At 43.5% G+C, this 72,089-nt stretch overlaps 1 protein-coding gene and 1 long non-coding RNA gene across 2 annotated transcripts; both read right to left on the bottom strand.

Annotated features, from left to right (window-relative positions):
* Positions 1–17,890: 17,890 nt before the first annotated feature.
* Positions 17,891–33,374, bottom strand: LOC114442999 (uncharacterized). Its single transcript, XM_028416901.1, has 12 exons — positions 33,356–33,374; positions 31,371–31,447; positions 30,971–31,080; positions 28,187–28,288; positions 27,964–28,106; positions 27,777–27,861; positions 27,252–27,396; positions 26,808–27,001; positions 26,584–26,722; positions 26,301–26,419; positions 25,910–26,058; positions 17,891–18,443 (listed from the first exon to the last, which is right to left on the bottom strand). Exons 2-12 carry the CDS (start codon positions 31,435–31,437, stop codon positions 17,891–17,893), a joined length of 1,806 nt encoding a protein of 601 aa, XP_028272702.1. The 5' UTR covers positions 31,438–31,447; positions 33,356–33,374.
* On the bottom strand, positions 32,107–33,324 carry LOC114442818 (uncharacterized). Its single transcript, XR_003671379.1, has 3 exons — positions 32,894–33,324; positions 32,752–32,812; positions 32,107–32,656 (listed from the first exon to the last, which is right to left on the bottom strand). It is a non-coding gene; the product is annotated as an uncharacterized LOC114442818 (long non-coding RNA).
* Positions 33,375–72,089: the final 38,715 nt, after the last annotated feature.

Genomic DNA, 72,089 nt, shown 5'->3' with positions numbered 1-72,089 from the left:
GCTTTATAAATGTCTCCTGTGGAAGTATATAAGGTTATTTACGCAATGACATGATACAGAACACATATGTATTTGATTATATACGCTTACACTCAGAGAAAAACACATCTATAACTCTTACAGAGAGTTAGGGAGGATGTTTATATTCCAGGACTCCTTTTCTCTGGTGAAGGCGGACGTAAGATAAATCCAACATAGGAGGGAAACAGAGTGTTTCACAGTCATAAATAACATTATTATAATTAGTAGGTGTGGATAAAAGGGCATGTCCTAATATGGGAATACCTACGAGGGTCTTGAAGAACTGTTTATCTATTATGCAAGTGTACCTCAACTTTCAATAAAACTAGCCTGTGTCCAGGGAGGGGCAGAACACTTATGGACGGGAGTGAAGCAGACTGAAAGGCCTGTGTTCACTAGGTGTTCTCCCTTTTGCAAAGGCGAAACTACAAAACCCAGGGTATTTTCTTTCACTCAATGTTCTGAATACAGAAGACGGAATCTGGCAATCCGGGGTGACCAGGGAAGGTCACGACACTCCCTACAATTTTGCCTTCAGGTGAAAATTCTAAGCAGTGAAATTGATTGTTGATTACTTAAACTTACCTGTTGTTTTTTTGCCATTAATGAGTTTCCATTGAGATTAGGTAGTGACCAGTCAGCCCTGTTTTTCCTCTCCAGCCTAAACCAACTTGCATTAATGCTGCTGCTGGAGCTTTTTAGGATGATGATTGATGCAGTTATTTCTGGGTGTCAGATTTTGTTTTTGCTATCACTGCTGCTTTATTGCTAAACATACAAATTGTAACTTTTTAATGATGTTCCAGTCAGAAAGAGGCTTTTAACTATGCAGCTAAATTCATATGAAGTCACTGACTACTCATCTACTTATACACTGTCAGATATCTGTGCAGCTAAAGTCATACAAAGACTGCAACACAGAATGCACTAACTGCACCTGTTCACTTATTTAATCACAAAGTCATAGCAAAACCTATCAACCTGAAGCCATGTTTCCTATGCTTCTTAACTACCAACATACATAGCTTAAATTCAGCTGAGTCCAGGTCAATTGACATAACACAGAAGCCTGTATCTGGACCAAATTCATGGCCTAAATTTGTGTTGACCTTCTGCTGCTGCTTGTGAGTTGACTGGGGTAAGGTTTCAGGCCAAAGTTCAGTTTAAGCTTGAGGACAGCCACAGGAATGGTTTGACAGGAAGTGTCTGTGAGGTAAAAGCAGTTAGTATCTCTGAAAAAGGTAAAGTTCATGTACAGATAAAAGCAAATAACATTTGAATCACATTTGTGTATCAGTATTTGCTGTGTGTGTGTAGGAAGGCTGTGTGAGTGTTGAGCAGTGACCTTGCCAAAAGCAGGTTAAAGATTTTTGATTTGATCTGACTAGACTACACACACACACACAGCAAATCACACCTGTCTCCCAGCCAAACAAACACACTACCACTGTGTGTAACATCTGTTGTTTTACAGATTTTGTCAACACTCTGTCGACTGGAAACTTAAAGATACTAATAACTACTGGAGAGGCCTGAGTGTGGAGCTCCTCACAGACAGACTGACACTTACTGATCTCAACACACAGAGGCTGTCAATCATGTGTTTCAGTGGTGATGTCTCTGGTCAGAATCAGAATTCCTTTTCCCTGAGGGGAAATTATTAGGGCCCGAGCATGAAACGCCCTATTGTAATGCAAGGAGTTATTATTCCCTATTCTCCTTCTGCCCACAGAATCGTCATTTTGACCCCCTGAATGTGCTTAAAAACTCAACAAATCTGGCACAAAATTGCCCCCTGACTTGACACTGTCGCCATTGGCGGGCATGGCTGCATGGTTCTGCAGGTGTTAAAATTCAGGTCTGAGTCGAGAATTACACCAAGATTTCACACAGTTTTATTCTGTCGTACCCGTAGATTTGTTTGCTTTGAACGGCCATTTTTGTTTAACTGCATTTAGTATATTTATCTGAGATGTCATAGCAGGGTTTTGTTTATGTGTAAAAATGTGGATGCCTTTTTTTTCTTTAGCAGCAACTTTTGGCACTTAATAAAATCTAAAGACTGGTTACTTGAGTGGCCACTTGAAGCTAAGTTAATTCCTAAAGACGTTTTTGCACCGAAAGTTCAAAAATTTCACTCCACTTACTTAATTTTATTTCCCCTCTACTACTCTGAACGTTTCCCTGTAGGTGTAAAATTGTCTGTTAATGTAATCTGAGTACAGGAGGTGAAGAATTGTGCAACAGCACCATGGACAGCACCCTGAGGACACAATAGAGGACAGAGCTCTCCATGGAAACTAAGAGACAAAAGAAAACAGTCATTTTGTCTTTGAAATTACCAACTTAGGACAACTGTACTTTTGAAACATAAAGAAAAGTTGATTCTATAAGTAAGCATTCCACAGACCATTCTGCCCATTGTGAACACAAAGCTCACCAGGTTCACTTCACCTTTTTTCACTGTAACCTCCTTTCATTATAACCTTCTTTGCTTGCCATAGATTGGTCATGTGACTGTAGCTGGAGAAAACAAACAAACATCCAAAACATGACAGCACGCTCATATATAATATGAATATCTCTATATTCCCTATGAATGTGTGCTAATTTAACCAGAAAACACAGGAGGGCAAGCACAGCAGCAGACATTTTGCTTCTTCCTACAGAACTGTTAAAATATCTGTGGCTCGTTTTTTTTTTACAACCAGAGTGTAAAATGTGTTTGCATGTGTGGGTGTGCATACTTCACTGCTGATGCTGTAGCTGGCTCTCTAATGTGAGGCTCATTGACCTGTGGACAGGCTGTTTTTAATGCGGCCTTACTCTTGAATGCAACACTGATTCCTGAAGTGAGTTCAAACTGTCTGACTTGAGTACTTTGTATCCATGGCACACTGTGGAAAATGCATCTCTTCCATGTGCACAGATCTGTTTATAGCTCTCGGTCTTTCATTGCTATTCCATGCTTAAAGATATATTTTTGATAATAACTCTGTTGTTGTTGTAAAATATGCATATACCCATACAGAAGATTCATAAGTTTGCCAGCACCCTAATTCCCCTCATTTTTGTCTACATCTGCTCACGCCCTTCTTTATTTTCCTGCATTTTCGCTCTCCCTCCATCTCTCTCTCTCGCTCCCTGAGTGCGTTCAAGATTTAAACCAGTCCAAGTCTTTTGACACGTTTGCTGTGTGTGTGAGAGAGAGAGAGAGAGAGAGAGAGAGAGAGAGAGCGGTGAGGGACCAGCTTCTTTCATCTTTAAAAGTCCAGGCCAATTTTCAGGTCCCTTCTGTCTTGGTTTCCAGTTGGGATTGTGTGTCTGACTCTCTAACTATCTCTCACATCTAATCACTCTCCCTCCTCCCTCCTTCCTTGTGTCTCTTCATGTCACAAACTGTCCTTCTTGTTTCCATTCCAGCTTCTCATGAATCTTTCCGTTAATATCTCTTTTCATCAGTTCAGTTCAAATAAGATTTATTGAGTGAGCATCTCCCTCTGAACGACCCCCACAATAGTTGCTTTGCAGCCAGATGCATATTAACACGGTCACCGGGTTACTCTGCTGGTTCGACATCGAGTGTGATGTGTAAGTAGTGTAAGTGATGTGTAACTTTCTTATGTCATGAGAAGACAAATTCAGTTTTGTGTGTGTTCCCTCTTTCTGTATTTGCAAGCCAAGACATTTCAAGAAGAGATGGGCTTCTAACATGACCAGATTTGCCTCCAGCAAGAATCTGAACTTAGTTGGCTCAGAACTGATGTTAAAATAATTATGTGAGTATGTGTGCAGGTGCCAATTAGACTTATTCACTTTTGGAGCAACAGGGGGAAGAGCAGTTTTGGTAATCAGGAGTGTCATCCGGAAAGTATTCACAGCGCTTTACTTTTTTCCACGTTTTGTCATGTTACAGCCCTTATTCCAAATTGTATTAAATTAATCTCTTATGCCCGGTTTACACTGTGTTTTGGGCTGTCGCAGACGAAAGACGAGCATCGTAGGAGAATCGTGGAGATATCTTTGGTCGTGGCTCTAAATCGGTGGTCTTGCGACCAAAGACAAGCTGAGATAAAATTCTAGCGGTGTCAGAAATTTAGGATGACTGACTCACAGTGTCACAGCTGCTACGACCTGTCACTCCGCATCCACGTCTTCCTCCTCCTCGCATGTTGACGTACGACGTAACGAGTGATCGCCTGCGATTCAGTGAATGGTCATCGTACAATCTGCATGCATCAAACTTGGCGATCGCACCAAAGTTTATTAGATTCACGTCGTATAGCATGTCATGCAATGGTCTTATAAGATCGCTAAAAATCGCACAGTGTAGAAAGGCCATTACATCAGAATTCTTCACACAATACCCCATTAGGACAATGTTACAAAAAAATTTTGGGACATTTTTTGAATTTGTTTAAAAAACATTACATAAGTATTCAAAGCCTTTGCAATAAAGCTCAAATTGAGCTCAGTTGCATTATTTTTTCCACTGATCATCCTTGAGATGTTTCTACAGCTTGATTGGAGTCCACCTGCGGTAAATTCAGTTAATTGGACATGATTTGGAAAGACACACAACTGTCTATATGAGGTCCCACAGTCCACCAAGCATGAACTCAAAGGAATTGTCTATAGACCTGTGAGACAGGATTGTCTTGAGGCACAAATCTGGGGAAGGATACAGAAAAAATTCTGCTGCTTTGAAGGTCCCAGGAGCACAGTGGCCTCCATTATTCATAAACGGAAGACATTTGGAACCACCAGGACTCTTCCTAGAGCTGGCCGGCCATCTAAACTGAGCGATTAGGGAAGAAGGGCCTTAGTCAGGGAGGTGACCAAGAACCTGATGGTCACTCTGTCAGAGCTCCAGCATCCCTCTGTAGAGAGAGGACAGCCTTCCAGAAGGACAACCATCTCTGTGGCAATCCACCAATCAGACGGTAGAGTGGCCAGACGAAAGCCACTTTAGCAAAAGAAACATGGCACCTGTTTTTTTTGTCAAATTTGTCAAAAGGCACCTGAATGATTCTCAGACCATGAGAAACAAAATTCTCTGGTCTGATGAGACAAAGATTGAACTCTTTGGTGTGAATGTCAGGTGTCATGTTTGGAGGAAACCAGGCACCGCTCATCACCAAGCCAATACCATCCCTGCAGTGATGGTATCCTCAACAGCAGATTTATATCAGCTTGTAGTTTCAAAGTCCTCAACACATCGTCTACTTTTACCATCCTCTAGAAGCATCCACCCCTCTTTCCATCTCAATCCATAGCTGTAGGCTCAGTATGAAGTCTCAATGGCAGTGTTGTCAGTGTTAAAAACAAATATTAACTAAGTTACATAAGTCTGGATAGAAAAACAATTTACAGCAAGTGAAAAGTTAAAAGTGAAAAAGCTGACACAGTGATGCTGTGCTGCATCTTCAGGGTGCTTTTCAAGAATAAACGAATAAAGATGACTGTGCTTTGTTTGTGCACTTATTAAGACATAACTGTATGGAACAGTACACACGACACAGTGAGCTCTAACAGTTTCACATATTAAAGCTGCAGTCTGTCTGGATGATCTGCAGAATAATGACTGTGAGGAACAGAGGAAGTGGCACAGTGTTCCTGGCTGCTTTGAACATCTGTGAGAGATGTTTGCATTTTAAGTCAGAAGAAGAAAGGAACGTGCTGCCTCACATACTGAATATATATCTATATGAATGTTTATGCACAGCAGCTCTAACCTCAATTTTTTTGTTTGATTACTGAATGTGAATTACTGAAAGTGTTTGCAGTAATTGAACTTTTGCATTTGTTTACATTCTGTGTGTGACCCCTTATTGCTTCAGTAGGAAAAAAGACATTTATATGGAAATGAATTGTATGTGTCAATCCGCTGCCATTTGTGTAATTGTGACGCAGCTGGCAAAACGTCCTTTGACTTGAAGTCACAGTTGTCATCTTTTCATGCATTTACTTCTTCATACAGTTCTGGGTCTGTTTTATGTTCATCAGTCTGACCACAGGATTAAACAGCCTAGAATAAATGTATAGTTTTCCTTAATCTGGATGACAGCGACAGACAACAGACTCCAAACCTCTGGGTGATAAAAATGAGAGCAGTTGAATCAGGGTGACTGTACGTCCTGGTTTAAGGCTGTTCCATACTCCGCGAGACAAAGAGCGGAGAACGCGCTCCACGGGTGGTAAGAGATACAAAAAAAAGGTCTTTTCCGCACTGAGGTACCATACTCCGCGAGACGCGTGTGTGCAGAACTCCTCATACGGCCCGCCCACTAAACTATAAGGAAAGACTTTACTGAGTTTTTTAACACACTACAACGACTTGTGCCATGGCAAGAGGGCATTATACAGAGAGGGTGCCTGCAACAGATGTCCGGCGATGAGTTGTGAAAATGCGACATTAGAAGTAACAATAGCAAAGATTCAGTGTTTGTGCTAGCCTTTATGACCACATTTGCACATCTACTGTGTTCCAATATGCCTGCGATACTTCAAACTGTCCGGTGATGAGCTGTGAAGATGCGACATTAAAAGTAACAATAGCAAAGATATACAGACATTGTTAACGAGCCTATTATGCCCGGGTATGTAGGAGTATATAGAATGGTAACAACAGTCACCATCTGGTATGTGTGAATGGCTGTCTGGAGTAATTGGTGACAAATCACCCTTACTTGCCTTTCTTTCTTTCTTTTATTGCTCATCATGCAAAACCGGGCCCCTCCATGGACCGCCACCTTACTGTGGTGGAGGGGTTTGAGTGCCCAGATGATCCTAGGAGCTATGTTGTCGGGGGCTTAATGTCCCCAGCAGGGTCTCCCAAGGCAAACAGGTCCTGGGTGATGGGCCAGACTAAGAGCGGTCCAAAAACCCCCTTATGAAGCAAAGAAAATCAAGGACCGTGACGTCGCCCGGTATGGCGCAGCCGGGGCCCCACCCTGGAGCCAGGCCCGGGGTTGGGGCTCGAATGCAAGCGCCTGGTGGCCGGGCCTTTCCCCACGGGGCCCGGCCGGGCTTAGCCCGAAGGAGCGACGTGGGGCCGACCTCCCATGGGCCCACCACCGGTGGGAGGAACCGTAAGGGGCCGGTGCAGAGTGGATTGGGTGGCAGTTGAAGGCGGGGGCCTCGGCGACCTGATCACTGGACACAGAAACTGGCTCTGGGGACATGGAATGTCACCTCGCTGGGGTGGAAGGAGCCTGAGCTTGTGCGGGAGGCCGAGCGGTACCGACTAGATATAGTCGGGCTCGCCTCCACGCACAGCTCGGGTTATGGAACCCAACTCCTTGAGAGGGGTTGGACTCTCTTCTATTCTGGAGTTGCCCATGGTGAGAGGCGGCGGGCTGGTGTGGGCTTGCTTATAGCCCCACAGCTTAGCTGCCATGTGTTGGAGTTTTCCCCAGTATGTGAGAGGGTCGCCTCCCTGCGCCTTCGGGTTGGGGAGAGATCTCTCACTGTGGTTTCGGCGTATGCGCCGAACAGCAGTGTAGAGTACTTGACCTTCTTACAGTCTCTGGGAGGGGTGCCATCCAACCGGGGACTCTGTCATCTTGCTGGGAGACTTCAACGCCCACGTGGGCAGTGACAGTAACACCTGGAGAGGCGTGATTGGGAGGAACGGCCTCCCCGATCTGAACCCGAGTGGTGTTTTGTTATTGGACTTCTGTGCTGGGCATGGTTTGTCCATAACGAACACCATGTTCGAGCACAAGGTTGTCCATCGGTGCACCTGGCACCAGGACACCCTAGGCCGGAGGTCAATGATCGATTTTGTAATTGTGTCAGCTGACCTTCGACCTTGTGTTTTGGACACTCGGGTGAAGAGAGGGGCTGAGCTGTCAACTGATCACTACCTGGTGGTGAGTTGGATCCGTTGGCGGGGGAAGAGGCTGGACGGGCCTGGCAGGCCCAAACGTACTGTGCGGGTCTGTTGGGAGCGTTTGGCCGAACCCTCCGCTAGGGAGATCTTCAACTCCCACCTCCGGGAGAGCTTCACCCAGATTCCGAGGGAGGCTGGAGACATTGAGTCGGAGTGGACCATGTTTTCCGCCTCCATTGTCGATGCAGCTGCCCTAAGCTGCGGCCGCAAGGCCTCTGGTGCCTGTCGTGGCGGCAATCCCCGGACCCGATGGTGGACACCGGAGGTCAGGGATGCCGTCAAGCTGAAGAAGGAGTCCTATCGGGCCTGGTTGGCTTGTGGGACTCCTGAAGCAGCTGATAGGTATCGGCAGGCCAAGCGTGCTGCAGCGAGGGCAGTTGTAGAGGCAAAAACTCGGGCCTGGGAGGAGTTCGGGGAGGCCATGGAGGAGGACTATCGGTCAGCCTCAAAGAGATTCTGGCAAACCGTCTGGCGCCTCAGGAGGGGGAAGCAGTACTCTGCCAACACTGTATTCAGTGGAGGTGGGGAGCTGTTGACCTCGACTGAGGGGGTGGTTGGACGGTGGAAAGAGTACTTTGAGGGTCTCCTCAATCCCACCAACACGCCTTCCATTATGGAAGTGGAGGCTGATGACTCAGTGGTGGACTCGTTCATCACCTGTGCTGAAGTTGCCGAGGTAGTCAAAAAGCTCCCTGGCGGCAAGGCACCGGGGGTGGATGAGATTCGCCCTGGGTACCTTAAGTCTCTGGATGTTGTGGGGCTGTCTTGGTTGACACGCCTCTGCAACATCGCGTGGCAATCGGGGGCAGTGCCGCTCGACTGGCAGACCGGGGTGGAGGTCCCTCTTTTTAAAAAGGGGACCGGAGGGTGTGCTCCAACTACAGGGGGATCACACTCCTCAGCCTCCCTGGGAAAGTCTACGCCAGGGTACTGGAGAGGAGAATTAGGCCTATAGTCGAACCTCGGATTAAGGAGGAGCAATGTGGTTTTCGTCCTGGCCGCGGAACGCTGGACCAGCTCTATACCCTCCGCAGGGTGCTGGAGGGTTCATGGGAGTTCGCCCAACCAGTCCACATGTGTTTTGTGGACTTGGAGAAGGCGTTCGACCGTGTCCCTCGCGGCATCTTGTGGGAGGTGCTCTGGGAGTATGGGGTCCGTGGCCCTCTGCTGAGGGCTGTTAGGTCCCTGTATGGCCGGAGCAGGAGTTTGGTTCGCATTGCCGGCAGTAAGTCAGACCTGTTCCCAGTGCATGTTGGACTCCGGCAGGGCTGCCCTTTGTCACCGGTTCTGTTCATAATTTTTATGGACAGAATTTCTAGGCGCAGCGAGGGACCGGAGGGGATCTGGTTCGGGAGCCATAGGATTTCATCTCTGCTTTTTGCAGATGATGTTGTCCTGTTGGCTTCATCCAGCCGGGACCTCCAGTGTGCACTGGGACGGTTTGCAGCCGAGTGTGAAGCGGCTGGGATGAGAATCAGCACCTCCAAGTCTGAGGCCATGGTTCTCGACCGGAAAAAGGTAGTTTGTCCTCTCTGGGTGGGAGGAGAGCTCCTGCCCCAAGTGGAGGAGTTTGTGTATCTCGGGGTCTCGTTCACGAGTGAGGGAAAAATGGAGCGGGAGATTGACAGACGGATCGGTGCAGCTTCCGCAGTAATGCGGTCGCTGTACCGGTCTGTTGTGGTGAAGAAGGAGCTGAGCCGGAAGGCGAAGCTCTCGATTTACCGGTCAATCTACGTTCCTACCCTCACCTATGGTCATGAGCTTTGGGTAGTGACCGAAAGAATGAGATCGCGAATACAGGCGGCCAAAATGAGTTTCCTTCGAAGGGTGGCTGGGCGCTCCCTTAGAGATAGGGTGAGAAGCTTAGTCACCCGAGAGGAGCTCGGAGTAGAGCTGCTGCTCCTCCACATCGAGAGGAGCCAGCTGAGGTGGCTCGGGCATCTGGTTCGGATGCCTCCTGGACGCCTCCCTGGGGCATGTCCCACTGGGAGGAGGCCCCGGGGAAGACCCAGGACGCAGTGGAGAGACTATGTCTCTCGGCTGGCCTGGGAACGTCTCGGGATTCCCCCAGAGGAGCTGGAGGAAGTGTCTGGTGAGAGGGAAGTCTGGGTGTCCCTGCTTAGACTGCTGCCCCCGCGACCCGGCCCCGGATAAGCGGTGGAAGATGGATGGATGGATGGATGGATGGATGGATGGCAAAACTGGTATGGTCTTATCTAAATCTGTTGAATCAGCGCTGTTTATACACCTACCTATATACCTGGAGAGGCTCTTGCGCTTCTCCACTTTCATCACGCCCACAATAAATTCCGACCAATCACAGCATGGTTGCCGCACAGCCTTGAAAGACAAAGTTCGGCCCGGACCCTGTGCACAGGAGTGCGGATCAGCGGGCGGTCAAAGACAAAAAATGACGTCATTTTGTGGGCGTAACGTCTGCAGGGGGGGAAAATGTCTTTGTCTCGCGGAGTATGGATCCAGCTTTACAGTCCTAGTTTTACATGCATCATCCCAGTGTCCCAGGATCTCTGAAATATATCAATATGTTTTCAGCTGCTGAGTTGTAATATGTATCATTTTCCTCAAACTGGCAGGGCCACCCTGTCACACAACCACAGAGATCAACACAGAATAGCTTTTTGTTGAGCTGCCGCAGTCTCCAGGAACAGAAAGTGAGCAGTGCTCTGTCCGTGTGTTTTCTTCTGTCAGCATTTCCTTCACCCCCGACATGCTGGAAACGCATCATGTTCTGAAAAGTTTTCTGCCTGATTCTTCAATAGCTGTGACTGAAGAAGACACAGTGTTGCTAACAAATCTGTCAGAATAACACATCAGCAGCAGAATCAGTGATTTCAAATGTGTGAGCCTCCACCAGAAAACACCAAGTGTCACCTCAGCCTCATCAATAATGCAGCTCTCTGCTCTTTATGGAGGCATACGGCTCTTTTTGGGCCTGTTGAAAGCCACACCTTGTCACTCTGAGTTGTTTACCCACGGTGTAATTATCTATTCACGTCTGCTGTCCGCATGCCTTCTCTTCCATCTTCACGGCATTCTCTAGGCCTCATGTGGACGCACCTACAGCCGGTGGGCTTCATTCTCTCAAGCATAAAAAAAAAATTTCTCTCATAGCCAGTGGGCTCAGTTCATGCAAAGCCATCTCAGGCAAGGCCTCATACAAGCGTGGCACTTCAATATCAGGTTCACTGGGCCCAGAACCCTCAGAATCAACCTGACCAGCAGCTCCAGATGCAAAACGCAAAATTGCAAAATTGTTATAAGGCTTACACAAATACAAAAATCAATGCATTTCAAATCATTTTCTTATTACAGTACACATTTTCTTATCCATGTACATCAAACTTGCACTGAAAATGTAATTATGGTAAGACATGGGATTTAGGACCAGTGTTATCATTACCCCTACACCATATAAGATAAGATATAATAAACTAAGATAAAACTTTATTAATCCCGAAGGAAATTCTTGTGCCAGAGGTATTAAGTTACATTAAATGCAGTTAAGTACAGAGTATAAGTGTCACTATAATCCAAAAAGAGTACAGTACGCGGTATGAGCACAATATATGATACATGGATACAATATGGAGATGTAAGGTGCTAAGTAAACATAATATAGGAATGACAGTGATGCCTGACATGATTATCTAGCACTTCTCCCTACAGAAAGGGGAGGAGTTATACAGTCTGATGGCCACTGGCAGGAAGGACCTCCTGTGGCGTTCTGTGCTGCTCCTCGGTAGTCTCAGTCTACCGCTGAATGTGCTCCTGTAGGACAGCAGTGTGTCGTGCAGGGGGTGAGACGTGTTGTTACGAATACTGAGGAGTTTCCTCAGTATCCTCCTCTCCGTCACCTCCACCACAGACTCCAGCTCCACTCCCAGCACCGAGCCAGCCTTCCTAATGAGCTTGTTGAGTCTGTTGGTGTCGGCCGCCTTCATCCTGCTGCCCCAGCACACTACAGCGTAGAAGATGACGCTGGAGACCACCGAGTGGTAAAACATCTGCAGCATGGTCTGGCAGACGTTAAAGGACCTGAGTCTCCTCAGTAGATACAGGCGACTCTGTCCCTTCCTGTATATTGCCTCTGCGTTTGTGGACCAGTCCAGTTTGTGGTCAATGTGGACACCCAGGTATTTGCCTCTTGCCATGATACACTGCCATCAGATGACACAAAGTATTGGCAGTGTAAGTGTTTCTCGTTGCTTCTTGGCTTCTACAGAGGGGTTTCTTGATCTCCCCCCTGATGCAGACTCCAGCACTCCCTCTCTCCTCCATGCCCCTTTGATCAGTTTATGGTTGGCATCTTCAAAATCCACATATGTGAGTGGAATGTAGGCATCTGATCTTCTATCGCGCAGAAAGTTGTGCAGACAAAGACATGCAAAAACGATGTTAACTACACTCAACAAAAATATAAACGCAACACTTTTGTTTTTGCTCCCATGTTTCATGAGATGGACTTGAAGATCTAAACATTGAACATTCAATGCACGAGCAACAGATCTGGTTGACATTCCTGCTGTCAGCATGCCAATTGCACGCTCCCTCAATGCTTGTGGCATCTGTGGCATTTTGCTGTGAGACAAAACTGCACATTTCAGGGTGGCCTTTTATATTGTGGGCAGTTTGAGGTACACCTGTGCACTAATCTTGATGTCAGATCAGCATCTTGATGTGGCACACCTGTGAGGTGGGATGGATTATCTCAGCAAAGCAGAAGTGCTCACTATCACACATTTAGACAGATTTGTGAACAATGTTTGAGAGGAATGGTAATATTGTGTATCTGGAATGAAGTTTAGATCTTCAAGTCCATCTCATGAAACATGGGAGCAAAAACAAAAGTGTTGCGTTTATATTTTTGTTGAGTGTACTTTGTCTGGATCCACACAAATAGTTGTTCGGAACACTCTAAAGCAGTTTGCCAAAATTCTAAAGGCATTTTCAACGTCACGACGTGCTCTGGAAAGACGATAATTAAAGATCCTTTGACGTCTGTTCAGAAATCGAAAGGGATAGGGCTTCATTAAATCCGTTCTGAGAGGATGGGCCTCATCTCCATTAAACATGTAGGGCATCATGACATCTGTGTTGGGTAGGTAATGAGCAGAAGGGATATGCAATAGGCCTGTGTCCATAGTGACTCTCAGGTCTGACTGGGCAAACCTGCATTTGACACTCTGCCCTGGGTTCCTGTACTTGCATATAGAAATTTGTAGTGGGCATCATCTATAGCCATAAGTATGATGGAAAACCTTGACTTGTAGTTATAGTACATGCTTCCACTTTTGGCAGGGGGTTGAATGAATATGTGTTTACCATACACTGCCACTGTGCAATGTGGAAAGTGCCACTTGTCTGCAAAGTCGTAGTCAATGGTCTTCCACTGAGATTGAGTTTTTGGTGTCTGTGAACCGCAAGTGAGAAATAGGGATCAATGCTGGAAAATATGAATTTCAGACTGTTCAGTGGGCTGTCATTGTCACGACCTGGTGTTTTAGTCCTGTTTTGTTTCCTTGTTTTGGGTTTTAAGTTTAACCCTCTGGGCACCCTTCGATTTTGGCTACGTTCGGACCCCTAGGGCCCAAATGTGTACCTCTCTTAAAAGTGCTATAACAATGCCATATATATATATATTTTTTTTCATTTTTTTTCATTTCTTTTCAGCAATGTCAGACCTATCCATAGATATACAATTTTCTATATGTTTTATGTTTTTGTGTTATTTTTGTCATACAAATATGTAATTGATAAACAGAACAACTGAAAATATGCAAGATTTTTAAAAACTGAGGTGCCAAGTGGGTCACTTCATATGAGGAATTTACAGCCTTGACTAAGTCAATAATTGATAAAAAAAAATTGATTTTGATGCATTATTATTATTGCAGTAATAAGCCATTATTCAAAAAACTCACACTCGGACCCCTAGGGCCCAAACGTGTACCTCTCTTAAAAGTGCTATAACAATGCCATATATAAATATTTTTTTTCTTTTTTTTTATTTCTTTTCAGCAATGCCAGACCTATCCATAGATATAAAGTTTTGTATGTATTTATTCTATTTATGTCATAAAATTGATGATTTTTTGGAAGAAAACAGAAAATACGCAATATTTTTAAAAGTACAATAACAATGTCATTTATAAATTCAAAAATCAATTTTTTTTTAAATAACTTCAGATTTAATTAGACATAGAACATTTATATATATATTTTATATATATTATATAATCATATCAATGTGTTTTGCATGTGTTTTAAGGCAAACAGTGCAGATGACATTCATCATCTTCGGACCCGCTTCATCCTGCAGTGCAGGGTCACAGGGTTGGGGGGTGGGGGTGGGGTGGTGATGGTGGGGGAGTGGGGGGGGGGGGGGTGTTCTGGAGCCTATCCCAGCTAACTTCGGGTGAGAGGCGGGGTACACCCTGCACAGGTCCCCAGTCCATCGCAGGGCAACACAGACAAACAACCATTCACAATCACACTCACACCTACAGGCAGTGTAGTGTGACCAATTAACCTAACTTGTCTTTAGAATGTGGAGGAAGCCTGAGTACCCGGAGAGAACCCACGCAGGCACAGGGAGAACATGCAAATTCCACACAAAATCGCCACCCCAGTCAGAATGGAACCAGGAACCTTCTTGCTGTCCTCTTGCAGTCCTCTGCGGCAGCACGGTGGTGCATCATGATGCATTTTGCAGACATGGGCCCCGCATTTGGCACAGTAGCTCCACACTGGAATGGATGTCCTCAGGAAAACAAAAGGTTAAAGGTGCTCTAGAGGCTGCTGATCATCCTGACCTCAGAGCAAAATGTGACAAATAGACACCTTTGTTCATTAGTGGGAGCATCACTTTGAAAGGGTGTAGTAGCATGGACGGAGGGGGCATGTCCCCACCAATAATTTGATCACCTCCTAAACAATAACAGATTCTCATTGGGTGCAGGAGGGGTTAAATTTCATTGGAATCTTAGGCCCCCACCAATGTCAAACGCAAATCTACACCCTTGTCACTTTACCATTTTTGGAACTCCAGTGAAATCTCCAGTTGCTGTCATCCATTTCCCCTGCTTGTTCTTCTTCCTCTTCCTCTTCCTCCTCTTCCTCTTCCTCCTCTTGCTCTTCTTCTCCCTCTTCCTCCCCAGTGGTGCTGCCAAGGTGCTCCTCTGGACAAAATTCCTATGCGGATACTTCCTGGCTGTCAGAGGATGATGTGTTTTCATCAGTGGCCTTGGGGGACTGAAAAAAAAAAAACTGTGAGGGAGCTGTGCCCCCCCCCCCCCCCCCCCCCATTGTGGGTTAAAGGGGTCATAACACCTAAAATGTTTTTTTTTTTTTTTTTTAAAGGAAATGTTCAAAACTATAAGGGATATGTGGGGAAAACATAATAATGTCAGGATTAGAGTATATCAAAGATTTGCTGATATAATGGGAGTCAATTGGCCAAACGTGTACCTAAGGGTGCCGAACGTAACAAAAATGTTTATCTCCCATTGTGTACAACTTGCGTAAATTAAGCCTTTAAACTGACAGAGATATTGAGAACCAAAATACAAAAAAACAGCAAAATGTACACGTTTGGGCCCTAGGATGCCCAGAGGGTTCTTGTCTAGTCTTGTCTTATGTTTCCTGTTTTACTTTGGTAGTCCTGTCCTCCCTGTGCATGGTCTTGTGTTTTACTTCCTGTGTTTTCCTGCCTTGTTGAATACCTGCCCTGCCCTCATGTGTGTCACCTGTGGCTCTTTGTCTTCCCTGGCCCTTCCCTGGTGTATTTAGTCTTTGTCTTCCCAGCACTCTCTGCCAGTTTGTCTTGTCATCCATGGTGTCTGCGTGTTTCGTCTTCATGCCTAGGTAATGCTGTCATGCCATGATTTTTGAACCTGTTGTGATTCTTTGTTTGAGACTTGCTTTTTGCCTTGGGGGTTTTTGCCACATAAAGTGTGATTTTTAGTTTGTGTTTTTGCTTTTGCCCTTCCGCCTTCGAATAAAGACCCTTTTTGTTGAACTCTAAACTGCCCTGTGCATCTGCATTTGTGTCCTCCTCCTGATGAACCCTGACTCATTTTTGACAAATACACTTCAAATGACACTGGTAAATTTACTTCTAAGAATTTCTCCCGAAGCACAAAGGTCAGGGCTGCACATGTCTCCATAACAATCCTGCTGAGTGTTGTGCTCCCAATTCAATATTGGAAGCTTAAGGAGTTTCACCTGTCAAAGTAAATGCAGAATCTGAGATGACCAGCTATACACAGCTATACAGCTTGATATCAACATCTTTGTCTGTGATTAGCACACTGAACTGTTGCCAAGAAACGAAGAGTCACAGAAAGCCTGTCTCTGGGAGTTTGTGTCTACTCGGCTCCCAACTCCACTGGAACTAACTCTCTCCTCACTGGTGGTGTCTTGTATATACCCTTAGCCCCTCCCACTGGGCAAATGAAATAGTAAATCATTACAGAGGATATAAACCGATCGTTCAACAGAAACAATGACATAGTCCGCGCGCCGGACACATGATAACATTTGTCATGAACAAATAGACACAGAAATAAACAGTTAAAACATTTCCCTGACGGCGAAAGCCGTCTTCTGTGTGACGCAACTTCCCTCCCTCAGGTGAACACTATTTAAACGCCGTCTTTCTGCGGTAACTCCCTTTGAAAACGGGACCAGCGTTATGACGGTAAGTTGTATGACTGACTGAAATAGGGTCTACACCGGTGTGCGTGTGTGGATAGTACACCCGTGACAGGACTTCCTCGTCACATTACCCCCCTCCTCACAGAGGTTGGCGATGTACGGCAACCTGGACAGATAGTCGGTTACGACATTCGCCTTGCCTGCTCTATGTCGTATGACAAACTTGAAAGGTTGCAAGGACAGATACCAACGGGTAAGCCGGCTGTTCTGATCCTTCATGGAATTTATCCAGGTAAGGGCACGATGATCGGTTTCTAGGTCAAACTCTCTCCCTAACAGGTAGTAACGCAAGCTTTCTAACGCCCACTTGATTGCCAGGCCCTTTTTCTCTACCACGGAATACCTCGTCTCCCATGGTGACAGCTTCCAGCTCAGGTACATCACTGGTCTTTCTTTACCTGGTTCTCCTTGAGCTAAAACTGCGCCCAGTCCTACTGCCGAAGCATCTACTTGGGCTCATCTAAATCAGGACTTTTAAGAACAGGGTCAGAACATAGGGTCAGATCTTCAGGGCACGAAAGGCTTCATCACACTGTTTAGTCCATTATATTAGATTTTTCTGACCTTTTGTCAGACCTACTGCTTGGATCTTCTCCAAGACTCTCCTCAGATGTTGTAGGTGCTCTTCCCAACTATGGCTTGAGATCACCACATCATCCAAGTAGGCTGTACTGTACTCTTCACAGCCTTGTAGAACTTTGTCCATCAGTCTCTGAAAAGTTGCTGGCGCTCATGTAGGCCAAATGGCATCACTGTAAACTGATACAGGCCACTGGGTGTCTGAAAAGCCATATAAGGTCTACAGGCTAGGTTAAGGGGTACCTGCCAATATCCTTTACACAGATCTAATGTGGTAATGTATTTGGCTGACCCAATTTTCTCTAACAGTTCATCTATTCTGGGCATAGGATATGCGTCAAACTCTGACATGGAATTTAGTTTTCTAAAAGCAATACAGACCCGTAGCGAACCATCTTTCTTCACAACTATGACTACAGGACTGCACCATTCTGATTTCGAGGGTTCGATTACACCCAGCTTTAGCATGCTCCCGCCTTCCTCCCGGAGCTTTCGTACTAGCTGTTGTGGTATCCGGTAAGGTCGCTGATGACACGGTAGCCCCCCCTTCATGCGGATGACATGCTCCATGAGCGTTGTCCTCCCTGGGTTGCCTGAAAACAGTGTCGGTACTGCTTGAAAACCTGTAAGATGTCAGACACTTGGGTCTCTGTGAGGTGTTCAAGTGCCAGTGCCATCCGTTTTTGTCGTTTCTTCTTCCTCCATCTCTGCTTCCTCCCACAGATCAGGTATTCCCACCGCCAAAGCAACCGGCTTTGACGTGACCGATGACGTCTTCCACTCCTTCAGTAGGTTGACGTGATAGACCTGTCTTTTCCTCTTCCGATCAGGATGGTAGACCTCATAGTTGACCGGACTCATCCTGCGTGTCACCTCGAAAGGACCTTGCCATTTGGTCAGCATCTTGCTGGTGGAAGAGGGAAGCAAAATAAGTACCTTTTGGCCAGGTTGAAGCTCACGCTGCCATGCCTGCTGGTCATACCAGGTTTTATGGGCTCTCTGGGCTTGCTGTAAGTTCATTTCAGCCTGGTCTCGGTATTTTGCCAAGCACTCTCCCATCTCTAAAACAAAGTGCACCACACTCCCTTCTTTCCCTTTACCATTTTCCACAGGACTTTCCCAGGTCTTCCGCAGAAGATCAAGCGGGCCCTGCACATCCCAGCCATAAAGCAACTCAAAGGGAGAGAATCCTGTGGATGCCTGGGGAACCTCTCTGTAAGCGAACAGTAGAAAAGGTAACCACCAATGCCAATCCCTCCCTGTATCATCCACAAATTTCTGCAACATCCTTTTTAATGTTTGGTTAAATCTCTCAACCAGTCCATCAGTCTGCGGGTGATAGGGAGTGGTTTTGAGTGCTGTCACCCCCAGTTTTCTGTGGAAAAGCCACATCAGCTTTGAGGTAAAATTAGTCCCTTGGTCCGTTAAAACCTCATCCGGTATGCCCACCCTAGAGAAGAGTTGGATCAAGCACTGCAGGACTGCCTGTGCGGTGATGGTGCGCAGAGGAAAAGCCTCTGGAAAACGGGTAGCATAATCAAACACTACTAAAATGTACTGGTGTCCCATACTGCTCTTTGGTAATGGACCCACAATGTCCATTGCTACTCTTCTGAACGGTGTGGTTATGGGAGACAATGACATAATTTCTTCTTTCAAAAAACTCCATGGCTTGTCTTTTAATGCAGGGTGCTCGGTCTCGCAGCTTTGAAGGCTTCGTTGCCTCATTTGTGAGTCTGTCGCCACATATCACTCAGAGCGGACTTGGTGTGTGAGAATCACCTGTTGCAATAAATCCGTATTTTAAATAGGACTCCTGATATAGTCTTTTAAATGCAGGTTTCTTTTTCTTTGAAGGGGTAGGCTCCTCTTCTTCTGTCTCCTTGTTAGGCCTTTTCCCCTTTCCGAAGAAGCTCTCCAAAAGACGTTTGTTTTTTATTAATTTTTGCTAGCTTGTGGGCTTAATTTTCTATGTGGTTATTTGTGGATTTTTTTATGAGAGGACTCCAAAAATGGACACAAGTCAACATCCATATAATATATGTATAAAATATACATCCGATATGGATGTATATTTTATACATATATTATATGGATGTAAGCTGACTCAGACATTCTCTACAACGACCTCCATCATTCTGGTGTCAATTCTTAAGACAGTAAGAATCAGAAGTTGTTACAGGTTGATGCTCACCTTACCACATGATACATTTATATTTTCAGGCTCTATAGCAGGTCTGCTAATTTAACATGGCTGCAAGGCTGAATCTGCAGAGACAGAAACACTTTTTCACTCTTAAAGAATGAGGCTAAAAGTTTGACTTGGGGAAGAAAGACGGCAGAGACAGAGACTTGTTTGTGCAAGTGTCTGCAGGGGCTGAGGACTGGAGACGTGTCAGACAGACAAGAAGGACAAAGACCCACTGAGGACATAGTAAGAGGTTCCTTGTTCCCTCATGTACTTTCACACCAAAGACAAACCTGTTACCCTGGTGTGTGAAGTGACAGAGAGCTGGGAGCATGGGGAGATGGGAAAGTTTAGGATGAAGGACAAAGTGGACAGTTAAAAGACAACCAAAGGAGAAGGAGGGTAAGTCTGTAGACATCTGTTTCTGTCAACGTATGTCTGATTGAAATTTTGCTCCATAAAACAATAAAGCAGCACATAGAGGAAAATCATATTTAAAAGATGAGGATGGATTTTCTGTCTGCAATGATTCCAGCACTTCGAGGGCTCAGGTTACATTTCAGCAGCGTTCTGTCACACAGCAGTAAAGACACTAACATATGAGCACACAGCAGCATCATCCAGCACTGTAATGTAATATTGTTATGGGGACACACTTTGATGCACATTAATCCAGTGTGTCCTGCCTCTCTACATGAAGGAATTAGAGGCAGAGTTATTCCACTGCAGCTGATGACATTAAATATATTGTTTATGGTCTGAAGCTGCAGTTATCCATAAAACTGTCATGTGTAAGGTTTTGAACAGGACCCAAGCTCAGACAAAAATTTAACTTTAACAAAAAGAGAGCTTTATTCCAAGCTAGCAGAAGTAAACTCAAAACTCAGTCCAAAAGGAGTAAATCCAAACACAAAGTAAGTCCACAATGTACAAAAGAGAAAGAGGGATCAAAAACCAAACAAACGATAGATAATCCAGGAGAGGACAGGAGAAACACAGGACACAGCACAACAGAAGAGAAGCAGGTATGATGGCAGAGCACAGCACACAGGAGCGACAAACAATGATCTGACAAGGACAAAGGGGAGCACAAGATTTAAATAGAGGGCTGAGAGAAGACACAGGTGAGAACAATCAGAGAGGACAGGTAATCACAAGAGGTGGAAAACAGGAGGTAGTAAACACACTGAGAACACACAGGGAGGACAGGACTGTCAAAATAAAACAGGAAACACCAGAGGACACTGAACACATGAGGGAGGTAAAGAGAAGACGCAAACAAGGGAGATCAGGGGAGAAGGAAGGATAATAATAACACTAGTACAGAAACACAGGAATACAGACAGGGAAAAAAATCACAGGCATATGATCACAAAACGATGCATCGTACACCTCTAAGTTTGCAACAGACAAACCATGAGTCAGAACTAAGTCCAGAGTGTGTCCATGCTCTTGAGTGGGACCAACAACACGCTGTACAAGAATAAAGGAGTCAATGATATTTAAAAAGTCTTTGGCCAGTGGTTTATCCGGACAGCACACATGGATATTAAAATCACCAAGAATTAAAACACGGTCGTAATTTGGCATAATTCCAGGCAGGAAAAAAAAATGTCTCTCAAGAAGTCTTTGCTATATTTTGGTGGTCTGTAAATAATATAAATAAATAACAAGAGTTGAAGAATATGCAGTTGGATGGTAAAAGTTCGCAGAGAGCACTCGACTCACCGACGGACCTCCAGGTCTCCGTGATGCAGAGGAAGTCCAACTTATTTGTAGTAAAGAAATCCTTTAGAATAAAAGTCTTGTTGGCTAGCGATCTAGCATTCACGAGGGCCACCCTTACAGCGGCAGGCTCTGGTGCTGCTGCTGCCAGTGGAGCACGAGGAAGAGGCTGCACATTGTGGAGGTTCACCCTGCGCTGGAACAGGCGACAGGGAAGATGGCGATTCACCGGCCCTCCATCCAAGCCGACCACTGGGAATAGGCTAAATTTGATCGGGTCCCGGGAGAGCCACGGCACAAAACAGAGATCTGATGGTGGAATCATCACGATATTCTCCGCACGAGAGAGTAACAAGCTGGCTTTAAGCTTCACCAGCCTTCCGCTGTGTTTTCCACGGCGTCTCCTACGTACAGGTGGAGCCGGTGTGCTGCACAGGTAAGCTGGTATGCCAGAGAGTAATAGAGGGCAGATTTTCTGTCCATACTGACGAAACTCAGCAAAGTTTTCAACAGATGAACGCAGATTTAGAAGCGTTTGTCGATCATAGACGTACAGTGAGTCAACATTTAGAGTGACAAAAGATAAAAACAGCATAAAAGCAATCAAAGCGACAAAGAGACAGAGACAGACAGCCGGCCACACACACTGGCGCCATCATGAATCACATAGTTTCTTTCAGACCTTCAGCTTGGCTGCTTCCTCAGCTCCACAGTGAAGCCACACAGAAAGCAGAGCTGTGCATTCAGGGACATTCTCCTGTCTTTATAGTGAAAAAGTTCAATAGCATTTCTCAGATTCCTTTAGGTCCTGCTCAACAACAGAGTCAATGAATATTTTGTCTGTCCACACATGGTTCTCAGAGGGTCAGACAAGAAAAGCAGAACTGCTGATGATGTGATGCTGATGTGATGCTGGCTGCTAGAGTGGACACAGGAAACAGCAAAAAACAAGGTCGGCTTACGAGCTGATTCAATGTTACATAAATCCAGAGAGGCGAACTATGACACAGACTGTACCTGGAGGAGAAAGGAAGAAAAGAACAAGGCAACAACTGAGAGGAAGAAAACTCAAGATTCAACACAGGTATGCTGATGGAGCATCAACAGACAGCGAGGACAACTGGCCTATAAATACACAGAGAACTGATTAATGAACCACACACAGGTGAAAGCAAAGATTCTGGGATCCACTGTGTCCCAGGACAAAAAGTCAGACAGGCCCAGTTCAGGACGATCAGGCTGCCTCAGGAGCTGCAGTTCTACACTGCATGGACTCAGTGTGCTGTCTGCTCGCCCATCAACACAAATATAACTGTCCTTATGGTGAGGACTGTTGTTACAGTGTTCAGCTTTGGAAACAGAAACCAGTTCCGATTACAGAGTCACTTATTCTTAAAGTTCTGTTTCTACATGTGCAGCTCTGTTTAAACAGACTGACTGGATAAATAAGAGCTTCATCTCTGCTTCATCAACACTTCTCTGTGTGACTGGAAGACATCATGTCATGCTATCTGACATACATTTTAATGTATGTGTGTCAGGGACAGTGTAGAAAACAGAAAGTCTGTCTTTATATTAAAATCCTGTTCTAGGAGCCTTTCACTGACATAAACTCTACTGCTTCATTTTACAGCAACTAAACAGATCTGACAGCAACTTCTCGGTGAATATTTGATGAAGAAGACAATAAATCACCTGTGTACTGGTCAGGTATCCAGTGTGTGCGATTGCTCTGTCTAAACATTATGGGCTCTCTTCACTGTCAGGTTCATTACATTTGACCTTCCAGCCCTCCTGGCAGCTGTAGCTGATCGCACTAACAGACTTGATGGTCATTGGAGTCCACTGAACCAACAGAACATCAATCAAAGTGTTCAGCTTTGTGAAGAGACCCAGACCACAGCTGCCTCAGAGCAGTGTGACACAAGAGAAGACATGACACAATGCTGACTTGATGCTCCTTTCACATCCACTTTGAAATGGGTTTCTAAAAGTAAGACATGATGAAAGTAAATAAAATATGTGAAAAATATATGTCACCACAGTTTGTATAGTCTCTGGAAGGTGTGCTTCCTCAGGATTTTCCAAGGCCTAAGGATTTTCCCTCCTGTCAGATGTATAGATTGTTTGTTCAGCAAGTGTCCAAGGTGACCAAGCTGGTCACAAATCATGATGGAAAACCCCAATTCAGCCTCTCACTGAGATCATCAGCATCTAAACTTTGTTTTATTGTTTCCTTCTGTTTCCTCTTCTTTCCTCCATTGCTTTCATCAGTTGCCGGCCTCTGATTGTAAAGGCTTTGTGTGAGGACACAGAGATTCATTTCTGTGGACATCAGCCAGCGCTCCTCTCTTTCTACCAGCACTTTATCTAAAGCATCATTGTCTCTGTGCTTTTCATTGCTGCCGCACACTTCCAAACTTTAAGCCTTTGTCTAACATCTCTTTCATTTCACTGATCTCTGTTTCTTTCTCGCTTGGATTCCTCCAGCTCGACACATCAAACACAGACAAACATCACGCAACATTAACTCAGATGAGGCCAATACAGACACACAACAAACAGCACGTTCTGGTACACTTTGATCAACATAAACAGGCATCACAATCATCAGCTCCATCTGCAGCATCAGAGACTAGATGTGTAAATGTGAATTTGTAGTCGATCAGGTTTGATTAAAGTTCAACAAGTCACACTATCAACAGCATGTGAACTATCTGCTTCGACCTGACAGCTCATACAGCAATCTATCAATGCAAGTTAGCATGCTAACCAGCTCCATTACAGTTTTTCTCAGTTGTTTACACACAAATTCTGGTACTTGAGACACAATGACCACAACCTGTAACTCACACACAATTCTCTGCTTTTGGCACAATTTTCATGCAGAACATACCATGTTTTCACAAGGAACACACTGCCATTTAAATATGCACACTGACTCATCACAAGGGCAAACACCCATCATACAGTTTTACAATTAGCAATCAGAGCTTTAGCATATAAGGGCAACAGGTGAGCTTTTCTGTTTTGGAGCAATGGATTGGAACATTGGAAACAGAGGTAGAGCCAGAGGAGTGAGAGTAAGAGGAGGAGGACTGGGAGGACGAGGACGAAGAAGAGGAAGGCCAAGGACGATAATCTCAGATGAGATCCAAGCCACTTTGGTTGATCATGTGGTCAACCATGGTCTGACAATGAGGGAGGCTGGGCAAAGAGTACAGCCAAATTTGGGCAGGTACACTGTAGCATCCATCATCCGGACTTTCCGAAATGACAATAGTTAAGAAATGTACTCTCACTAGAAACTTGCAGTACTGCATATAATACAGTACTCAGTGAGTACAGTAGTACAGTATTACCTGTGGACTGTTCTGTAGGACTGTAAAAATACTGTAAAGTATGTTTCAAGTATTTCAGAAATGTATACCTACTTTGTATTGACAGTATTTTAGTATTTGTTTGGCAGAACTGAAAGATTCTGCCAAAGTCTTCTGTCTCCTGACCAGGAAACTGAATTATGAACGTGGTCCTAGAAAACAACGCCATAACATTATGGCAAATACAAAGAAAAATTAAAGCTGCAAGCAGCAATGATCGGGCCCTTGCATTCCGCGTGACCGCCCCCTCCCCATCACGCCGTCCCTTCCCTGCCCCGCTCCCCCCACAAGCTGCGGCGATTTTGCCAGCGGTGGGAAAAAAGCGGCAGACAGAAGCAGAGACATGTCAGAGCAACAAATCTGTCAATATATGTAAAAATTGTTAGTATGCAGTAACCTCCTGTTTACAGTAGGTGGCGCTGTCCACAGATGTCCACACATGGTCGGGGTTGGGTCTGTATCAAAAAAAAAAAAATTTGAGGATTTTAGGAGCATCCGTGGTGGAGTTATACCAGCTGCAGTACCCTATGTGTCCACTGGGTGGAGCCAGACCCCATGAGAATAGGGGAGACCTGTCTGTGCATCAAACCTCAAAAAACATTTGATTCATACACTCAAAAAACTGCTGGGTTAAAAAATAACCCAACCTTAACCCCACTGCTGGGTCACTATGGGACAGAACACACGCTGGGTTATTTTGGCCCAACTGCTGGGTTCTACCTTTTTAACCCAGACTGCTGGGTTATTTTTTGACCCAATCTAGTGAGTCAAATTAACCATATTGCTGGATCAATGTTACATATAATCTGGGTTGTTTTTTGACCCAACCTTATGGGTCAACTTAATATATTGCTGGGTAAATTTTACCTATAGAGTGGGTTGTTTTTTGACCCAACCTTATGGGTCAACTTAATATATTGCTGGGTAAATTTTACCTATAGAGTGGGTTGTTTTTTGACCCAACCTTATGGGTCAACTTAATATATTGCTGGGTAAATGTTACCTATAGAGTGGGTTATTTTTGACCCAAATTAACCATATTTCTAAATCAATGTTACCTATTACCAATTTGTTTGCTCCAACCTAGTGGGTACTCATTGATACAGTAGATTAATTTACTTTGGAACTGTTTATTAGTCAAAATTCAGATTCTGACAACACATTTCTATGTAACAAAACACAGGTAAATGTCAGTGGAAACCAAACAAACCAAACAGTCTTCAGAGATAATCCACACTCTAGGTATGGGCAATGGCTGTCCTCAAAAATTTGACAGCTGAAGATTCTTGTCCATTTATTTCATAAATGCAGTGCTGCAAAAACTCCCATGTGGGTTGGCACTCCTTTGGGTAATTCGTGTCAAAAACATAAAAAGACTTAAAGCACAGGTCCACAGCTTCAAGCAGCGAGTCAGTCTCAATGGCATGGCCTTCCACAACCAGAAATGTTTGAGACACTCTCTCATGTCCCAGCGACAGAACGTGTGGAAAGGTGTTTTCCACATTTGTCAGGTACTCCACTATATTGGTTCCAACCTGTTAAATAACATATCAGAAGGTTAGTGTCATAATAAAACAGAAATTTATATTCATATCAACATTGAGTTATTGATATCATATATAGGATAAATGTTGTGAAAGCCTTTCTAGTTATCATCAGTGTTCAACTTAGTTTATATTTATCATTAGATGTGTAGTTTCTGATACTTACTGTCAAGCATTTTAAGAAGTAAAAATCCTCACATTTATTAAAAGAAATATGTGAAAGATAAACTTACAGGCTGCATGTTAACAAATGCCCTTTGAGACTCCGCTGTCGTGGGTCTCACAATTTTTCCACCTCTTTTGAAGAGTGATGGGGGAAGCAGGTTTGGTAAGGCCTTTAAAGCTCTCTCACCTTTATCAAATACACAATACATAGTGCCCCGTTTACTAGTGCTGTTTGTGATTTCCATTATGATCAATTATGGAAAATATATTGTGGATGGAATATGGATAATAATTAATTATAATAAGAACAGGTTTCACAAGATGGATACATGGATAATACAAATATCTTACCAGGTGTGACATCATCTGGCACAACATTTATTTTTCCCTCTCGTTGGGCATATTTTAAGATTTTGTCTGCAATTGCAGGCCACTTCTCAAACATTTGTCCTGCTGCCTCAGGATGAAGTTGCTGAAAGTCTTGCGATATCTGATAAATAAAAAAAAGAACAAATTAATTACGATAGCACTGAGAGTTCAATAAGTACATAATAAAACAAACTTTTTTAAATTACCATGCCAGGATTGTCTGTCAGCCTGGGAAACTCCCTCAGGATTTCACTGATGGTTTTGGAGCCGTTACATCTAATCCATTTGCTTCTGTGTATGGAGGTTTCCTTCATCTTGGCCTCCACTTCAGAGACTGGATATTTGTTAGCTTTCAGCCAGGCAACCATCTCTCGAATATTTTGGGGAGATGAAAGTGAATCTGTTGAACAATAGTAAAGGCAGTAAAGAGTGTGAACTTGTTTGTGAAAGTGGTTGTCACAATTAGATGTTGATTGGCAAGAGAACAAAAACATGAGTATAAAATTACCATCCCATTGCTAAAGAACGGCTGCTAAATGTATCATACAACCTCAGCAGTATCTATAGTCCCTCAAACAACTACCCTGCAACAGAAAAATACTGGAAAAAAATCATGTAAATGAACAAATAATGAAAATATGATACCTTACCTGGTGTAAGGACAGCATGGTCCTCTTGTGGTTCCTGTTGGCGCGGGCGAATCAGGCTCCTCATACGCTTTCTGACATTTCTCAAGCGCTCCTCCAAAAAACCTGTAGCAGGTCTGTGTTTTCGGCCAGGTGTGTACCATGCTCCCTGTGACATAAGATCCAATTCAGCTTTAAGTGTAAACCCAATAATAGGTAATGAAGCAATTAACAAAAAATATGTTTGTGTTAAAAACCACATTAATGGAACACAGTTGCCACATTGCCAAATTGACTATTACTCATTTCACTTCCTTGCTGTCCTTCCATGGCACGCAATTTTTTTTTAAGAACAAAATAATTTGACAGTTTGTGACATCTACATAACTCACTCAACTCTTAACTGAAACAATTACAGCCTTTTCCTTGAGTAAGGATGTACAACTAAACACATTTGTAAACAGTTCAAAAACGCACATTTTTAATTTATGCATTTACTTTATTGGTGGGATAAAATATACTGATTACTAAATATCTGGGTGAACTTACATAGCTGCTGCCTGTGTCATCCTTAAGACATGGAAATTCATAAATCAACGCCATGGCAAGTGCTATCTTAGTGTCTGAGGGTGGCCTGTAGAGGATAGCATTTAAAAATGGGTAGAAAGGTTACGATGCCATTATATAAATCAACTGCATTAAAATTTTATTTTTTCTCCTTGCAAAACTTGCTTACATTTCGCCATGTTTTTCAATAAGGTGGGATACCAGAAGTCTCACAAGAAGCTTCCTCTCTTTGGATGTAATTGATTGCTTCTCATCCAAAGTGCTTAATATAGATCTCCCTTCAAGGCTACCTCCCAACATTTGGCGAATCGCCTATATTGGATATAAACAAATTACTTAAAGATTTTTACGCATTGCACTGTTATCTAGGTGCTTAGAAAATTCAAACATACAAATTCTGGATGAAGCACCACAGTAAGCAGAGTTGTCGATGCCACCGTTTCAACATTCTTTTCTGATAAACATTGATCCTTTGTCGAACAGGCAGCTTGGAGCTATAGTAAGGAGGGATTCAAAAACTCATCATGCACTTAAAACAAACATTTAACACAATACATATAATTCAACACCTGATCATAACATTGTGAATGTCAGATGAAATGAACAGCGTCTTAAAAGATTCTGTATCTAAGTGAAACATATAAACAGTCATCATTATCCCTGAAGGACTTCACTGCATGGAGAGTGTGATAGTCAAGGAGGGAACCTTGATCAACAGCAAACACATCAGTGGTTGCTGTTACACCGTAGGCAAAGAAATGCTTCTCAAATCCTACTGTATCCCATTTTTGGATGACAAGCTTCACTCTGTCACCCAACATGAGAAGGCTTTTCACTCTACCAAACTGGGGCTCGCCATCAGCAGTGTAAGACAGAAATACTGTGGTTCCAGGTTTGTAGTGTGTACCATTTACTTTTACCCAAGCTGGCACAAAGATCTCTGTAAAGGGTGGAATATCCTCAAGACCATTTTGTACATCACAAAAGCCATCCATTACGGCAAGCAAAACACTCTGGCCTGGACCAACCTCTGTTTCATTTTTAAACACAGAACCAGAGAGGAGTGAGTAGCATAGCATCATCTGATGCCGAAATGCCATAGTCTTACAAATATTCTTAAAGTTACAGGTGACATGGCTGATGCGTTTAAAGAAACCATGTTTGGCTTCAAATCGCATCGACCAGAACTGAACAAGTGGTCCCAAGTGTAGGATTGCATTTGGATAGTGCACCATGAGGTGGTGCTTCGGGCGAAGATGCAATCTGGGGTACAGCTCAAGGAACAGAGAGTGATGCTCATCAATCAGTGCAGCCAAGTAAACTACAGCCTCTGGTGTAATGGAAGAAGAGAAAATCAACTCCATACATTCCAGAAGGAGAAGCAAGAGCTCCCAGTGCTTGTTTTCTTCAGGAATGAGGTCCCCAATCATACATGGCAACCATCTGAGGAGACACCATGTTTGCGCTGCAGACTGATGCATTGCTCCTTCGGGATTTTTAAGTTCATTCTTCCCAATCAAGGATGGCTTATTCTTCAGATCAGGAAAGCCATAATCAAAACTTGTGATCCGGAAGTTGAGTTTTTCAAGGGTCAAGTGTTTGTCCTCAATCAGTGAAGAGATTACCAGCTTCAACTCATATGGCCCCACCCCTTCCAACAAGTCATGCATTATGTCTGCAACTTTGTTGTCTGTGACATGAAAGTAGGACAGACTGTTTAGGATGCTGTCTCTTTTAACACCAGTCTCAGACACATTACCATGACAAACATCTTCAGCATGGTTTGTTTCATTTCTTATCATGGCAAGATCCTCTTTTGTCTGTGTCCTTGTGATGTTCTTGTGTGCCTTGCACATGCGACAGAAGAAATTACTTGAGAAGCTCTCAGTAAAACCTAGAATGGCATTTAGGCCAAGATTGTCCCCACACACCTGTGCAACAGAAAACCTCATTTCACCCTTGAAAAGAGGTGTGTTGAGGGAGATGCCAGTGATCTCAAGATCTTTCAGCTCCTCTACAATTGACTGTAGAACACTATCAATCCCATAGGTTTTTGCATCATCTGTTCTGTAAACTGCTATGAGAAAGTGTGATGAGAGTTTTGATAGAAACTCTGGAGGCAGACTCTTGATAGTGAAGTAAAGGAACCCCAACTTGTGTACCACAACCTTTGAGCCTAGTGGGTTAACTATTTCACAGTCATCGTTGTACAAAAGAAGTGGAACAGACACATTGCTGGAAAAGAGACAATGCTGCTTGCAATACTTCCCATCATAGAAGTCTATGAGTACTCCATTTTCTCTTTTCTGCCAGGTGAAGATGGCCTCCAAAATGCCAGGGATCTCAAGCAGTTGAGTTAGCAGAGTTTTCAGTGGGACACGAAAAAACACATCCTGAACAGCAACCTGTCTAAGTGTCCCAGTAGCAGAGTCCCTTCTCTGCACATATGAGACTCCAGGCAGAGCCTGCTCTACAGGCTGGATAAAGTATCCTGACTTTGCAAAATACTGCATTTGTTTGAAGTCTGAATCCAAACCTTTAAAGGGGCATACTGCCTTATCAAAATCACGGGCAAGTTCTTGCACCTCTGGGTCATCCCGATGGCCGAATTTCGCAAAGAGAGACAAAGACTTTCTCTGAAGTGAACCCACAATGTCTGAAATCAAGCAGGATGTCTGTGCAACAACAAAATTGACTGTACTATATGTCTGTGCTGCCTTGGCCTTAAGAGCTGCTAAAAACAGAGCTACCCGCTGTGTTACAGTCTCTGGCTGCAACTCGTCCCAGAAATCATCTTCGTTTCTGCCCTGTTGTGTAGGAGCCTCAGATGTGTCTGCATTTGCTAACTCTCTATCAATGGGACCTGAGAAACACTGTACAGACATTGTTGTGGTACCAATTAAATGCTGTCCAGTACTTTGGGCACTTTCTTGGACAGAATGTTGAAGAAGATGTCGTCTGAATGACCGAATATATCTGAATGTCCGTCTGCAGCCATCTTCGCAGCATTGAAAAAAGGACGAAGCGGTATTAACACCATGAACTGCCCTTAAATGAACAAACAGTCCTTTTGCATGACCAGGGATTGCCTGTCTGCAGCGAAAGCATGTGAATGACATTAGAGAACTTACCTTTAATCTTTACCAAACTTACAAAAACAAAAGCACTTTACTCACAAGCTCCTTGTGATGTTTTTGAAATTTGAGACGTTGACCAATTTTTGGAATAAGATGCTGCATGGCAGCATCATCCAGCAAAAGGAAACTCTCCTCATCCACTTCCTGCTCTGAAAATTAAACAGACAAAAACAGACAGTTGTAGTTTTGAGTCCACACACAAAATATGCCACAGATAAATGAAGTCAACTTCGGCTTAGTTGGTCATAAAACCAAGCACATCAGCTGAAGAAAAAATTAAAAAAACACCTTCTGTTTAAATCTAAAAAGTTAGTTAGTTTACTGTAGTATTGGTGTAGCTCTTCAGGAAAGGCTATTTACAATGAAAACCCTCATAACATGTGCTTGCATCTTGATAGACGTTTTAGCAATGTTAACTAAATATTAAATATTAGCTTACCTTTGAATGTATCCAACAGGGTGTCCAGCTGCCATTCATTTAATTTTGTTTTGACAAATTCATCCATCAAGTCTGATCTAGAATAATTAGAATCAGAATCAAAATTACTTTATTCATCCTCAAGGGGAAATTCGGGGATAATAATAATACAATATTATTTATAATTATTTATAATATTTATATAATAAAAATAATATTAAAGATAAAATGTTTAGGCAATGAAACAGTCTAACTTTGTATATATAATTTGCCAAGAAACATATGCCAAAAATATGTAAACATAAAAAATTTAATCTAATCTAATAGATGAAAATTGGTACTTCGGCTATAGGGCGCTGCCATATTTTCGACGCGTCACTGTTGTCGTCATGCGTCATGTGATTCGGTACAAACGCACAGCAGTGAAACCTATTGATTTGTTATTGTTAAGAGAAGCCGGTCTGTTTGCAGTCACTTTTAACTTAAATGCATACGGCAGCGATTCATTCTCCTCTAAAGACACAGAGACCCGCAAATAAAATCTATTTAACGATAACGTTAAATAAAATTTGTTGTTAGTGTTTATTTGATTGATTATTTTATTTACATACCATTAACGCATTAACGACAGAAAGTAAACAATAGTGTTACGCCTCAAATAGATTTTGGGAAAAGGCCGCTAGCTTCGGGACTCTCCCAGACGCTTACTCCTGGCCCACCGCTGCTCTTGCCTTTCACACAAACACACAAAAAAAAATCTGTTCCCCCAAAATGTACCACCACTATCAAGCTGATCCTGCCAACAACGCCAAATGTTATGTGGCTATGAGACCAGCTGAAGAAATGATGAGAAGGTGGGTCTAATCAAATCAATTTATTAATGCAATCAAACAACATAAATTTGCCCACCTCCACTACCCCACTTCCAAAGAACGGCCGCCCGGAATGAAAGAAAAGTCCACCCCACACTTTATGAACACTGCAACTGTGATTCCACCACACACGTGAGTCAGGCACTGCAATTGTGTTTCACTGCACACGTGAGTATTTAGACACTGCAACCGTGTTTCACTGCACACGCCTGGCAGGTCGTATGGAAGTAGGGTAGGTACGGATTAAGGGGAAAACAAAAAAACGAAATAACAATAAACAAATTAAGAAAGAAAGAAAAACTAGTCCGCCCCAAAGGCACCTCCCAGTTCTTTTGTGCCACACACCGGCTCACTTGCCGGGCGGACTAGACAAAGAAAAGAAACCGACAATTTGCATGCTATGGCAAGAGCAGCGATGCCCATCAACCCGACGCTCTGCAACAAAACAAATACTTTCTTTTAAAACCTCTTTACACTTTATTAAATCATGCTTAAAATACCTGCAATATAATTAATAATCCTTAAAATACCTGGCATCTGCGTGACCAAACTACTTGTGAATACCGTCTACTTCTTTGCCTGAACATCCATCTGTAATGTATAAAACAAAGTCAATCAACCACCCGTCAAATACTTTAAAACAAAAAGGTAGGCTACAGCCAACCCGCATACCTGTATGGCCTCCCTGCACGCCAGTGTGGAGCAAGGTGTGCACCTGCCTTACTCCACCGGGCGGAACCAAACCCCAACACCTTTGTTCCCCCGTACAAGGAGCCCTATATATGCGGGTCGACTTACCCTCCCCTTTTTCCCGACCTGAGGCAAATAGCACCCGCTACAGGATGTTTGTGTTTAATACCAACTCACACAGTATGAATAAATCGATGCGATGTCAAGTCAAAACTCACGGACGTAGTCGCGCACCTTAAATCTTCGGTGCGGCTTTTGGAAAATGACGGCTCACTTGACTGCAGTCACGATTGCTGTGCTCACACTGTACGGCTGTATGGTGCGATTGTCGGCTGCGACTTCAGGTGATCACACTGAACCCGAAATGAAACATGTCTAACCCGGTACTGTTGCTGTTTCAAAGAAAAAGTCAGTCAGAATTTGTGTTGCATGCTGCTGCATCACCTCTGTCCTAAAGCGATAGAGTATAAATATATCTCTCTCCATGGCTGTGCTCTGTCCAACAACGTATGGGCGCCGCCATGTGTGTTATCGTCTGTAGCAACTTCATGGAGGCTCAGAGACATCGCGTATTCGGCCAACGCATGCGCAATAAAGGAAAAGAGACTTCGGGCCGTATATCTACTTAAACAGTGCTTTACTCTTACGAAGGGCGACAAAAATATCAAACATGTCAGAAATTCAACCGATCATCCGATTGCCGCTCGTGCCACTTTAACCGCCTCCAGTAAGCCCATGTCGACTGACGCACGACAAAGCTAAAATTAGGCCCGAGTCAAACGGACAAGTCTGCAGTGTGCTGCGTCCCTAATGGTCACTTTAAATGCTAAAAGAAGGATTCTCATGTTTGTTTTTAATCGAACTCGGTACTAAAGAGACTTACAATATAAACGGACACAAAGGTTAGGACTGTGAATTCAGATAAAGACACACAATGTATTGGCTAACTTTATACTGACGGCTTGTCTTAGCTAGCATATTTGCTCTGGCATACGCCAACCAACAAGTATCACGGCACAGAATAAGAAATATGTACACCACAAGCATTATAATTCAATATTGCGACGATAAGTGACAATTAACATTAAAATAAACACAATATGGTGACCTTAACCGACAAATGAAGAATATTAACCTACCAGAAAGTCCAGCAGTTGTTTCCCCTGCCAGCCGAAAAAACTGGAAACTTCCATGGGCGGGAAAATAAATGACACTGTGGCTGGGTCAAAATAACCCAACCAGATGGCTGGGTGGTGAAAATGCCTTTGATCCAGCATGAGCAACCCAACCATTGGTTCACAGTACCCCAAACAACCCAGAATGGTGACCCAGCATAATCAACCCAGCAATGTGTTTACAAAAATAACCCAGCACTTTTTTGAGTGTACATGAAATGAAATGAAATGAAAATTGCCAAGAAGCAGTTACTTCCGGTTTCCTGTAGGTGGCGCTGTGCAGGTGACTCATGAGCATGCAGATGTGTCGGGGGACGGACCGTTATGACATGAAAAAAAATTTGAGGACGTTAGGATGATGCACAGCGAAGTTATAAACAGTTGATGTTTCATGGCAAAGGTTCAACAGTCGCCACCGCCACGGGCAGCCTGATACAGGAAACGACACAGGTGTCTCTGTGGGACTTCAAATCTGTGATCCTCATTTGGCTGTGTAATGACAGGCGAGGATTAAACATTGTGAGATAAGTGCATGTCAGTGTTGAACATGGCACTTCCTGTCTCCACCACAAGGGAGCGCCATGAGCGGCACAGATCATGATGACATAGAGACGTTTAGGGCGGGGCTCTGACCACGTGCAGAAAGTTTGAAGCCATTTGGAGCAAGTATGTAGGAGAGAGAGCTGTTCGTGTATGAATGGCGAAGTGACGCCACAGCGGCCACGCCCTTTAACTTAGAGAAAAGCTTTTGATAACTTTTGATCAGCATGGTCTCTAGGTGACAGTGACCGAATATGAAGTCAATCGGTCGAAATCGGGAAGAGTTTGTCCGCATACCAAAGGTGGAAATCGCTGAAATTTGACCGCCAAAATCAAAATGGCCGACTTCCTGTGTGGTCTACATCAATGGTGCAAGAGACTTTTATGTGCGTCTGGACTTTTCTGTGTGTGCTGATTTTTGTCTTCCTACACCAAAAAAAAACCCTATGGAGAGGGGTGTTTAAAAAATTCAAGGGGGCGCCATTGAGCCATTTTGCCCCACCCACTTACACAACCCCCATCAGTTGCTAGGACACGCCCCCGTGGACGTTTGTATGAATTTTCATGTTCATAGAAGGTCATTAAGGTAAAAAAAGGTAAAAACCCAAACTTATTCTCACAGCGAGGGATCGACAGTCAGCGCGCCGCCACACGGATGCCATTGCACGCAGCTTCATGGCCTTCATAGTGTAGTTGGGAAGGTTCTAGAGCTGAAACAAAGTTGATGCTGTCAACCATGTAGGAGCAGTACACGTCAGAGTAAAAAGAGGACATTTCCTGTTACCAGCAGGGGGCGCCACGAGTAAGACAGGGTTTCAACATATGGAGGCGTTCAGGGCGGAGCCCTCATCATGCTTATAAAGTTTGACGATGTTTGGATAAAGTATGCGGGCGTGAGAGCCGTTCGAAGGTTCATGGCGAAATTATGAATCGTCGCCAGACTTTGGCGAGCCACAGAGGCCACGCCCTTTAAGTTAGAGAAAAGCTTTTGATAACTTTTATCTTATTTATTTTGATAACCCTCTCTTCCGCTCTCTTAGTCAGGTGCTTAATAGATAGCACCTCCCTCTCCAATCAGCTGTCACCTTCTGTCCCTCTCCCGACCAATCACAGCTTAGCACGGAATTTAAATGTCTCCATCTCCTCTCCAGCTGCCTTCTGATCGAACCCGGCAATAATATATGTACGCCTTCTCGCTTCATTTCTTGTCATTGTTCTATTCCGCATGGCTGATCCCGAGCACGAGCCAGTTCCCAAGGATACGAACCTCATCCCTGATGATCAGTCAGACAATGACCAGTCCGTCCTGCGCCGTAGCACCCGCCGATCTAAGCTGTTGGTGGCCGGCATCACTCCTGCTCCGGACCTCAACCTTTCCCAACTTCAGGAACTGTCAACGTTAGTCTCCTCACCTCCCCTCATTCACTCGCCCTCTCTGTGCCCAGAATCCAATCCTGGCTCCCCCCCACCGGCTCCAGTTGCGGCAGCTCGCGGCCGAAAAAAGGCCGCCTCCTCCTCTGCTTCCAAGGCAAAACGTCGGGCAGCTTCTCTCACTCCTGCTGCCGCCGCCACCGCTGCTCCTACCACAGATGCCGCTGCTTCTCTCACTCATCCCAACCCGCTGTCGGCGTCTCTGCATTCAATCGATCTCCGCCTGCAAGCAGTAGAGAAAGCCCACACATCACCTGCTCCTGCTGCCTCTGCAGCCATGCTGCCCCCTCCGCATTCCACCTACCAGCCGGCAGTCGTCATTCCTCAATCTCTTCCTTCACCATCTGCTCATTCTCTGGCCTCTGCTCAGCCGGCTCCTCTCATAGGTAGGCCATTTATTTCCCAGTCAGCTAACATCTCCCCTCGTCTGAGGGCCAAGATCCTGCAAGGCAGGGACATTGATCTAATTAGTCTCATTCTGCCTTCTCCTCAATGTGATAAAGCAGTTGCATCAGGCGAAAATCTCACCGCAATTTTAAAATCTGCCGATCCCCGGCTTAACAGTGACCTGACCATCGGGCAGTTTTTAGTTGCATTTGGTATCCTCCGCGACGTAATCTGCTCAGTGTTTCCGGCAAGGCACCAAGAATTGGACAACTACCTCGCCTTAATCGGGGATCTGCACCTCAAATATGGAAAAAAACATTTTCAATCAGTACCACAAAGCTTTCTCAAGCAAAGCAGCATTATACATCTCCCACCATAATGCTCGCCTGGATTGGTCTGTCCTTGACACAGAACTCCTGGTAATGATTGCCGGGGGATCTCAGATGATATTGTGCAACTCTTGCAGCGCTCCCAGCCATACAGCACTCCTCCTTTAGCACACTTAGCAGGAGACCTGTCTTCTCATCCTGATTCTGTATTTGTTGATCATCTCCTCACCGGTTTCTCTCAAGGTTTTCACGTTGGTGTTTTAGCGCCTCTCTCAGCCTCGTAGACGTCGCTAGCCCTATTTTAGGGGGGCTTCAGCCATCTGGGGTCACCTCTGGAAACGTAAACGCATCTCAGTCTCAATCTCTTTGCGATAATCAAGCAGTCACCAAAATCATTAATAAAGGACGCTCCTCATCAAAAGACGTCATGCTTTTCATGAGGAGCATCACTTGGTCCTCCGTCATGCACAATTTCATCATTACGGCTAGACACGTGCCTGGCCATTCCAACACACTTGCTGATTCTCTGTCTCGTTTCAATTTTCAGACTTTCCGGTACATCTGCCCCGAAGCCAATCCCGATCCAGTCTCAGTTCCTCCATTCCATCTCCTAGCCCTCTCCTAAATCCCAATCCCCTCAGCTCCTATTTACTTTCAGCCAGTGCCTATATGAGAAAAGGCCTAGCCACGTCCACACTCAAATCCTATGACTTTGCTTGGAAGGTCTTTGCTTTCTTTTGCTTATCCATTAACCCTTTAACACCACCCTCAGTAGTTGACAAACGCCTACCCAAACGCATACCCAAATTAAACTACAAGCTGTTTGTGAGCCCTTAGGAGTATGTGCAAAAGCTTGGTCTCATTGTGAAGGTAACACTCTGAAATTTTTATTTTAGCTGTGTGATTTACTGCAATTGCAAATGGTTAACAGTGAGAGAAGTCTTGAACCTGTATTAACTAACACTGTTAGTGCTTTCGTTTGTTAAGTGCGCTACTTTAAACTTCCCTATATTAAAACTCTGCTAACTGGCATTCAATTTAATCTTCGTTGTTCCGATCCTTCTTTCCCCCGGGTTTCTCTCTAACCCTTCCATTAAATTGTTACTCAAAGGCATTTCAAAAGTCTCTCCCTCTACCGCAGACAACAGGCAGCCTATCACTCTCCCTCTCCCTCAGATCAGGTGTATTTTCCCCTTATGTCGATTCTCTTCTGGAAGCCATTTTCCTCCTAGCCTTATACGGGTTTCTCAGAATAGGCGAATTTACCGCAGTCTCCCTCACTTTCGACCCATCTAAAGACATATCCTTCTCAAACCTAGTTTTTTATCCTAGTCATTTCAAGCTTTCCCTGAAACACTCTAAAAGCAGTGGTGCCTGCTCCATACTCATAGCCTGCAACAATTCATCTTTCTGCCCCTTTAAATCCATGGCTAATTATGTACGCATTCGCCCTCAGTCTGAACCTCAAGCGCCTCTCTTTCTAATTCCCGGAAACTGCGCTCTTTCTAGGAATCGGTTTTACGCTCATTTCAAACAAATTCTCATCAAATCTCATCTATCCCCAAATCAATACTCGGGTCACTCCTTTAGAAGAGCAGAGAGAAAGTGGAAAAGGACATGCTACAGGTGTCTTCAAATTTTAAAAGAGCTGGCACAACTATCAGAAAACTGTAAAAACTGAAAGAACCAAATATTTCTCTGACATTGCTTCCAACTGTAACAATCCCTGTGTTCTGTTTACAACCATCAACAATGTTATTAATGCCCCCAAAATAGCCTGCTTTGAAGCTTCACATGAATTATGTGAGAAATTTTTGCACTTTTTTTATTAACAAGGTTGAGAGCACCAGAGCCCTCATACACACTCCTTTATCTAACCCATCAAACCGGATCAATCCCCCTGCTGTATTAGACCAATTTGAGCCTGTTGGTCTGCATCTGCTAAAGAAAATTTTTTTCCAACAGTAGCTCCAGATGTGCTCAATATTATAAACAGCAGTCTAATAAATGGTACAGTCCCTGATGGTTTTAAGCATGCCATGGTGCAGCCTTTAATCAAGAAGCAGGGTCTTTAGGTCTAAATTTTAGGCCAATTTCAAAACTTCCTTTTATCGCAAAGATTTTAGAAAAAGTTGTTTTTACTCAGTTGAATTTGTTTTTAGATGAACATAAAATCTTTGAGGTGTTCCAGTCAGGTTTAAAAACTCAGCACATCACAGAAACTGCACTACTGAAGGTTTTTAATGATATTCTTTTAGCCACAGACTCTGACCACTGTGTCATCCTGGTCCTGCTCGACCTCACTGCGGCCTTTGACACAGTGGACCATGACATCCTCCTGTCTCGACTGAAAGACTGTGTGGGAATCCAGGGCAGTGTGCTGCAGTGGTTAAGGTCATACTTGACGGGGAGAAGTTTTAATGTCCGTGTGGGTCCTCTGCTGCCCCTCTCACCTGTGGAGTGGCCCAAGGCTCTATTCTGGCCCCACTCCTCTTCTCCCTATACCTCCTTCCTCTCGGGTCCATTCTCCGTAAACATGGTGTCTCTTTCCATTTTTATGCGGATGACTTTACATGCCCTTAAAACGAAAGAAAACTCATTCTGTTCAACAACCTTTAGACTGTGTTGAGGAAATTAAATCCTGGCTGTCAGCAAATCTGCTACATTTTAATGACACTATGACAGAGGTTATACTGTTTGGGCCCAGTGACGCCTCTGCTGCTGATGTAGATTTGGGTGTCTTGACACAATATCAAAAGTCCACTGTAACAAATCTTGGCGTGAAACTGGACTCCAATCTGAAACTTGATGCTCAGATCAGTGCAGTTGTCAAAGCAAAGTTTTTTCAATTGAGACAACTGGCCAAAGCCAAACCGTTCCTTTCTCGGCATCACTTTGAGATTTTAATTCATGCTTTTATTACGAATCGGTTAGATTATTGCAATGCACTTTTTTTTGGGCTCAGCCAGATTTCACTTGCACGACTGCAGCTTGTACAGAATGCTGCTGCACGGCTTTTAACTGGTACTAAGAAACAAGAGCACATTACTCCAATTTTAAAGTCATTGCACTGGCTCCCGTTTCTGCATTGATTTTAAAATTCTCTTGTTTTTAAATCTCCTAATGGTCTCACCCCTCAGTACATGTCTGACTTGCTCCAGCTCTACTGCCCTGCTCGCGCTCTAAGGTCAGCTGACCAGTCTCTCTTGGTCGTCCCAAAAACGCAGAGAAAACTCAGGGGGGACCGTTCCTTCTCTGTCGCGGGTCATAAACTGTGGAATGAATTGCCTTTGTACCTTAGACAGATGGATTATTTTATGGTTTTTAAGTCATCACTTAAAACACATCTTTTAACTCTGTTTGAGTTGTTGACTTTTGTTTTATTGTTCTTACTCCTGACTGGTGTCTGTATTGTTTTATATTCATTTTATTTTATTTCATTAGTAATTTATTCTACATTTGATATGCTGTGTACAGCACTTTGGCTGACCTTGTTGTTTTTAAAAGTGCTCTATAAATAAAGGTGGATTGGACTGGATTGACCTGTCTTGACTGATGTTTTGTAGTTAATATTGTGGGGAAATACACACACACAAAATCAAAATCAATTTGCCTGCTTCTGGCTCTGCTTTGCAAACTAAAACATTAAAAAAAACTGCACAACCAACACTTATATTTATATAACACAAAGTAAATCAGACATCTGAGCTGTCATAAAATATAGGTCTGTTATATAATATAGTCTGTTCACCAGTCATGAATACAGATGTCCTTTGAGGACTTTCCACCATGTCCTGTCCCCTACCTGTCCCCCAACTGTATGTTTTTTTTGGGTTTCATGGCTACTCTGCTGATCTAATAGCATTTACATAACATGTCGTGTCCTCTTCTGTGCATGCGTCTGTGACTGCGTCACTTCAGGGCTGCAGTCGGTTCACACAGGAGATGGGTAGCAGTCACATATTATTTTGTAATGTGACCAAGCACACCAACAAAATCCGATTTCACCAAAAAAATCTGAATTGGGCATTAGGACCTGCAGTCTGAACGTAGCCTAAATGTATTTTCTCAGGGATACAAAACACACACATAGATACTATTTGTTATCCTTGTCTGTGTGCCCCTCAGAGGCAGCAGTTCAAACCTGATGGCAGCAGTCATCCTTGTCTCTCCTGTTTGTTGCTGTCACACTGTTATCTGCTGTTAAATAAAGCAGGAACTCCATCACAGCAACAGACTCCTGGTTATGGGCTGTTCTGACACCTGTATCCATCCAAGCCTTCGTGATCTGCCTCCAGGACTCTCTGAACCACCAGAGACTCTCATTTGGAGCTGTCAGTCAGCTCATGTTTATGTTGGCTCTATAAATGACACGTTTGTTTCACAACCAAGACTGCAGTGAAAACACAGAGTGTGTCAGGGAGACTGTGTGAAGGTGTTGATGATGCTGTAATACACTCGTCCTGTTTAACATAAGTGCTGCTTCAGGCTCTGACTCACATTGATCTGATGACAGTTTATTTCTTATAGGACACCTTTAGATAGTCAGATATTCTGGTTGTAAATAAGAACTGCTGTCGGAAGTGTTTTTATTACATTTAAATGGTCTAACATTACTAACTACATTTGCTTACAGCTGTTTTATATTCATCAACATAAGCACCAGCTGGATTCTAAGACTTGATGTAGGTCCACATTTTAATTGGCAGAAAGTGTAACAAAGCAGACAGACCAACAGCAGGAAAACACCTGTAATAGACAGAGTGTGTTTCTTCTGCAGGCAGAGCTGCAGCAGCCTATAAACCCATCTGAGCCTTCATACTCACAGAATACAACCTCTGAACCAGAAGCAGTCACAAGCTGTCAGTCAGCAGTGTTTGTCCTGCAGGCTGTGCATTTCCAATGTTCACTAAACACAAGCCAGGCAGACAAACTCCTTTCTTAGCTTTTAGCTCTTGCTGTGCTCATTCTGCTAGCAGACAGAGGTGGACTTTGGTGACTTTCTGCTTCATGTTATTCCCACAGTATGTCATCATACTGTATAGACTGCTAAGGTCTGATCACAGTTCCAGTCTCTGCACTGGTTTCCTTCTTTAAACAGATATCTATATGTAGATCAGATTTACTGACAGCTGTAAAGTGATTTCATGCTTACAGTATCCCAAAGATCAGATTAAATATGAATGGTTCAGACCACAATAGGTCAAATATAACAGCTATGATGTTCAGGCCTCAGACTTCTGTGTGGACTGAAGTTAGCATGCTAACCAGCTAGGCATAGACCAGATTGTTGTGTTACAGCTTTTGGTATCACTTGATGGACTGTTGATGGGGCAGTTGCCATGGTGTTCCTTTCAAAATAAGAGACTCCTCCCTCTGTGAACTCTGCTTCCCTCCTTTATTTATCAGAGGACATGTAGCAGGCTGGACTGTTTGTGAGTGGACACACCGACAGACTGTCTGATGGTGTGTTTGTGACTTCTACGTAGCTGCTCAGATGAATTTCAATGTTGTCCTGCAGTTAGAGCCACACAGTTCCTTCAGAGCTCATATATAACTTTTTCCTTTTGACAGTTGTTTGTAAAGAAAATATTGTCTCTGTTTTGCTTTTAACTTTTAAAATACTCAAGTTTTCCAACAGCACCTTCAGTGGTTTTTAAGAGATCCTTCCTTCCTTCAACCAGAATGAAACCAGCAGCAAACAATGTATAAAAAAGAAAAAAAGGCACACGGTGGTCCTGTAGAACTGATGTGAAAACATGTTCACCTTCCCACTATAAAGACACTTACATTTTATAGAACATACATTATACATGTTTTATTGCCATCAACTCATATGTCTCCTGACTGGCATTTCAAACACACACACACGTGGGATCACTCTCTGTTAGACTTCCTGTACAAGCCAGCCTGCTTGTCTCTTGGCTTGGTGAGCTGGACCATGAATTATTTGCTGTTCTGTGTCACCCCCTGATAATATGATGAGAGCACAGATGACTGGGCAAAGCACACACAAACACACACACACCTGCACACAGAGTCATACACTCTCAGACTAACATCCACTTGTATAAGCAGACCCATGAAGTGCACTAAATGTGCCTATGGAAATGCATACCTGTGCACGTGCAGTGTCATCCACCAATCACAGCAGAGCTGACAGCAACAGGCTGAGTGAGCTTTTAGCTGGTGTGCGGCCACATTTAGAAGACATGTGTAGTGTGTAGGACACACCCCCGGGTGCCTCCATTTAGAGGTGCACCAGGCACAGCCATCCTGGTGGAGAACATAAAGCTGACCCAGGACACACTGCAGGGTCTTCTGGCTGGCCTGAGAGGAGCTAGTGATCCCTCAGGAGCAGCTGGAGGAAGCTGTGACTGTAAGTCTGATAGACAGGATGGATGATGGCTGACCTAAGCATGCTGTCATGTTTGAAACATTGTAAAATATTATAACTGTCATCAGTCAGCTTGGAGGACTTGTTGGTTGGACCCCAATGATTTGAAGTGGTTTATGCATTTTTTAATGACACGGCTCCATCTCAGTCATAATGATATGTTTACTGTGTGCAGAGGAAATCATTCACCATCAGTTAAAGTGAGAAATCTCAGTGAGCTGTTTTCTCTTCAGGCAGCAGTAAACTTTCATGCTATGCATGCAGACACAGGAACCAACAGATCCTGGTCTATATGTATGAATAAGGCCTGTGCTTGGTGGATTATCTAATTACACAAGAGGAAAGGAAGTATTGATCTATGAGGAAACATTAATTTTATATAAACAAGGCTGCACACACCCACAGCCGTGCACACCAACACACTCACATGTGAGCACACACAAATCTGTGGAGAGGTGCTCGGAGAAAATATTCACTGTATCTTTCATACAAATTGATTTTTCTTTATATTCTGAGAAGCAGCTGTCGTGTTATTTATACAGAAAAGACTGTCGCAGTCACACCCTGTGTGTAACACAATAGATTCCTCTGCAGAACATGCAGACATGAAATTTAAATAACAGCACAGCCATGATTGATGTCGACGTGGCAAGATGGCGCTAGGGTGTTCTGCTGCTGGCCGTCTGTGGCTGTGCTCTGTGTTTTTCATGTGGATGCTGCTTTACCTGTGCTGTCAAGAGGTGTTCTCGCTTCTCACATACGATCGGCAAACTCTGCTTGAGATCGGATGCTTCTGCAATCAGCTTAAAACTGACCCGGTGACTAGCTCTCCTCCGTCCTTGAGGAATTACCGGCCTTCCTGAGGCGCCCTCCTGTGTATCCCACCCGCAAGAAACACCGAAGGAGACAGGGGAAACGCGGTGGCGTCCGGGTGAGGATCGAGGCTCTCCTGAGATCTGCTCGTGTGCCTGGTCGTGATCTGCTTTTGCTGGATGATCCTGCTCTACACTCGCTGGCGATCAGTGCCCGATGGATCCGACCGGTGTTCCCGGAGGCCGACAGCTACGATGGCAACGGCTGTTTGGTGGACCCTGCTCAGCTGCTGCTGCCTCCTACCAGCCGGCGGCCACGAACAGGTAGACGTGGTGTGGATCATCAGAATCTCCGCTCACTGAAGCTTGCTTCGCCCTCGACTGACACTCTTAATTTAAATCTGGCGCTGCTGAATGTGAGGTCTGTCACCAACAAAACTTTTCTCCTGAACGACTTCTTTACCTCGCGTAAACTGCATTTTATGTTCCTGACGGAAACTTGGCTACGTGACGGAGAACTGGTACCTTTCTCGGAGCTGCTCCCCACTGGATGTAATTATTTGAACTCCCCACGTACCACTGGCAAAAGAGGAGGACTGGCTTCAATATTTAAATCCTCATTCCACTGCCAACAATCTCCTGCTGTCAGCTACTCCAGCTTTGAACTGCAACTCTTCAAGGTAAAGCTCCCTGTGACTGTTCTCTGTGCGGTGGTCTATCGCCCACCAAAAATTAACACAGACTTTGTCCGGGACTTTGCGGACTTTGTGTCGGGTGTCACTCTTAAATATGATCACTTTCTGATCGTTGGTGATTTTAATGTGCATGTCTGCTGACCTCTGGTCAGAGACTTTCTGAGTGCCATTGACTCTTTTAATCTCACGCAGTCCGTTTTGGAGCCAACACATGAGAAAGGCCACAGTCTGGATCTTGTGCTGTCATATGGGCTGGATGTACAGATAACTGAAATCGGACACCCCTCTCCGTGTTTTTAACCCCTCAACTCCCCAGCTGTTTACCACTGCTTTTAAAAACTCTTTCTTATATTCCCTTGATCTTAGCAGCCACAGTGTGGATGATTGTGTAATGATGTTTGATTCACTTTGCTCCGGGATTTTGGAATCAGTCGCGCCCATGACTCTCAAGCCTGTAAGGCTGCAGAAACAGCCTTGGCTCAACAAGTCCACTCGTGCGCTCAGACGCGCATGTAGGCAGGCAGAGAGGAGATGGAAAAAGGACAAACTTAAAATTTCGTGGGATCTGGATCTGTTCCATTCTCTTTTAAACATGCCACGGTGCAGCCTCTTTTAAAAAAGAAAGGCCTAGACCCCTCGGTTTCAACCAATTTTAGACCAATTTCCAAACTCCCTTTTATGTCAAAGGTTTTAGAGAAAGCTGTTCTTATTCAAATCCAAGAATTTTTAAAAACAGCCGATGTCTGTGAACCGTTTCAATCTGGTTTTAGGCCTCTCCACAGCACTGAAACTGCTCTTTTAAAAGTTTTTAACGATCTCTTACTAACCCTTGACTCTGGCAACCATGCCATTTTTTGATGGACCTAAACTTTCTGAAACTAAACAAAAACAAAACTGAGGTTGTCTTGTTTGGTCGCCCCGACCTAGTCCAGGTCCTTGCCAGCTCCCTTGGCCCACTAGCGCCAAACATACAAACTCATGCAAGGAATCTTGGGGTGATTGTAGATGGTCCTTTTAAATTGGACAAGCAGGTGACCTCAGTGGTCAAGTCAAGCTTCTTTCAACTAAGGCTTATTGCTAAGGTAAAGCCATACCTTAGTCAGAGTGACTTAGAGAAAGTCATCCACACTTTTATAACCTCTCGCTTAGACTACTGCAACTCCCTATATATTGGAATTGGACAGTCAGAGCTTCACCGTCTGCAGCTGGTCCAAAACGCAGTGGCTCGCCGTCTCACCAGGACAAAAAAGCGCGAGCACATCACGCCAGTGCTTTCCTCACTTCACTGGCTACCGGTGAAGCACAGAATTGATTTTAAGATTCTTTTACTCGTTTTTAAGTGTTTGCATGGGCCGGACTATTTATCAGACCTCCTGGTAATGCATCGGCCCTCCAGTGTCAGGAGGGTAGTGAGACGGAGGACACAAATGCAGACTTAGGACAGACTTAAGGCAAACTCAGTGTTTAATTCAAGCAAGGTTCGGTACACAGGAGTTCAGTCCACGAGGCAGAGGTATCCAAAAAGGCAAAGGCAAAAAGCAGTAGTCAAATCCAATCCAAGTCACACACAAGAGCATCCAAAACTTACTCGAAAACACGAAGGAAAAAAAATCACAAGAATGCAAAACTTACTCGAAAACACGTAGGGAAAATCACAAGAGCGGAAAGGCTACTTGGACGGCTGTGTCGCATGGAAGACTCACAAAACGAACTGGCCACAAGGGGCAGGAAACACACAGGCTTTATACACAGGAGGGCGGGAAGACAATTGGACACAGGTGAAGCACATTAGGGCGGAGCAGGTAATCACAGGTGGGGGAAGGGAGCACACATGAGGAAGGGGAAGTAAACAGAACTGAAACACAGATGAAGATCGAGTTTCAAAATAAAACAGGAAGTGACTAGTAAAACTAGAACTAATACAAACAGAAAATGAACTACAAAATAAAAGACCTGGCTGAAACCATGACATCCAGAGCTCTTAGGTCTGCTAACCAAATGGCTCTGGAGGTCCCCCGATCTCTTTTAAAAACTAGAGGTGACCGGGCCTTCTCGGTCGTGGCTCCCACTCTGTTGAATGCTCTGCCTCTAGCTGTGCCGTCGGCAAATGGCCTCACCACTTTTAAATCTTTACTTAAGACTCACTTGTTCACCTTGGCCTTTGCCTGAGTATTAGCAGCTCTTGGGAATTTTTATGTTTTATGATTGTATCTTTGTTTTATTGTATTTTACTGCAGTTTATTTCTTTTATGTTTTTTATCAATTTGAATTTATTTTATGTATTTTAATGTTAAGCACTTTGGTGGGCGATGCCCTTATAAATGTGCTATATAAATAAAGATGACATTGACACATTGACATTGACATGAATCACTACCAGAACGTGAAACTGTAAGTCAGGCCTGCAGTTAGCAGAGGAGAAGAATTATGAGGCTTTTGGGCACAGAGGTGAGTGAAAGCAGAAGAGAGGGGATAAAATAAGGAGAGGATGGTCCAAGAGTGTGCAGGTGGAGGACAAAGAGAGAGAGAGAGAGAGTGTCTGAAGAGGATTTAGGTGGAAATATGAGAGAGGGGAATGAGGACAGAACACGAGAGGTCAGGGATAACATATAAAGTGTGTTTATGTTATTAGTGCGGTGGCTCCAGAGGAGCAGGCTGCAGCCATTTTGTTTGTCTTCTGCTTGCAGATGTGCTCTCCTCCCTGATTACAGGCTCCATCCTAATTGTCTCCACCTGTGTTCCGTTAATATATGATGAGACACAGCTATCTGTATAAAATTATAGGCTGATATTTTGACACTAAGATTTTAAAAGCTGATAAATCTGTACGTCCATGAGAGCAGCAGTGCTAAATACTGTTTTTAAAGGACTGTTGGCTGATTTATGCTGTGACATGAGTCTGGTTGTTGTTGTGACAGAGCCAGCGGCCTCTTTTCTCATTTAACAGCAGTGTATCATCATCATGGTTATATTCAGTGTGCTGAGGTTGCTGGTGGAGACGCTGTGTCCACTTCAACATCAACATCATGTCATGGACGTCATTACCATTGAACTCATGTTTAGTCATCACTGGGTGACGGTCATCATGTTGTACAGTTTGTGTTTACATGCCTGTCTGAGAACACAGTGATGGTGCCACAGTAACATAGACCATTATGTTGCAGCTTCACTGTATCAATATAATCTGAGTTTATCCTTATATAAAAAATCAACTCTGCCCACTTTCAAGCAGTTTGTGGACTGCAAAACAAGAGAAAATAAAACTCTAGATTTACTGTATGCTAATGTTAAAGAGGCATACAGCTCCATAGCTCTCCCTCCCTTGGGCAGATCAGACCATAGCCTAGTCCATCTCAAACCCCAGTATATACCAGCAGTACAGCGGCAGCCGGTGACCACCAAAACTGTACGGAGGTGGACACCGGAAGCCCTGGAGACCCTGCAGGGATGTTTTGAGGTGACTGACTGGGATGTGTTCTGTGACACCCACGGTGAGGATGTAGACACACTCACAGACTGTATCACAGAATATGTTAATTTTTGCACAGATTCTCTAATCCCCACCAGGTCAATACGCTGCTTTCCAAACAATAAACCATGGGTGACAAAGGACATCAAGGCATCACTCAACAGAAAGAAGACAGCCTTCTTGAGTGGAGACAGAGAGGAGATGAGGAGGGCCCAGGCAGAGGTGAGGGAGAAGATTGGAGAGGGCAAGGAGAGCTACAGGAGGAAGCTGGAGAGCCAACTTGCCCGGAACAACTTGAGGGAGGTATGGAGTGGCATGCGAACCATCACCGGCCACAATAGGATCTCTGACCAGCTGATGGATGGAGATCTGCAGGAGGCCAACCAGCTGAACCTGTTTTTCAACAGGTTTGATAGTCCACTCCCTGACCACCCTCCCCCTCCCTGTGATGCACCATTAACACCTGTCGATAACAACAATGTACCTCCTCCTCCTCCCCCTCCCCCTAACCATACTAACCAGTCTCACCTCCCCATCAATAACATAACCCTGCCCCCCTTACCCCACCTTCCATTAACAACCCCCCAGCCTCCCTGCCCCCCTCCCCCATCAGATCTCTCTCTCTGCTCTTCTGTGTCCACAGTTACCATCACCACAGAGGATGTGAGGAGGGAGTTCAGTCGCCTACGACCGGGAAAAGCTGCAGGACCGGATGGACTCAGCCCCAGAGTACTCAGGGACTGCGCCACACAGCTGTGTGGGGTCTTCCAGCACATCTTCTCCCTGAGTCTGAGCCTGATGACTGTCCCTGCCCTGTGGAAGACAACATGCCTTGTTCCTGTGCCCAAGACCAAACATCCAAGCACACACAGTGACTACAGACCAGTTGCTCTGACTTCACATGTGATGAAGTCTCTGGAGAGGCTGGTCCTGAAAAACCTGCGTGCTGTTGTGGAACCATCGCTGGACCCCCTGCAGTTTGCTTACCAGCCCCGTATTGGAGTGGAGGACGCCATCATCTACCTGCTGCACAGAGCACACACCTACTTGGAGGAGGCAGGTAACACTGTTAGAATCATGTTCTTTGATTTTTCCAGTGCGTTTAACACCGTGCAGCCCGCCCTTTTGAATAGGAAGCTCCTGGACATGCAGGTAGAGACCCCACTGGTCACCTGGATCACTAACTATCTTACAGGTCGACCACAATTTGTGAGGCTGAGGAACACCGTCTCGGACACAATAGTGAGCAGCACAGGGGCACCCCAGGGCACAGTACTATCTCCATGTAATGACTTATTTAAATTTGAAACCTTTATTAGTCCCACAATGGGAAAATTGCAAATGTGCAAGTCCATCATTAAATCATTAAAAGTGTGTGAGGTGGGTGGGTTCAGTCCTGTTTTTGGATTAATGTTTTGCTTGTTTGGGGTACAGATGTTCCTTCAGGTCCCTCTGCTTTCAGTTAGCCTGAAAAAAAGTGGAGTTTTCCATGGGGACTGCTGCCTGCTTGCAGCTGTAGTCAGGGACCTGTAGTGGCGTGGGGGAAGTCCCAGTCCCAGGTGGAATAAGATGATTGGCATCAAGTGCTGAGCATGAGTGCTGGATAAAAGTTTTCCAGTGATTGCTCCAAGCCAAGGGTGTACATTTCATCTAATACACCAACAAGGAGTCAAACTGCTTCCCTGCTGAATCCCCAGTTACCATAGCAACTATCTGCTGAGCAATTCCGATGAGCTGAAGCTGGCAGTGTCATTATTTTTTATAATCTAAATAACATTTACTCCTGAAGCTAGTATGAGTTATAATTTAATTTGACCATCAAGCCGTGTTCAGCTTTTTTATTCTTTCAGAGCGTTCGGTAGGACAGGGCGATATGGCAAAAAAATATATCATGATAATTTCTTTCCATATCAGTCGATATGAATAATTAACACGATATGTAAAATCTATATTTATTTCACATTTAGAGGAGAACAGTTTGTAGAAACCAAATAGTTAATTGTGGTCTTAAGCTTCTCTTTTTTTTGTCAAAACATGACATGACCAATTCTTCAAAAAACTAATTGTATATCTCTTAATAAAATCTCCATAAAATCAATATTACAATATCTGGTCTAAGGGTGTTTTGGGGGATTTTCCTCGCCTGGCATTCCTTGTGAATTTTTGCTCATAAAACATTCATCTTGTAATGTACAATCAGGTAATATGCATCTTTTTTTAGGACAACCTGGGCTTTCATAATATCCAGGCTATAGTGGTGTCATATGACTGTAATAAAAATTCTAGCACCAAAAAGAGAAGGAAGAAAAAAATTAAGCGAAAAATAACCTTCATGAATATCTATTGAAAACACAATAAACAACTTCTCAGAAATTATAAACATGTGGTGTAGAGTGTTAGGGATAAGTGTGTAAAAAATGAAGGGTCTAGCTATAGTACAAATGTAATTTATTACACCATAAGTGAAAAAAGTGCCGTGCTATTAACTTTGATTCCACTGTTACAGGACTGCATCACAGCTGGGCTGTCAGCTACTCTAGGAATACTCTGTGTATCATTTGAGCTTTATTTTCTTCACGTTTTCTTGATATTTTTCTTCAACTTTGTAATTTGTCACGACAATAGTTGAAAGATGTGCTGCATCAAAGAAGCACTGTTTACTCTGAGCGTCTGAGAGAGATATATCTCCCCTGTTCATCCGGAACGTCTTCAACATCACTTCCAGGTTAGCGTAACCAAACATAGTTACGCTAATAAGTCAAATAAAATGTTTCCAGTAAGAAATAACAGTGTATAACAAGGGTATACAGAACGACGCACATTCCAGTGGAGATAACGGTCCGCTACCTGTCTATTATTGCATTCAGAGCTGCCTTTCAGCCGTGTAGATGACACAGCTAGTCAGGGGTGATACGTCTCTTGTCTAATCAACCATTTGAAAACACAAGTAACATGGCTGCATGTGCAAGTTCCAAGGAGTCACAGCTCCTTACAGTGACGGTACAGCTCCACATACAGCACTCGAGAGCCCGGCATGCAATGCGCATGCGCAGCGTCCTACAACGTGTACACATTTATCGAAGCATTATCGAACTTTTGTCATATTGTTATTGAAAAAAGTTATATCGCGATAATTATCATTATCATTTTTATTGCCCAGCTCTAGCGTTCGGTCTTTCTCTGCTTTCTGCTTTCATGCTAATGGTAACTCTGGTGAGAAGCTAATGACTTGCTGACAACTGACACACAAAAATGTCTCCTATCCAGCTTCTTCACATGACAGTGTGATATCACAGTTGTGTAACAATGGGTGAACCATCATTAGCTTTGTGTCCACTCCCTCCTTCCTATCTTCTCATTTCTTGCTCACACACTAATGCATCATTCTGATAACACAAGAGGGTCAAACAATCACAACAATCACCCACAACACAATCAAATGTTTCCATGGACCTTCAGTGGTTGATGAAGGTGTTGCTGCTTCAGTGTTTTATGGTGTCTCTTTGCAGATGTTTTGAACTGAAGTTACAGTGTGGTGAACTCTGTTGTCTTATGTAGTTTTTGCATTACTACACAATTTAAAGGAGTATTTAAATATACAAATTATCTTGTAACAACATTACAGCAGCTTCTTAGAAAGTAAACTAACCTCTGCTCTGACACTGACCGTTGACCTCCTCCTCCCTCACACGGTGCATGAAATGTTGGTTCATTAAATATTAGTTATTATATTTTAGTATTAACAGGGATTAGCGTATTCTCTGAAGACCTTCACAATGCAGATTTGGGAGAAAACTGCAATGCTTCACCACTCATGTAATTCAGTGCACTGAGTTTAGTTGTACCCCTGCAAGAGATGAGGACAGGGAGAGAGAAATGGGGTTTCTTCATTTTGTGGAGTCACAGACTGATAGAAGTGCATGATTACTCCAGGGAAAAAGAGCAATGAGAGGACGCTCGTTCTAATAAAGGGTGTAGTAATGATATAGCTTATATCATTACTAACAGAGGGTTAACAGCGAAAGACAAACAATAAGAAACCTTCTTGCTGTGAGGTGACAATGCTAACCACTGCACCCCCATGCTGCCCTGCTGTAAATCCAGATGTGTGTGTTAGGGCTGTAAATGGGGACAATGTTGCAGCTTTGTGAGTGAGATTCTCAGAAGGAAATGTTTGAATGTAAAACATCAACCGAACACTTGATGTTTATCTTAGCTGTTGCTCAATCACACTAGTTGACATTGACAGTGTACTCATCTGTCCTGTCAGTCCTGACTCTATTTCTCGCCTGCTCACCAGCTGTCAGTATTATTCTAACAAATCAGTGTCCTCCCTCCACTCCTGCCCTGTTAATCTGTAGTATCATCCACAGTCAGCAAATAACCTTTTCCCATGTCAACATTTGCTCAGCTTTCGAGCTTTGTCTTTTGTGTGTTGTGTGTTTTTTCCCCTCACTACACCAAGAGCAATAAAATAATACAAAGAATGCATATATAAATACTTCTTTTCTGACCCTCACCTCTGACATCATGTGGAAACACTGTAAGTCGGTCAAACAAAGAACATGATAATGCTATTTTATAGAGCATTGACCTAAAAGAAACAACATTAAATAGACAAAAAGGCCCAAAAAAAGTATTCAAACAGGTCTGTATATTGACACGCACTCAGGAATGATCTTCTTTGTTCATTAGATTTTTTATAATCATTTTATAATGTATTATATTATATATATATATATATATATATATATATATATATATATATATATATATATATATATATATATATACATATATATAAAAAAAGGAAAAGATACTGTGCACTAAAATGTTTGTAAGAACAATGACTTGTGTTACAACAATTAGATAGATTTGCCAATACTTTGATGAATAGAGTTTAAATCTATATTTCTGTACGGCAGCCATTATGTATGTGGACTTTGTGACAGGGCAGACTTGTAGCTTTGAATTACCAATAGAAGTTCAGATAAAGTTATTGATATCTAATCTCGCTGCATTTCTCATCATCTTGATTTCGCAACTGAACAGTGTCTCCACATAATAAAATGGATGTAGAGCTCATACTGAATGAATGTACAGCCACAGCATGGTATAAGACAAAAAAAGGACAAGTACTACACTGTAAGAAAAAATACATCACATCTGCTTAATAAAAATGAGTCAACAGATTACAAGCAATATTATTAATTAGATTTCACAATGTTTGGTATTGAATAAATATTAATCAGACCCTTAATAGTTACCCATTTAATATGATTAGATTTTAATAGAAAACAGTGCAGAATTAATTAAATCCTAAACAACAATATTGAGTTGGTTTGTCCAAAATGTGTAAATAGTACATATGAAAATGTATTTAATTCTATTTAATATAATTGAGTAATAATCGTCTATGTTAATCATTGGTTTGAATTTAATCAATGAAATGAATTAAATGTAAATATTCTTCTTTCTTAGGAATAACTATGGCCCAAAGAGACAAACAGAATTCAATAAATGTTCAAATAATATTTTTATTAACAATTCACTGCAAGCACAGTCTCATTTCAAGCCAAAAAAGAAATTATGAATTTACACAGATGAAGAACTTTCACAGTGGTAATGTGTCCATAAATGTCCATAAATATGCTGTAGTCTGTAATGCTGCAGCACCCCTCGCTGTGGCTCTGAATTATAAAACATACCAGTATGTAAATAAAAATGTAACGGGAGCAAAACAGTGAGTTAAGTCAAACTTTATTGTTATGAAGGAACGACTAGTTTGATTACTCCCTGCATATAGCGCTGTGTTTCGCAATAATTATATAATACAGATGGAGCTGATTGTTTTGTTACTTGCACAATATTCTGCATAATAATTTGAAATGTGTATGTACAATTTTCTGTTTCACATGCCACGCCTTTGTGGTGATCAATCTTTTTTCTTGTTGTGCTCTGAGCTACAATGATGTGCGCTCGGACCCTCGCGTCTGAGCTTTAAGACAGAGAGTTGCATTGCGCTGCAGAAGTGAAAACCCAGGAAACCGCTCCGCATCCTATGCACGCCGCTCACATCTCTATCAGCAGCGATTCAGTAAAAACCGGCTGGATATCAGTGAGGAGAGCGTGTGTTTCTATGGGCAGAATAGTGGCTGCTGCTGAATGCCTGTTTTGATTCGAACTTTATGTTTACACTTTATTAATAAAGACCATCTTCGGATATAGATTATCCTGCAAATGCACCACAGTGATTCCTAATTCATCCTTACCAGTGGCTGACTATTGCAGAATATTTATTACAACAATGTACAATAAACAGGAAATAACTGTGCGAGTTCAAACCTGCCAGCTTCCCTGTCATCACTGTCAGAGTCACAGTCACTCGCGTTGCCGGCTGGCTGTTCGGAAATTATGCCGGCTTTCACAAAAGCTCGGACAACAGTCACTGCAGAAACAGTGTCTATGCATCCACAATCCATTCACATATGCTGGCAGTGGCGTAGCAAGCATATAAAATGTGGGGGGGGGGGGCACCTTATTGTGTGTGTGTTTGGGGGAGGTGTCCTGCCCCTAAAAATGTTTAAGTATATCATGAAATATGCTGCTACAACCTAATTTCCCCACGGGGATTTATAAAGTAAATATCTAATTATCTAACTGCATGCCATTTTCTTGCATTTTGGGGAATTTTAACAGGTTGTTAAACACCTATTTTACCTACACAAGTACATGCTTAACTCAATGACTATTTCAGAGACAGATTCAACAAAAACTCATTTATTTTAAACAATGGTGACATACAAAAACGAATCCCAAGTGAAACAACAGTTTTGTAAACCATACTGGTGTTACTACACTAACTGATTATACAAACTCTCCAAAAATCTGCCTCCTTCTCTCATTTGCAGAGACAAAAGACTCACAAATTCATCGAGCCGGGACCTCCAGTGTGCACTGGGACGGTTTGCAGCCGAGTGTGAAGCGGCTGGGATGAGAATCAGCACCTCCAAGTCTGAGGCCATGGTTCTCGACCGGAAAAAGGTAGTTTGTCCTCTCTGGGTGGGAGGAGAGCTCCTGCCCCAAGTGGAGGAGTTTGTGTATCTCGGGGTCTCGTTCACGAGTGAGGGAAAAATGGAGCAGGAGATTCACAGACGGATCGGTGCAGCTTCCGCAGTAATGCGGTCGCTGTACCGGTCTGTTGTGGTAAAGAAGGAGCTGAGCCGGAAGGCGAAGCTCTCGATTTACCGGTCAATCTACGTTCCTACCCTCACCTATGGTCATGAGCTTTGGGTAGTGATCGAAAGAATGAGATAGCGAATACAGGCGGCCGAAATGAGTTTCCTTCGAAGGGTGGCTGGGCGCTCCCTTAGAGATAGGGTGAGAAGCTCAGTCACCCGAGAGGAGCTCGGAGTAGAGCCGCTGCTCCTCCACATCGAGAGGAGCCAGCTGAGGTGGCTCGGGCATCTGGTTCGGATGCCTCCTGGACGCCTCCCTGGGGAGGTGTTCCGGGCATGTCCTACTGGGAGGAGGCCCCGGGGAAGACCCAGGACACGGTGGAGAGACTATGTCTCTCGGCTGGCCTGGGAACGCCTCGGGGTTCCCCCAGAGGAGCTGGAGGAAGTGTCTGGTGAGAGGGAAGTCTGGGTGTCCCTGCTTAGACTGCTGCCCCTGCGACCCGGCCCCGGATAAGCGGTGGAAGATGGATGGATGGATGGATGGATGTTTCATGGAAGAGCGAAGCCATGTTTTCAGCCTTCTTAAGGCACTGAAGCTTCTTTGAGCTTGAGCACGGCACAACAGGAAGCAGCCTGACCAAGTGTCAATAGAGCACGTACCTCCGGCAACAGTGGCGCAGTGGGATAGCAGGGTTGTCCAATAACCGGAAGGTTGGTGGTTCGATCCCAACTCCTAGTCACTGTTGTGTGTTCTTGGGCAAGACACTTCACCCTAGCCTGTGGCGTGCCTTGCTAGTCATTGTATGATTAATACAGTATCTAAAATAAAAAAAAATAAATAGCTCTGAGGGTCTCTGCTGCTTTGCTAACTGTGTTGCAGGAATACTGCATTTTGAACATTGCCAGCTGTACCTCCAATGAATGTTGATTTATTTCTGGGTACCTACAGACAACATCCTCCATCTTTCCAGAAATGAGCACCCCTTCTAATTTACTGAAAGTATGGAAGCTGTCCTGGTCAAATCGCTTTGCCAACTGCAAATCAACTGTATCTAACAGTTTGAAGAACTCGATTCTGAAGTACTCTTCAGTGGATGTTGGTCTGAATACAGGTGCACTTCCTGTGTAGTGCTTTAGGGGTCTGCGGATATGGGGCATCTGGATAGACTCAATGTCTAGCTCAGTTATCTTGTCACAGGCAGTTGTATAAATCTCATTAAACTTTTCATCACATCTCTTCAACTGAATTTTTCTGACACAATCAACTGCAGCCAACATCCCTGGCACACTGCCAGTCTTGATCTGAAGGGAGCGGTTTAGAGACTCAAGTTCATCAAGAACTGCAGAAGACCCAGTAAAACCTTCCCCTTCTGAAACCGCTCTAAGAGTCCTCTCGCTGTTGTGCATGTGTCAGAGGAGCCTGATGCAGCCATTTCCTCTAGACTCTGTAAAACCTTCTCATATTTTCCAACAACTCCATGAATGGCTCTGCTATTCTCATTAGCCATCGTGTAGGACAGAGGGGCTTCAGAGTTCTGAAACTCCCCTCCTCAGACTGGATGATACCCTTAGAGATGCTCTTGTATTTGCTGGATTGATGATAGAGGGTGCCAAACTTGTGGACTAAATCCAGTGCATCCATAATAACAGGGCATGAGGTACAGGCTGTCTGAGTCACAAGATTCACACAGTGAGGCTCACAGTGAACGTAAAGAGCGCGAGGACTCTTTTAAAACTGCTTGCACTTCTTTAACTCCACCTGCCATATTTGCAGCCCCATCATAACTTTGCCTTCGAAGGCAAGGCATGGGCAAGTTCAACAGTGCAAGGACATCAGTGGCCACCCGAGCCAAGTCCTTTCCTGTGGTTGATGACACTTTGTACATACCTACAAAGTCTTCATGTGGTAGAAGGTCACTATCTACATAACGGAGGCATATGGCCTCTTGCTCACACCCTGAGATGTCTTGGACTCCATCCATAATGATGGAGTACTGCAAGATGGCCTTGCCTCTCTTTGCTCCTTCTCTCTAGCTGTGGATAGCTGTGTTTAAATATGTATTCCCTAAACCACTTCTCTTGAAACTTTAGAGTCTTATTCTTAAGTCGCTAGTGTGGAATAACTCTTGGGTCAGGATGATTCGGCTTGGTGTATAATTCCAGGCTCTCTCCCTCATCTTTCTCAGGCTGGATCTCACCCTCTTCTCTTTCCACAGCTCTCTGTTGCTCATCTTCATCAGAAAGGCTCTCCCTCTCTCGGATCTCAAAATCTCCCTGCCCCTCTTCTCTGTCCAATGCCTCTTGTTCCTTGAAATAAAAGTTAAAATTGCATAGCCCCATCATTCTTATACTGACAAAAACAAAACTAAAGTTATGTTTAAGCATGTTCTAGATTACTATGCCTTTTGACAGTACATTTATACAACTGTATGCAATTCCCTCAAAATAAAGATTGAATCAAAAATACATTTTGGTTTTGCTGTTTGAAAGTGAGTTCAGGCAAAGGCTCCATAAAATTCTAATACAAGCCAGATCACATTTCATTCACAAATGCTAGCAACCTGTCATCACTCACCTCAGCAATAGAACTTTCTCCACTGCCCCTACATGATAGCCCTGCCTTTGACTCACTCTCAGTATCAACCTCAAATATCAAGAGAGATGGAGATGGAATGAAAAGTAATTTTCAATTACCAACCAATATAAGTGAGCATTTCATCGTCAATGAAATAACATCAACATATTTTGTTTGAACACAGTGGTCCTCTAATCATCTGAATTTAAAAAAGTTGTTGGACCATGAACCAAACTCTGCCTAATGCAGATAAAAAAAGGCATGTCTTTATTTTTACTTGCTTATAAAACTACCTAATTCACAATAAACCTTGGGGTTGTGTTAATTGTATTATGAACCTGGCCTCATTACAATATAGGTTAATGCTTTATGTTGTTCAATTTGGATGAAGTGTTAGCCTGCCTGCAGGCAACCAACACCAACACCCTCTCTTAAAACCTGTCCTGTGTTAACATTCTGACTTACTTTCCGTTTCTTTTTTAAGAATCTCCTTATGCCCATTGTGTCTGGGGAGGGAGTAGATAAGGCAAACAACATGTCGTCAGACAAATAATACCGTCTGTATTGGAGTAAACAATAGCTTCCTCTAGCTTCCTCCCTAAGCTAAGTTGATTTACCACCAATTAAACACCACCTAGGGTTATATAACAAAACAGTAAGGCTTTAGCATAAGTTGGTCATTGTGGGATGGCAATAGCACTGACGTTACCTCCTCCAGCTTCGACCAGCACTGACAGTTCACTTCACTCACTCAAATTCAGCTCTGAATTTATGTGCTTCACCTGGTTTTTTACACCGGCGGTGAGACGGGCACAGGCGGAGTCACAGATCAGCAGCGAAGGTCATGCGCATGGACGTCACTAGGGTTGACAGATAGGGGGGCTTAGCCCCTAGAGAGCTAAGCCCCGCTTTTCAGACGTGTAGACGACTCAGCTAGTCAGGGGAAATACTTATCTTGTCTTCAGAAGACATGTTTAATATACCATGTCAGAGGCACAAGGCTCTACAATTGGATATTTGAGCCCCTTGTGATATCACTCAATGCTCCGATTGGACACTGACTTGTAGAATATTACAGCCAGTTTACATCACACAGACATGGCGAAGTGAAGAATGAAGTGAAGTGTCCTCTTTTCAAGGAAAAAAACAGAATGTCTCTAGCTATTACCATTCCTGATATATGCTCTCATGTCGTATACGACACGGTCAACTCCGAAATATCAAGATAGTAATAATACATAAAATATTTTCCCAAATTATAGGGGGCTTTGGAGTATTTTAGGGAGGCTGAAGCCCCCCTAAAATAGGGCTAGAGACGTCCAGGTTTTCTCCTCGTCTCCTCGTTTCCTCCGAAATATCAAGATAGTAATAATACATAAAATATTTTCCCAAATTATAGGGGGCTTTGGATTATTTTAGGGAGGCTGAAGCCCCCCTAAAATAGGGCTAGAGATGTCCAGGTTTTCTCCTCGTCTCCTCGTTTCTCCTTAATGACGACTCCTGCTGGAAACTTTTCTTTAGGCAGCGTCTTCTTCTTCCATAGGTGGAAGTTTCTGTCCATTACCATGACAACCGAGAACAACAGCGAACGCTGACTTCTGCCCCGTGGTCCGTACTGATACCTTGCTGGTCCCCGTTCTCTCCACAGTTTGGTTCACGGGGATGTCGAAAGTGAGGGGGACCTCATCCATGTTGGTGATGTCATGTTAAGCTGTTTGCCTCCATGTTAAGCCTCCGCTCCTGCTAAGTGCTAAGTGCTAATTGCGGTGGAGCGGACATTACTGCCCTAAGATTAACAGATTTAGGCATGAAAACACATAACTTTGCAGCACAAACAACTTACAAAGGAAATAGACTGACTTCACATGTGTTAGTTGACTTCAGATTTGTGAGTTGCAAGGAAACAACAGAGATAAGTTACATTACCTGGAAAGACATGCTCCACAAGTAAAGCAGACAGAGCTCATTTTATGTAGTAATCTACAACTACATGCGTCCTTCTTACTAGCCCAGTGATAACAAACATTTTCTTACCTTAGCCAGTTACATTTACGGGATGAGCTGTTCAAAACTCTTGTGGCTGCATTAAAAAAAAGAAGCACACGTGGACAGGAAGAGCTTTTCAAATCAAATTTGCTTGATTACATTAATTTGAATTCACTCAAATTTCTCTCTATAGCTAAACTGAGTTTGTTTTTATTTAACTACATTTTATTTTAAATGTAATTAAATATTTGCATCAAAATCAAAAACACAATTATATTGAAAATATTTTTTGTTAAACATTAATTCAGTTTTACATGACCACTGTCAGGGTTTGTGCGGGTGAAAGAGGACACAGGCGCAGAATGCGGTGCAGTACTCAAGCAGAGACTTTATTAAAAAGCCAGGAGGGCAACAAGTCCAAAGTCAAAACTCAAAATCACACACACGGTGGAAAAATGCAAAAAGCAAAACAGGTTCACAAAACGAGAGTTCCAGGAACAAAACGTGGCAAGGCAAGGTTACCAGAGGATTGCGAAGTCCAGACCCAAACGTGACAAGACAAACTGGCAGAGAGTGCAGGGAAGACAAAGACTAAATACACAGGGACCAGGGAAGACAACGAGACACAGGTGACACACATGAGGCTGGTAATCAACAAGGAGGGAAAACACAGGAAGTAAAACACAAGACAATACACAGAGAGGACAGGACTACAAAAGTAAAACAGGAAACACAAGACAAGACTAGACAACTAAATACAAACCCAGGAAAACAAAACACCAGAACTACAGGAAAATAACAATAACTAAGCACAGATTAAACTAAAAACCCAAAACAAGGACATCCAAAACCATAAATAACACCAAGTCGTGACAACCACAGAATCAGTTTTTTCAGTGTAAGCTCTGTACTGCATCTCTACCAGCATATAGAGGCATGTGTGCATTTGTGCAAGTTTATTTAGTGCCAAAGTCAAATGGTTATATATAAACATGCCTAATGATTTGACTTCCAGAGAAAGTCATTATAGATTATATAACACTGACTGAAGAGGTTATTTAAAGGATTTTTGTGTTAAAGTCACACAGTCTATACATAACTCCAGCTGATGTATGGCTGCTATTAGCCTGATGCTTTTAACCAGCTGTTTGGATGAATGCCTGCCTCTGGCAGTCTGCTGATGTCTGTTGGTGTTTACATTGCTGAGAGTGCGTTACTGGAACAATGTGTACCTGCAAGTTAGAGTTACCACGTGTTACAACAGTGAGTCGTTTATGCTATAGAAATGACTCTAGTTTTTTTTTTTTTTTACAGCATCAGTGCACAATTTAAAGTAAAAGTAACTGCTAGTTCTCAATGTGTGGGAAAGTGTCCAAAACAATACCCTTCAAATGTGCCTTAAATATTTAATGTAATTGGCTGATAGAGACCTTTTAAAGGTAGAGTAGGAGATTTTGAAAACTCAGTGAGATTCAGCCAGATTTTGAAAGTAAACACACGCACCGTTCTCTCGGAGCTCATCCCGAAGCCACACCTCCCAACCAGTCTGTGACTTCGACCATCATGCACGTACCTCTCTGATGCACGCAGAGTAGGAAGAGAGGGACAACCAGCCAACTATACGCGCAGGGGCGCCTCGTAGGATTGGCTGAGCGTTTTATAGCTTCCACAGATGATTCGTATTCTTCGTTTTAAAGTGAAACTGCCGAACTAATCGGTTGCTACCGGATTGTAAAGAGAAGTTACACTAATTTAACAAAAACTGCATCAGAATGAATCTCCTACCCTACCTTTAACATTTGTTATCCAGTTTTTCTTTTGTGGCCCTCAGTTATAAATGAGGCCTGGCTACACAGGTGGCCACAGCGCAGTCAGATGTATCCTGTAATCCTCAAGCTGTGCATCAACAGACCTGTTTCTTTTATAGCTGCTCTGTGACTGTCAGGAACCTGCAGACAAATAACAATTTTATATTACTAGGGGTGGAACGGTTTACTAAATCCACGGTTCGGTTCGTATCACGGTTCTGAGGTCACGCTTTTCGGTTTGGTTTACATTGTTGAGGTTTTTTTCTACTTTCAACACTCTGGAAATACCCGATGAGCATAAAATACATAGTCTATTTATCCAACATTCAACATATTTAAGAATCAGTTCAGTGTTTCCCCATCATTATATCAGGTTAGGTCAATTTCATTTCTTTTTTTTGTTTTTTTATTTTCTATATAGCACCAGATCATAACAGAAGCTATTTAAGATAACCTTTCCTATAAAACAGGTCTACACCTTGTTCCTTTATTAAACAAACTAAACAGCTCATGTTATTTATCTTATTTGCACGGCAGCATGTCATTTCTGTCTCTGCGTGGTTGTGCGTTTACAATTTACCGCTGCTGTCTGTGCACGGAGACACCATGCATGTACACACACAGACAGATCCAATCCAATCCATCTTTATTTATAGAGCACCTTTTAAAAGACAACAGGCGTACCAAGCGTAGAATAATTGACTAATAAAATAGAATAAAATGAAATAAAATAAATATAAGTTTGATAAAACATAGGAATATAAAACCATACAATAAAAGCACCAGTCAGGGGACGACCAGGAGAGACTGGTCAGCTGACCTTAGAGAGCGAGCAGGGCAGTCGGGCTGGAGCATGTCAGACATGTACTGAGGGGCGAGACCATGAAGGGATTTAAAAACAAATAAGAGAATTTTAAAATCAATGCGAAAAGGAATCGGGAGCCAGTGCAATGACTTTAAAATCGGAGTGATGTGCTCTCGTTTCTTAGTCCCAGTTAAAAGCCGTGCAGCAGCATTCTGTACAAGCTGCAGTCGTGCAATAATAATAAAGTGCGTTGCAGTAATCTAACCGTTTCGTAATAAAAGCATGAATTAAAATCTCAAAGTGGTGCCGAGAAAGGAACGGTTTGGCTTTGGCCAGTTGCCTTAATTGAAAAAAGCTCGCTTTGACAGCTGCACTGACCTGAGCATCAAGTTTCAGGTTGGAATCCAATTTTACACCCAGATTTGTCACTATGGACTTTTGATATTGTGTCAGGACACCCAAATCTACATCAGCAGCAGAGGCATCACTGGGCCCAAACAGTATGACCTCTGTCTTAGTGTCGTTAAAATGAAGCAGATTTGCTGACAGCCAGGATTTAATTTCCTCAACACAGTCTAAGAGTTTTTGAACAGAATGAGTTTGGTTTTGTTTTAAGGGCATGTAGATTTGTGAATCATCTGCATAAAAATGGAAAGAGACACCATGTTTGCGGAGAATGGACCCGAGAGGAAGGAGGTATAGGGAGAAGAGGAGTGGGGCCAGAATGGAGCCTTGGGCCACTCCACAGGTGAGAGGGGCAGCAGAGGACTCAGCAGACCCCACACGGACATTAAAACGTCTCCCTGTCAGGTATGACCTAAACCACTGTAACGCACTGCCCTGGATTCCCACACAGTCTTTCAGTCGAGACAGGAGAATGTCATGGTCCACTGTGTCGAAGGCCGCAGTGAAGTCGAGCAAGACCAGGATGACAAAGTGGCCAGAGTCTGTGGCTAAAAGAATATCATTAAAAACCTTCAGTAGTGCAGTTTCTGTGCTGTGCTGAGTTTTAAAACCCGACTGGAACACCTCAAAGATTTTCTGTTCATCTAAAAACACATTCAACTGGCTAAACACAACTTTTTCTAAAATCTTTGAGATAAAAGGGAGTTTTAAATTGGCCTAAAATTTGAGAGGACACAATTGTCAAGACCAGGCTTCTTACTTAGAGGCTGCACCACGGCATGCTTAAAACCATCAGGGACCGTACCATTTATCAGACTGCTGTTTATAATATTGAGCACATCTGGAGCTACTGTTGGAAAAACCTCTTTAAAGAGACGGGGTGGAAGGAGATCCTTAGGGGAACCAGAGGGCTTCATATGACCAACAATTTTCTTTAACAGAGGCAGACCAACAGGCTCAAATTGGTCTAATACAGGGGGGGTGATCGGGTTTGATGGGTTAGATAAAGGGGGGTGTATGAGGGCTCTGGTGCTCTCAACCTTGCTAATAAAAAAGTGCAAAAATGCCTCACATAATTCATCTGAAGCTTCTAAGCAGGCTGTTTTGGGAGCATTGATAACATTGTTGATGGTTTTTTAACAGAACACGGGGATTATTACAGTTGGAAGCAATAATGTCAGAGAAATATTTAGTTCTCTCAGTTTTTTCAGTTTTCTGATAATTGCGCCAGCTGTCTTTTAAAATTTGAAAAGACACCTGTAGCCTGTCCTTTTTCCACTTCCTCCCCGCTTTTCTACATTCACGCCTGGCTGCGCGTGTGACGTCATTCAGCCAGGGCTCAGGACTAGGTTTTGCATGCCTAGTTTTCACCGGAGCCACAGAGTCTAAAATAGACAGGCATTTAGAATTAAAACAAGAAAAGAGTGCCTCTGTGGCACAAGGATCAGCAGCGGAGGTTTGACTGAAAGAAGCGGAGAATTGAGATGCAGTGGAGGATGTAACGACCCGGTGGCGCTGCACAGGAGCGCACGGCTTTTTGACCACAGGACATGGAAGCAGAAAGTCAAAGACCACAGGCATATGATCTGAAAACGATGCATCATACACCTCTAAGTTTGCAACAGAAAAACCATGAGTCAGAACTAAGTCCAGAGTGTGTCCATGCTCTTGAGTGCGACCAACGACACGCTGTACAAGAATAAAGGAGTCAATGATATTTAAAAAGTCTTTGGCCAGTGGTTTATCCGGACAGCAGACATGAATATTAAAATCACCAAGAATTAAAACACGGTCGTAATTTGGCATAATTTCAGCCAAGAAATCAGAGAAGTCTCCCAAGAAGTCTTTGCAGTGTATTTTGGTGGTCTGTAAATAACAGCGCATAGCACTATGAGAGACGGGCCAAGCTCAAACACATCGACTTCAAAGCTGGAGTAAGACGATGTCGGAGTGAGTTGTTTACAGATATATTTATCTTTGTAAACAGTCGCTATGCCGCCCCCGTGGCCAGTTGTCCGAGGGGAGTTGAAGAATGTGCAGTCGGACGGTAGAAGTTCGCAGAGAGCGCTGGACTCACCGACAGACATCCAGGTCTCCGTGATGCAGAGGAAGTCCAACTCATTTGTAGTAAAGAAATCCTTTAAAATGAAAGTCTTGTTGGCTAGCGATCTAGCATTCACGAGGGCCACCCTGACAGCGGCAGGCTCCAGTGCTGCTGCCGCCGGTGGAGCATGAGGAAGAGGCCGCAGGTTGTGGAGGTTCACCCCGCGCCGGACCAGGCAACAGGGAAGACGGCGATTCACTGGCCCTCCATCCAAGCCGACCACTGGGAAGAGGCTAAATTTGATCGGGTCTCGGGAGCGCCAGGGCATTAACCGGCGATCTGACAGTGGAATCATCACGATATTCTCCGCACGAGAGAGTGATAAGCTGGCCTTCAGCTTCACCATCCTTCTGCTGCGTTTTCCATGGCGTCCACGTCTCCTATGTACAGGTAGAGCCGGCGTGCGGCACAGGTAAGCTGGTATGCCAGAGAGTAATGGAGGGCAGGTTTTCTGACCATCCTGATGAAATTCAGCAAAGTTTTCAACAAACGATCACAGATTTAGAAGCGTTTGTCGATCATAGACGTACAGCGAGTCAACATTTAGAGTGACAAAAGATAAAAACAGCATAAAAACAATCAAAGCTTGGAGAGACAGACAGCCGGCTACACACACTGGCGCCATCTTGGATCTTCACATGCACAGACAAACACACACACAGACACGTGTGCGCACACACTCCCACTGTCGGACAGAGAACATGTGTTGTTTTGCCCACCATTGCTCATGACATGCTAGTTGGATAGAGTAAACTCTATGACTACGCTAGGCTAAGCTAACTGTACTGATGTGTTTTTATTTTTTTGCGATTTTGCTATTTTATTTATGCTATTTACATCCCGCTCTGTAAGCGCTCTGGTGTGGGTCTCTCTGCTCTGCTTGCAGCTGAAACTGCTGCGTTAGGGTTAGGGTTAGCTACAGTGACAGTGACCGGCTTTGAATGCGTTGAGGCGGGGGAGGAGCTCACATTCGCTGCTTGTCGAGGAGAGTATGGCTGCAGAATGATACGTGCTTTCACGTCAGTCTGCAAAAGTCAACAGAGAAAGTCACTAGTTGCTTTTGACAAAAAAAAGTTTGGAAAGCCACCAAATGTAGCAAGAGAGATGCCAAGTTGCCAACACTCGTCTCCATGCTGTGGTAAAAATGCCTCCCTGTATTACTTGATGTGCATGTCCAGAACCGAACAGAACACATGTACCGAACGGTTCGGATTTTTTTCCTGAACCGTCCCACCCCTATATATTACACATTAGAGCAGGGGTGGGCAATTTTTTGCGAGGGCCACATAGACTTCCATAAGAAAAGCAAAGGGCCACATTTTTTCATAGATAATAATATAAATCGGAGACCACTGGCATAGTATCTACCTTCATAAATATGCTCCTGTTACATTTTCATCATTGTAAGAATCCTTTGCTGTCATTTATTGGTTACTCCTCTGTCCTCTCTGTGTGTGTCCATGTCGACTTTGAGTGTGTGCTGGTTGTATGTTGAAACACACACACAGTGCAGAGCAGCACAGATGATGCAAAGATATTTTTACAGAAGAAAACCATTAGAGTTAACGTAAAAGTTAAAGTAGCAAATCCCAGAGTTCTGAAAGTCGGTCAAGATCTGTGCTCTTTAGGAACAGTTGATTGAGTTTTTGTGCACTTTAAATACATTTCAGCATTTTTAAAGCGTACACAGCGCGAACGTGTCTCTTTAGAGAATAGATGGGATTACGCAGTACTGCAGCGTGGAAGAGACAAGGAGGGTCGGAAAGACGTTGCCGGTAATGCCATGCTCAACAGCTGACTTTTGCTGCCTTTGTTTAATATTGTGTGGACGGTCCATGAGCCGCACACCTAACGACACTTAAACAGCATGCTGAGTACGAGAGAAGCTGTGTTTCAATTCAGGGTCTGCATCCTTCGGAGTGCGCATTTTAAGGCCGCTTACGTCACAAAGCTGCGCGAAGGCTGTCCCAATTCGCCAAAAGTCGAAGGGTCCTTCAAATGCGTCCTCCAAATGCGTCCTCCTTTTGCCTGAATTTGGAGGATGCATCGCTACCATCCTTCGTGGCCTTAAATATCCCACAATGCTTTGCGGACCTACTTTTTGTCCAATAGTACAATGACGGACCAAGCGAGCGGCAGCAGCAGGAGTGCCGAATTCACATTTAAATGTAAGTAAAGAGCAGTAGATCGAGAGTTTTAAAATGCTAGTAGTAATAGCGGCATTAAAAAAAATGAGTTTTATATTTACAAACATGACGTCCTGTTGATACGAGGCACTGTAAACTAAACGTTTTGATTGAATGTTGTTTCTGGACTGTTTACTGTAGTATAGTATAAAGTATAGTTCACGTGAGGAGCAATATTATCATTATTATATCAAACGGTCATTCTGCCTGTTGTCATTTTGTTGTAGGAGGAGCAGAGGGAAACAGATGAAACCTGACAAAAACGGAGGAGATGAGGCTGGAGAGGGAGAGAGAGAGAGGGAGAGGGAGAGAGAGAGGTGAGAGAGAGAGAGGGAGAGAGAGAGCAGAGAAAGTACGGACAGACCTCAGCTCATTGAGAGGATGGTGGACAGCAGTGATTTTTATGTTCTGTGTTATTTAAATGGTTACTTATTAAATTGCTTTAACTAACTTTTAACTTTTGAACAACTTCTCAGTGACAACAGTAAATCATTTATTGTTCTGTTATGTACAATATCTACAAAGACACAGTTTGAACATTTCTAACTATTTACCAGTGGGCATTATGAAAATGTACAGTTTATTATTTATAAAAGATCATGAGAAAATACTATTCACAAAGAACATATATACAAATGTTTGGCTGAACAGGAGTCCTTGGTGCTGCTGGACTGGATGATGCCACGGTGAAGACCTTGGAGTCCTCTGGCTGTGAGTGGAACATCATCTGGGGGAGGGGGGTGCCTGTCTCCTGTGTCCACCACATCGTCCATCAGGGTTTGCAGAGCTGATGATCGGCGGCTGCCATGTTACTAAAGATGTTTTTAAAAAGGGCAAAAATAAAAATAATAACTTCAACAGAGCGGCTTCCAAAACAGCTTAAAATATGAAAAGCTATAAAATATGTATCCTCACCCTCCAAAGGTGATGATGGTCAGTACACCTCCTCCTGGCCAGACAGCTGGTCCTGCCAGGGAGCACCACTCTCCTCCACCCAGCAGTAATTCTCTGGTGCAGTGACAGACCTGATGCTTAATGACACATTAAAGCAGTGGTTTCAGGGTTATTTGCAGGGTTCTTACACATTTAGCTATTTAATTTAAAGTACTAAAATTACAAACAGACCCTGTATCAAGTCTTACAATTGAATCAAATATAAATTACATTTAATAATTTGTCTATCTACTGGTTATATGGCTAGCGTTTGCTCAGTAACTGGTATATTAATTATGATCAATAATATAGGTTAAACAGCAGCTTACCGTTACCTCCCCACTGCGCTCTCCCAGAATGAAGAAAATGAGCCGTCACCGTTTTTGCTGTCGCTGGAGCCGCCTCTCCTCTTCCTCCAACAACAAATAAATATATTAAAAAATTCCAAATTTCTAAATCCACACTGTTGTCCCGCTTGTTGTGTAGTCCGTGCTGTGTCGCTGTCGCTGCTTTTGTTTTTCCCGGGGCAAAATTTATGACGTCGCGCCACAATCAGGAAGTGCTTTGAAGGCCAGACCGTCCCATTTACCAACGGTTGAGAATCCTCTGGAGGATCCTCAGGAGGACGCGGCCTGAGACCGCGTAGGCTGCGTCCTCCGAAGGATGCAGACCCTGCACAGACAGAGAGACGGCTGCAGCAGCGAAAAGGAAAGCTAATCACAGGACACCCCCTCCGTCCATGTCCGACGTCTTTGAAAAGAAAAAGTTTGCAAAGCAAATGGAATCACAAAGAAGGTAATGGAGTACATGGCTTTGGATGATTAACCCTTTAGTGTTGTGGAGGACATTGGCTTTTGGAGGCTTGTGGAGCACATAGGAGATGTATGACTGTTGCAACTTGCGTCCACAAGCTCTTGGATCAAGATAATGATGCTCATCTCAGCTTCACGACAGACATAGAGCTTGGATGTCAGCCCCACCAGCATGCTGAGTTTATCTGCGCAGTGGGTCGATGCGGATTTCAAGTTACAAAAGATTATACTTCACTCACAGGAGTTCAGAGGCTCTGCACTGTATTTTATTTTTTGAAAAGAAAAGGCTGCTGTAATATTTAACAAATGTCAGAATATTAAATAAAACTCTACTTTCTTTAAAAAATGTGGCTAAAAATGTATTCTCGACTGTTTATGCAATATTAAGAAAACAGTGAAAAACTTCGATATTCAGTATTCGCTACTAAACTTTAAATATATTATTCGGCTTCGGCCACAAAATTTTTTTACTTCGGTGCATATCGTGAGTGTAAAATTGAGTGTAAGATCTGTGGCTGTTGATATAGTGGAGTCTTGACCTTCTGAGTCTGCTGTTGCTTTCCACTATTTTTTATTCAGTACTGTATTAAGGGTCACAAAATCTAAAAGTCTAAAAAACAGTGAATACTGACATGATAAGAGCTGTGGGAACACTCTACCTGCCAGCTTCTATAGTTGTGCTCTGACCTGTGAAACCCAGACAGAGGGGGGAGCATATATGGCATCCAATGGTATCTGACTACATACAGTATAATGTTATGTAAACCCATGCACACACATATATAAAATTGTGTACATTAACCCCTGCTATCGCTAACACACACATAATATATGCATGCACATGTATACACAGCCAGGGAAATGTTTCTTAGCAACTGTCTTGGTCTTTTCTCAGCTGTAAGAGAGCAGGTGCAAGTGTCTGTCACACTGATACCAATTAGTGGTCATCATGGTGACACCGTTTAGTGTCTGTTACAGTAAGGCTGCTTACTGTACTATCAGAGTGAAACCAATTAGTGCCTTACCCTTCACTCATTACCACATATTCCTGCCATACTTGGCTTGTTCCAGCCAAGATAAGAGGTTCATGCAGTTATCAATTCATTTATGGCATATTAATTGAAAGAAGAAATGAGGAGCCAATATTCACAACAGGTTTCCAACATTAATTAAGACATGTGTTATGTAAACAGGTTATGTAAAAATGAGCTACAGAGAAACAGCTAATTCCTATGAAATGCTTAATGGGCTTTCCATCAGTCCACAAAGACGGTGTAAAAAATGCTTTTAGAAATTTTACTGAATTTATTAATATTATAATTAATTATCCGATAAAATTTTATTTAGTAGGAAGGTTGCTGTTTTCCTGGGTAGGTGACTTAGAGGGTTTTATACCCCCCGGTTTGTCAATTTATTCCATTCTGTTAGACTGATTGTCTCAAGCTGTGTCAGATGATTTTCAGTCCATTATGCACTTATAGTCCAATCTTAGGAGCTCTTATTATACTAGCTATTATGCCTGTGGAGAACGCCTTCAGTGGACAATTCATTACCCAGTCCAGTCCATTATACACTTACTATCCAATACTTAATTCCTTTTAAGTAAGAAGACCACAAAAGCATCCAAAGAGAGATCAGTGTTCAATCTGGGTATTGAGTTACAAATCTCAGGATTATTCAACATTGAATGTATTCTAGCATCCTGAACTCTCCACCTGTTGCATATGGAAGGATTAGGGTTAGGCTGGCTGCCTGTGTCTGGTGTGTCTAACGACTGGCTAACAACTATGAGACTACCGGAGGGGGACTGGTTGACAGTCCATTGTTCTTGCTGTGAGCATGTGACTTGGACTTCACAATTAGTTAGTCCTTCTCCCACTACACAAAATTTACAACTGTGAAACTTAAAACAAACAGTTACAATTTTTTAAATATTATTTTGGACACAGCCACAACTCTGAACACAGTTCAGTACACAGTCCTTGCTCTATGGTTATTCTGCAGCTTTGACACTAATTCATTCAAGCCCAGTGTTTGCCTTAAAGGCAGTATGATGGGAGAAAGCACAGGAACTAGGGTCAAAGAAGACGTGTCAAGGCATTTTTCCTTCACATGTACAGTACTAACATGTACAGTAGATCTAAGACTACAGCAGACCCCTGCTGAGCATGATGGAGGTTAGTGTGATCCCACTTGTTTGTACAGTGGAGAACAAAAACAGCCACCTCTGTATGCTGTCATGCTGCTTTCTGCAGGGTGAGGTTTGCCTCCTGCTGTTCAGTTCAGCTCAGTTTTAATATAAGCAGCAACTGTACTTTTGTACAGCAGTTTGGATAAAGATTCAGAAACATAGCTAAAAAGTCTGGACTGTGACTGGGCCATTACAACACATCAATAACCTTTTCAGCCATTCTGTTGCAGATGTGCTGCTGTGCTTTGGATTTGGAGTTTCCATTTGCTGTCGATGTGACTGCACTGATGAATGAACTGAACGCCAAACTCCAAGGCAAAGGCCTTTTTGTTCATCAAATGCACAGCCTGGTGAAGGCTTTCATGACAAAGCTGCAGTTTCTTTCAAGCCAATTGGAGAGCAACACTCTCACTCACATGCAAACCCTGAAAGAAGTCACACCATCAGCTGATCACCTCCGCAGGTACTCATCCATGTTAGGAGCATTGGATGGTGAGTTTTCAAGGCGATTTGAAGATCTCAGAACAATCAAGGATGAAATGTACGTGATATCCTCTACCTTTACCTGCAGTGTGGATAATGCACCCACTGATGTTCAGCTGGAGCTCATTGACCTGAAGTCTGATGCAGTACTGGCAGAGCACTTTAAGTCAGGATCTCTGCTAGATTTCTACTCTTCTCTTAAGGAGGAGAACTTTCCAAACATGAGGAGACATGCTCAGAAGATGTTAGTTCTCTTTGGCTCAACCTACATACACTCAACAAAAATATAAACGCAACACTTTTGTTTTTGCTCCCATGTTTCATGAGATGGACTTGAAGATCTAAACTTCATTCCAGATACACAATATTACCATTCCTCTCAAACATTGTTCACAAATCTGTCTAAATGTGTGATAGTGAGCACTTCTGCTTTGCTGAGATAATCCATCCCACCTCACAGGTGTGCCACATCAAGAT

This window comes from Parambassis ranga, chromosome 10, assembly GCF_900634625.1.
Source record: "Parambassis ranga chromosome 10, fParRan2.1, whole genome shotgun sequence".
NCBI lineage: Eukaryota > Metazoa > Chordata > Actinopteri > Ambassidae > Parambassis > Parambassis ranga.
Note: the sequence above shows the minus strand (reverse complement) of the source record. Positions and strands in the feature narration are given on the sequence as shown.

What these genes read in the sequence shown, in the direction of transcription:
- LOC114442999 (XM_028416901.1), bottom strand. Translation starts at nt 31,437, where the DNA reads ATGGATGAATTTGTCAAAACAAAATTAAATGAATGGCAGCTGGACACC. An exon ending in TGGTGCTTCATCCAGAATTT is followed by an intron (nt 28,107 to 28,186) that starts GTATGTTTGAAT and finishes TATCCAATATAG; the next exon opens with GCGATTCGCCAAATGTTGGG. An exon ending in CCATGCTGTCCTTACACCAG is followed by an intron (nt 27,002 to 27,251) that starts GTAAGGTATCAT and finishes ATTGTTCAACAG; the next exon opens with ATTCACTTTCATCTCCCCAA.